Below are 72089 nucleotides of genomic sequence, written 5' to 3' on the forward strand. Positions count from 1 at the left end.
TTGATACTGTAATAAAAAATTAGTCTGACCACCCAAAAAGCCATGCGACAAACGGGCCGAAGTGGTGAAAGACCGGGAAGGGATCGTTCGCATCTTCTGACTCGTTATCTCCCTAAAACAATGCCACGTAAACCAACCAGCCACGTAAACCAAAGAGCCTGCTGGACGCAGAATTCATCAAATTAATCAAATTATTTAAGGTAAAAGACGCTCTTTGTAGGCCCTGAGTGGCATAAAGATGACTCTTGAGCGCAAAGTAAAAAGTTATACCTAACCCATTTTACATCTAACCCATGGCGTTGGGGCATCTGTGTATCTTTGTGTGCCCGCTAGTAAATACTACAGGTCTCACATTGTCTGGCCTAAAGTAACAATTGAATTTTAAGAAAATTAAATTTGTCATTTATTATACTTTTTGATATTTAAAACATACTGCGCGCCGTATATTGCTTTCCCATAAAATCACAACAAAGTCCTGTATTTCAACATTTACAGCGTTTTGATGTATTTTAACAAATCCACAGAATGTTCTCCAGTGCTCCAGTTTTGTTTAAAAAAATAATAAAAATAAAAAAAAACTTTAACCCCTACTTATGACAACGGTCGTTTTAAAATTGCGCATAAGCGGGTTTAATAATAGCAGAAGCTGTCCAAATTTTATCATGTGAAGTTTATTGCATTTGGTGTTGCAATATGAATGTAATATTGCCATAATAATTACTTAATACTGTAGTTGGCTTTATTTTGATCTTACTATCTGAGTATTAATTTTAAAAAATGTGATATTAAAATGTTACAAGCATATGGAGAAATTAAGGTAATATCGAGTGTGTACAGATATTAATTCTCAGAAATTACACTCTGTTAAGGTTTATTTAGAAGGGTTCGATCGTAAATGTCTAATAGAGAGACTGTTAGCCATAAACGCGCTGCCAGTGACAACGCGACAGCAACGAAAGTCTTCACAGGTTTGATCGCCAAATCTGTCCACTGTAACGTGTAAAAAGGACAGTGAAACAAACTTGTAAATAAAATAATCGAAGAGACATTCGTTATGGGTTTTATCGTGGCTTTTAAACATTTTTGGCGATCACAATCAAAGTGAAACATTCCTCTGCAAATGCAACATTGTCATAAACCTGTAGAAATTTCCGTAATATTACAGAAACATTAACTAAAACGTCAACTGAAATGAACGCTACTTAGAGAAGAGTAGCCTTGTGTTTATTGTTTTGGAAACTGGAGGATGGTCGCATGTTAATGACTCATTAGTCTTGTATATTTATTGCTGTACCTACTGTCGGTAACTGTGTAAGAGTTCGTTCTCTGGTTTCAAGGATCACTTTCAAAAGCATTATGAGAAACGGGATAGAGCAAGTTTGTTGTGATGTCATACTCCTGCGCATCTGCTGGTCTGTGCTATAAATAGCCTATCACATCAGAACTAAAAAGATGAAAGTTGGAGAAAAAATATTTCCCTAAGAACCTGTACAAGCAGTTACGGAGCTACAAACTAGACGTAAAAAGACTGCGCGGGGTAGTTCAAGGCCGGTGCGAGTTAGACTATAAGGCCACCAAACTAACCAATGAATGATTAGTCTACCCCGAGCCTCAGACAGGTAATGTAAGTGTAACGTTTTGACTGCACATCCTCGGTGTTTCCACTGGGTGCTCCGCTTTAGACAGTCAAGCATTAACGCCAAATAGTTTTTTTTATCTTTATATTTGTGCAATGTTTACAGCACTTCCAGTCAAAGCAAGGCTTTATACCGTACAGTGAGTCCAGTTCGTACACCGTCCTGTGAAAACTGGTATTCATATTAGTGGGATCATCGGATGTAATTAAAGCTAGTAATAGCAGATTAGATTAGTAATTGCAGATTAGAGGGTTAGGGTCAGTAGGGTTATTTGATAGGAGACCGTTTTAAATGACGGACAATTATTGAGCATCACTCGTAGAAAAGCATAGGTTTTACATTTCTCTTTGACACCGCTTTTACACTTCTCTCTCTCTCTCTCGCTCTCTCTCAGTCTATCTATCCATCTCCATCTCGCTTTCTCAAAGTTCAAAATTCAAAGAGGCTTTATTGTCATTTCAACTATATACAAGTACACAGCAAAAACAAGACAATTTCTCACTCTCCTCTCATATATATATATATATATATATATATATATATATATATATGTGTGTGTGTGTGTGTGTGTGTGTGTGTGTGTGTGTGTGTGTGTGTGTGTGTGTGTGTGTGTCAGTATTTTGAAACTATATAGACTGCGCTCTAGACCCGTTTTTGACTCTATGATGACCCGACGCAGGAAGGACCGTGATTGGATCGTTTTCCTAGTCCATAAGCGTTGCATTGTAGTTAATGTTGCCCCTCAAACGAGCTCTCTCAGCACGATCTTAAATAAGCAGGTCAGAAGGTTCCCTCTGCAGCCAAGCATACTTATTGGGACATACTAAGAGGTCGAATTAATAATCATTTCAATTATTTCGATATGCGGAAATAGATATATGGGAACTGGCAGATATATTTTGCGTTTACACTAGGCGCTGGGTTTTTTTTGCGTCAGTACCCAAACTTGGGAATGTTATATATTTGATACTTGTGCACACCTTTTAAACTTGAGCCGTTTTGGATTTCACCGCTTGATAGAAGAACAAATGTGTACCCGTGCTGTGCCGCAGTAAACCTTTACACCGAAATAACACAGGAAACCAAAAAGGTTATTAAAAGTTTCTGTGCCTGCACTGTTTGGCGAAATACGTTTTTCCTCATTTAATTTAACCTAATTGTCCACCGTTAAATGTAAAACATTGGGTGCATTTAAATTGGCAGTGTAAAATTAATAAAGAGCTGCAGCCGTAATGAGGGAGGGTGTGCGCTCGCGCGGGTAGGGTCCTGTCTTTTTGAGGCTCGGCTGAGGGAGAAAGGGCGCCAAATTTGTTTGCAGCGGATCAAGGCTCACCGCCTTCACTGCACTTTCTTTATCTTAATTCCAACTTGAAAAGATATAATTATCTAGTTTGAACAGGACGGCTATCAAATCCTTCTTTAGGCAGGGTAGGGAACAGCTCGAGTGGGTTGTGGGCTCTGAGCCGCTCGGTGTTGCTGGAGATAGGAGTAATGGAGTTGTGGAGTCCGGAGATACAAAGGGCATTAACCTCATTAGCATGAAACCTTTTCTTCTAACTATTGTGGGACCCTTTCAGCCTTCTAATCCCTCTATTTCAAAGCTTGGTTTGTAATAAAGCTTTTAGGGGGTTTTCAAAGCTAATGGTATTCTCTGAAGATTTTTTTTATTGCCGTTAGAGTCCATAGGCCGTTTTACAAACCTCCTTCCATAGTGCGTATGTATAGACCTTTGCAATACATGTCGGAAATTTCGTATTTATCTGATTTTTATGATGTACAGGATAAATGTTTGCCCTAATAAAAAATTGTACGACGCATGGCCTAAAATATCATGTAAAAATATGATGTTATTAGTCCATCATTATTAGGTTACAGCGGTTGGGCGTTACCGTCTGGGTTTGTTCCACTTACTGGATGGGAAATTTTGTTTTCTTTGTGCAAAAATCATTAAAGTGGTTTATTTTATAGCTGCCCTGATTTCTGAAGCTGTGGTGACACTCGCTACGCTTCCCAGCTCTGCCTGCCGAGAACACGATTTAAAACAAAGCTCCTATTTTGCGGCACATTGCAACCTTCCCTTATCGCCTTGTGAGGGGTAGTCAGATTGTACTAAATTATGTCCAACCAGGCCCCTTGGATCCACGGATTAACAGATTAAAGTGGACCACTGGGCACTGCGTCCCTCTCCCCCATATTACTCGTATGATAATTGCCTAAACTGATTTGCACTTTCACAAAAGCTCGCGGGACTCTTTGTAGCATGAACAGACCAGGCGCTGCTTCTCCATCAATGGAAATAAACTGATTAATGCCGTCTATCAGACTGAGAGGCAAATGAGGCAGGGAAAAAACAAGCACTTCGCCGTAAAAAATAAAAGCTCGAAACTGGTAACAGCATTCTTTTTGTGTTACTTTTTAACCGCTCGATTTCGCTCTTACACGAGGAACAGCTTCAGATAACACAACCGGTGAACACCGTATACCCCTCCTGTTTGCGTTGCTAGCCATAAATGACTCCAGTCAGGGAGTCCACTCAAACGACACGCAACTGTGCACTTTTGCTCTAAAATAGTGTTGTGACTGTCAGAACAATAATTTCCAAATCTAATGTAAAAACCGCACGCCGAGGGAACAATATCAATTTGTGCTGACAAATCGTGAGTCCTCTGGTTTTATTCTGAGCAACAAGATAAAACTTTATTGACAAAATATTGACAATTATATACTTCTTGGAAGTATATTTTGTGTTAAAATTGTAGCAAACTTAACACAAACACAAAATTATTTACATTCTGGTAAAAGAGAATTTAACAGAAACATTAGCTTTTAGTATCTCTGTACATGGAATACGCTCAGTGCTTGAAGTTTCACTGCCTAGGCGGCACTTCTTGCATTAGTCCTTCCTGGCAGCTCTTTAAATGAGGGGTGAGTCCCGATATGCTCGCACCACACATATGGAAAAAGGTAAAGCTTAACTGTCAAGGAATGTCAATATTATTTTTCATTGTATGTTTTCGTGGTGAACTTTTATAAAGCTTGAAAATGTTTGTTTTCATTTAGATTTTTTTACTTATTTAAAAACACTATAACGCAGCACTGCTACTTCGTATTGTTTTCACAACCACTTGAACACGATAATTATAAATTCAAAGACTGCACACTGTCGTAAAAAATGGAAGAAGCACATAACATTTTTCAGGTTAAAAAATAGAATCGAAACAAAAAAACTTTGCAAGAAGGTCAAATTAAATCACCTATCAAAAATTCATTGCTCTACCATGCGATTCAAGTTTTACAAAAACAGCTGTATATTTTGGTATCTTGGAGTGGAACGTTCATGTTTTGCAAAAAATAAAAAAAAAATAAATAGTAGAATTCTTAGAAGTGCAAATGTCCTACGCGCATGAGAGTTATGGTTTTATAGGGGGTTCGTGGGTGATGAGTTGGTGCGGGGGTGGGTGAACATGTAATACCTGTCAATCATCTTGCCTTGGCAACGTGAAAAGTATTGACAGTTCCCTTGTCGGGACAGCAATGCCACCAATAGGATTTCTCACCCTCAGGCTGCCGAACTCCGAAGAATCGAAACGTGACATTGGCTCTACCCTCACTCTCTTTCTCTCTGTCCGTGCACACCATCCTTTTCCGTGTCATCCTTCAAGCCACGCTGTTGTCCTGGGTTCAAACACTTCAAGTCTTTTAATCGTCTGAGGTGACGTCAATTTCCTCGGGGCTGCCTTGTTTCGTGGCCAGTCTCCATCGGTTTACGTGATGCGTCCCTTTCTTTTTCTGCTGTGAATCTGAACCCTCCTCCTCGAGTTTCTGGCGTTTAAACTTCGTTCTTCGATTCTGAAACCAAACTTTTACCTGTTAAGAAGATGAGGGAAAATAAATAACACGAAACTACAAACCTCTGAAAAATTCTGTGTAGTTTTTAAGTCGGTTCCTAAATAAAACAGCAATACAAAGCGCGCTGGCCTCTCAAGTAGTATCAGTGACGGGCCTGAAAGCTGAATAGCCTTATACAGAATAGCCGCAAGGCATCTCACAGTCAATCTATCCGAGTGAGGAAATAGTCTTCTTTCGATTCAGCCATCTCTTTCTCTGTGCTCCATAACAACATATATGTTGTAAAATTGTTGGGAAAATGTAACAAGAATCTCAGAATAAGGTGTCAGCGCACAGTCGCACGCAAACTGGTTTCAGCTGTAGAGTGCGTTTCTTAAAGCACAGCTGACATGTCAGCCATACGACAAAATATTTACAGTGTAAGTGGAATCACAAAATAATTGTCAAAAAATGCTAAAAGAAAAAAAGCAATAACCACGAGCGAGATGCCGCATAACCAGTAATACAAAGCCAATGTGAATGAGCCATTGTCCTGAGCCGATTGCACACATAGGTTTTAATCCCACATTTATGGTGTTACATAAAATCTTAGAAAACTTTTCTATTACCCCAAAATGTACTGCGCTCACATATTTGCCCGTAGCCCAATTCGTCACATTTTATCTTTCATATTATCCATAAAGCGCACAGTCGACAACCTGGCACGTGAGGTGCATTTAACGTGCTTTCAGGTGCTAATTGAAGCATTGAAGTGGCTCGTGGTTCATTTCTCTCTCGTGCACTCTGAAAGCGTCGTTTATAAAGGGGACCGCTGCTGACACGGGGACAATAGACCCCGACCGGCCACGAGCGACACGCACAAATGCGATCTTAAATATGGCGAGTGAAAGTCATCGAATCCGCCTCTTTCTTTTAAGTACCCTTTTAAACCGTTTAACTGGTTAATTGCCAGACATTTTCTATAAAGAGCGTCATCGTGAGGCGGAATCATTCGATCTCCTCGAAATCGAGGTTACAGTCATCGAGGATTAATCCCAAATCCTTTAGCCCACGGGACATTTCTACGTGTCAGCATCCCATATCTTACACCTTAAAACCTTAACGTAGAGACAAAGGCAATGTGTATCTCTTTACCCAGAAAAGTAATAATAATAATAAATATATATATATATATATATATATATATATATATATATATATATATATATATATATATATATATATATATATATATATATATTGAATACCTGTGGGTATATGCTTGAGCGTAATGCATTCACAGTTACCACATAATTTACTTTTTTCCACATAATTTACTTATACATTTGACTGAATTAATAAACATCACGTCAAAATGCACTTTTCAATATTTTTCAAAGATAGACATAATGGAAGTGCGCAAAGGTGCCCCATTTTAAATGTTATAGATAAAAATGTCTACGTACTTTTAGATTCATTACATCAAGCGAGAAACCTTTTACTGAATTTATGACATTGAGACGTCTTTTGTAAAAAAAAAAAAAAAAAAAAAAAAAAAAAAAAAGAAAAGAAAAAGAAAAGAAAAGAAAAGAAAAACGTACATCCAGCATATTTACCGACATCTTATTTTTATTAATGTACAAGTAAGTGTTGGTTCTACTTTAATTGCAGGCCTTTATACTGATCAGTTATACCATCCGTTATTAAAACATAAATTAAAAATCAGCGCATGTAGGCGCACTATGTCATGCATTTTTAACTTTAGGCAAACAGGTATTTTCTTACCTGAGTTTCTGTAAGGCTAAGGCTGTGAGCCAGTTGTTTTCGTTCCGCACCGACGACATAATGATTTTTTTCGAAAGCGTGCTCGAGCCGTAGCAGCTGTGAAGGCGAGAATGCCGTTCGAATTCTTTTAGGCTTTCTCGCGAGGGCATTGTGCAAAAGAAAGCTCTCCGGACTCGTTTCGTTTCCTGCACACAAGAAGAAAAAAGGACGATCATTACCATCGAGTCTCTTTTTTCGCTATTTCTCAAACTGTCATCACTATTATTCCACTTCAGCGCTTGGTTCTCACAGTGCGAATCCAGATCTAGAACAGGAATCCTATTACGCTATTATGGTCTAGGCAGAACCATCAGAAGTAGCGTAATTAGTCAGTAGTTTGATGGGTATAACACACTTCTAACAGGATCTAAATAACAATACAACAGTTCAGTTAAAACGATATTTTAGGTCGTTTTTATTTAATTGAAGCACAAGTGACATTCAACAAATATTTTGTGAGTTATTGTAAAACAAATTGCCATGCAACCCCTATGTTTGGTGCCCCATGCTAACATGCTACACCGGGCTACGATCACAGTAGCACTGCGACATGCCAGCGCTAACTCTGTCGTGTCCTGTACAGTAGCTATAGGTGGAAAATCTAATGTTGGTTTTCATACTCCGTTTATCAACTTTCGTAACTACTTAAACAGTGTGTCTAAATATATGATATATCAAGCAATGAATTAGACTATACGTCTTAGTGATAATTCAGTAACATATACCAGTTCCCATCGTGGACATCGTGGAATAAAATTATATTCGTTTTCAAGAAAATATTATTCTGCATGGAAGAACAGTGTATTGCTGAAAGCCCTCTCTGGGTAGCCCATAGGCCTCGCGCGCACCGCTGTCGCGAGCCTTAACCTTTCTCAAACAAACTCCAGTTCTCGACCTCGATTGTTCAGTTAAAAAAAAAATTACATTTTGGAAGAAGTGAAAAGGTTATTATGTGGACTAAACATGAACTGTGCATAACTCAGTTTAATTTCGCTGTCTAGTTTAATGATAATTTATTTCCCTCCAGATAACTATTTTGAATTGCACATAGTCCCATTTATATATCAAATTAAACGAGACTCATTTAACGATTCTAACTTTTCATTGTGTTATTTTAAAACTATAAAGTAGCTTTATAAAGCCTGACGCAGTGTGTTTGTTTGTTTTTTTTTTTCAAAACAGAGCTTTTTACCCATGTAACAGCAATAGCAAAATGTTTAAATTTCTACTCTGGAACAAGAGGGACAAAGAGCGTACAAATCACTTGAGTTTAGCTAATATAGTTGCTTCAGAGAGGATCTAATATCGAAGATTGGAAAGACGACATTTAAAAGAATACATTCTTTTATTTTTCGACAATATTTACTCGATTCAGTCCATTATTGGGCTATGTTCACACGTCATTCCAAAATGTAAAAGTATTACATTTTTCATGGGCGCTGCATTGTCACTATATTAAGGCTGAGTCGTTTTTCTGTCCTAGAGATAACGTAGCTTCCTTAAAACAGGAAAATAGTAAGAATAACCGCTGGATGAAACTATGATTGCAACTTACCTTGAAATCTGTGTCCCAAATATCTGTATCTATGTATTAACCAGGGGTAGAATGTGGAAGGGTCCCTTTGCTGACTGGTGAAGAGAGGGTGCGGACTGTGCGAGGAGAGGGGGTGAGCGGCTAGCCCGTGTGGAGGAGGAACTGGATGCACTGGCACGGCGGAGTTGGGGGGATGCGAAACTGCCTCAGCGAACACCAAGTCCGGGTTTGAGTAGACGCCCCTGCCGCTGGAATGAAAACCGTTCAAAAATGGATTCATCTGGCTTGAGTTTGCATAGCTGAGAGCGGCTGGCCGTATGGGCTCCTCGGATCTCGACGCTGGCAAAGGATTATCCTTCGCGACCAAAGATTCTATAGTAAAACACCTCTTCGGTGTGGGCTGAAACATGGTTTACCAGTGAAGATTCTCCAGTTAAAGTGAAACAGATTCACGCGCTGCCGCTCAGAAATACTCCACACCCCGGACCAAAGTTAACTCAGCAATAAATAAGTTAGCGATCGAAGAAGAAAAGATGTCTTAAAATCTTTCGAAGACACACAGATACATCGTGATAGACGTGGTCGACTTCTCCAGACAATCCATGGATGTGATCGGCTCCTCACCAGTTGTGCGATTTGTTAGTTCATGAGCCTAATTAGCGCCTGAGTCACATAAACAGCGTGCTCTGAAGCCTGTAATGGCTTAGTGATTGGTCGTTGCTGCTTGCCTTAAGGTTGAGGGAAGAGTCTTTAAGTGCGTCAATACGAACGAGTACGGAGAGGCGGATTCAAGCAAAACGGAACGGATTCGCCCAGACCCAGAGATGTGGAGCAATTTACATACGCAGCTGATCCCGTTGAGAGAATCGAGGTACTTCAGCATGTATTTCTGTCCACAAGCAGGGCCTAAGGACGCTTTTGGCTGGTTTTAACGGGGTTTTGTGCGTTTCAGTGCACAAAGGCAGTGACTTTGTGAAGTTCACCATGATTTGTGACTGAGTGATAATATTTCACTTTTTTAATGAATGCTGTACAGGTGTACAGTGCAAACAATGCCACCTGATACGGTTTAGTAGAATGTTGTTTTGTTTACTTAAAATAACAACAGTTCCGAATTTATCTAATTGCTTCTTTTTTTTTTTTTTTACTTTTCTTCGTCGTGAGTCCAGTTGACCCAGGCTTTGTCTATCCGCGTTTTCATTTTTTCCGATGGGTATGTGATTAGTTTAGGAGTGAGAGTCCTCTCTCTCTCTATTGGCCAGGAGACAGGGATGAAGCTTATTAGACACAGACAATATTTTCAGCTCTGTTTGTTGGTCGCGTGACGACAAGAGGCCATTACGTACTAACCACTCATTAAATTACCTAGACTCAGTCACATTACCGGTTATTAACGTCCATACGCCATTTCCAAAAATTAAGGTATGCTCATTATCCCAAAAGAGTCTCTTGGGTATAAAATGTGCATAAAACTATGTGATGTTTTAATGAAACGGCATTACCCCGTGTTTTCTTTTCGGGTTTTTTGAGGTACAATCTGATTTATACAAACATAATTGCGTCAGCTATTTATTTTTGTATTGAATCATCATTTAAAATGAAACGTTTAAACTCATAAGCTTCATTAATTTTTATTTTTTACCTAGAATGGCGCGAATGCTTAAACTACGCAAATATCATAAGGTGACGAGAGTGGACAGTGAAAATATGCATTATGAAGAAATTACGTCTCCAAATAATATTTTTTTCTCAACTCTTCACACCTACTAATATAATTTAACCAGTAAATCACATAGTATTTTTCACACAATGATTAAGAAACGATGGATAGTATTAACCGGTGATCATTTAATCGAAGATTTAATATTGTACACAGAAAATAATTTATTTTTCAGTGGCCATAAACTTTTTTCTAAGGAGTGTCTATGTGAACCCTAATAAAGGACCGCTGATATTTGAGGCCTATTATTATTATTGTTGTTTTTGTTGTTGTTGTTGGTGGTGGTGGTAGTAGTGGAAGTTTACATCTCGGCCAATAATTCAATTCATTTGGCTCTGTGCAATTTGTTTTTTTATATTTTATTTTTTAATTATGTATATACATTCATCCTACTGCAAATTCTCTAAAGTATTATAGCATGATTTATATTCTCCTGCAGATTCACTAAAGTGTTATAGCATGATTTATGCCCAAAGGGCACTGAACTTCACCTTTAGGTGACTGCCGCCGATAAATGTGTCGGTTATTGTATGTGCGTCAAATGTTATTTTCCTCATTCAGACAATCTGATCATAGTCGTAAGGTTCGTTTTATTCGCAATTCACCTTTAGTCTACTACCTGGTCAAGTGCAAAAACAACGTTTTACTTTGTGTTGCTAATATGTTAACTCGCAACTTCGTGTTGCGAATACGAAGTAGGTAGAAGACTAAGTTTAAGTTAATTCATTTTGACAATACTTTTACTGTTAAATGCATGCATAATAATAATAATAATAATAATAATAAGAAGAAGAAGAAGAAGAAGAAGAAGAAGAATAACATTATTATTATTATTATTATTATTATTATTATGATTTATTATTACTATTATTATTATTAGTTGTAGTAGTATTGCAAATTGTTATGACGTTCGTAAACAGAATTTCATAGAGCAGTTTCCTCACTACAATAATCAACAATAGGCTAATTAAGACCAATTTTTTTAAAGTACTGTAGTGTAGAACTAGCAATGTGCGTGATTTATGCTGAACTGTGTTAAGCAGGATTCAGTGGCATTTGGTATTTGAGATATAAAAGATCTACTGCTCGTTCTGTAAGTGGGGTCAGGCTGCTGTTGGACACAAGACTAAAAGTATGAGGATACGGCGCCACCTATCGACATCCTCATGAAGTGGATGTGCACCCTTTGAGGCGCAGACGGCACAGCAAAAGTACAGATTGCCATAGTTTATTTAAAAAAAAAAACACCAATTCTATTGTTCCCATCTTTATTCTATATTACATTATTACATTACATTACATTTCAATTATACCAGTTCCATTGACCTTTTAACTCTCCACTATCGGCCTCCGGTGGACATGGCATGAATCTGCACAACATTGAGGAATAAAAGAGAAGAATGCCGTTTACATCGCGTCTGGCCTTACCTGCAATTACTCACGCGACTCTTTTCGTTACACACGCGGAACAAGCAGCCCACGCTAACTTTTAGACACGCATATACTACATAACTTTGAATATAGTTCATTTTCTTTTATGAAATCCCTAAACCTTCAGTTTCTGATATTTTGCGTAAGCGAGATTCTTACAGATTTAAGACCGTATTTCATAATAAAATTTGATCAGAATAATAATCTATACTCGAAGGCATCAACATTTAGGACTTAATTAACTGAAATGCTGCAAACGCTATTAATGACGTTCCATTCTGTTTGTAGGACAGGCGTGCGAACGCCGAGACCGAGTGGAACGGATTGTACAATGAAACGGATTATTTTGTCATAAACAAAGAAACAAACAAACTCACAAATACCTTTGGAGGAGAAAAAGACTAAAACGAGTATCCATTTCATTTGGGGCGCAACGCTTCGAATTACCAAACATCCCTCTAAGGGATGAATGAATAAAATCTATAACAAATAAAATGTATTTGTTCTTTTGTGTTCATGTTCATTACCATGCACTAAGCACTCATATCATGAACCTCAGATAGGACAAAAGAATAAATGATATGTTAAACTATGGTTAGTGTAAGACTGATTATAATTTAAGATATTGTTAGTGTATGGACGTTGCGAATATGCAGTGTTCTACAATCAGAGATAAAATGTTCGAAGAACGCATGTAAGGCCTTTTCGAAAAACAACATCTGCACGATCCTCGTATCTGTTTGTTACAACCCTGTATGTGCGAGCGCACGCGTGTGTGATAGAGAACTTTATTACATTCATTTTAAAATACACAAAAGCCATTTTTACAAGTTTTGTTCATTCACGTATTCACTTACTCCAGTGAAATTCGTGCTCAGGTACGTGGGGTCAGAGTGCGTAAAGTGAACAAATGTTTGTATTTATATTTTAGTGTGATTTGATTATTGAATGATATAAATATTCTTAAATTATTTAAACAAAGTTATAATCTAGACTACGAAAACTACAGAGCAGTCAAACCATTATTCCGTGTGTGAGGTTAAGACGACGAAACTGTCGATGGCGGCGACGCTGTCTATGAAGGTAAAAAGCATAACTGCATAACTGTGTAACACGTGCAACTTCGCGTCTCGGTCAGCGCACGTGGTTTCTTTAGCAGAAGTATTATGGTAAGCACGTGCTACATTTCCACGACCTAGCGGCTATTGCTCATTTTCATTTAAAGAAAGTTCAAGCACACTAAAAAATTTATTACCGTCATAGAATGGAAGTTGCGGATGGTTTTAAAGAGGGCGCGATGAGTTCACAGGCGAGCGATTGGGGACTTTAGAGGCTGCAGAAGCTAGTTTAGTTGACTCCGTTTTCTAATATTCTTGTGAAAAAAAACTACAGTGGGGTGGTCATGCTAGTAATACAAATGATTTGAACTTGCCCTCACAGTGCGACCGAAGCATTTCAGGTGTAGACCAGCATCCCTGATATTCTGTTCGTTATTCAATTAACATCTCAAAAATAAATGTTTAGCAGGCAACCCGCCCATGAAAAAGTGAAACGTTTCTATTTGTATTTTGCATTTTCTTGCCCCATAATAAGCCTCAAGTTGTATCTACAAGATATATCCATCGGCTCGTTGCAAATAGCTTTAACCTTATGCACTAATTCCATTCCCCAACGGCTTGGAAACATTTTATGCTCTACATAGTTATTGGCTTCGTTTTTCCAAAATACGACTGAGAAGACGAATGATGCAGGGGCACGTTTCAGGCACATTTTAAAAAGACAAACAGCAGCAGGTCGCAGAGTCACCGTTTGTAAATGCGCGGGTCTGCTTTTAATTTAAGGAAGTTCACGCGCTAAGAACCATGGTCAAACTTAAGGAAAAAGGTTTTTAGCAAACATAGAGGTTTAATCCAGTTTGGGAGTTCATAACCTCTGGCGTGGGAATTTAGGGACTAATTGTTGGGATTATTGACCGTAACTAGGGATTTTCTACTAAAACGTAACAAAACAATGAACTATGACGTCCTTTAGTGATAAAATGTTTAATGCTGTTCTATTCATTTCTTTGAAAGCGATATTAAGCGTTAAAGCCGTCACCCTCACGTGCTGGATGAGCTGAGGAAGCCCCGCTCTCCACGTTGGAGATCAAACTGAGGACAATGGACGTTTCAGAATCAGGTTTGAGGATTAAAACGTAACAGAGCGATAGCATGCGTGTGGTCCTGTGTTCTGCTTACCATAAGGAAGACTGAATTAATTTGAAAAATTAGATGCATGTCCAATATATACTCTACTTTCGACCACGTGTTTTAACAATCCAACGTTCTTCTACAATGATGACGTCTGGAAGTGGCGGCAAAGCGCGCTGAATATAGAGGAGATTTTATTATTACACGCTGAATATAGATGAAACTTGATTATGACGTTGGGACTATAGATGAGATTTGATTATGACGCGTTGAATACAGATGGGATTTGATTATGATGGTTACTTTCCCTTAAAATACCGTGATGCAAGATCATTATGTTCCTTAAGCATACGTTTAAATGCGACTTGCATAAATGTACTTAAGGTCAAACAAAAATAGTGTCACCAGGTTTTAACTTTAGGTCGTTTATTAATTTAGGTTTTGTCACTGTCCATTTGGAAATTGAGATTAATGTAATTGCTGGATATTTGGCCGTCGATCCTACAGACTGTTCTACTGCCGTTTCATTATGTAAAACATATATTCCACGTGAAAAACATTAAACACGACTACTATACACAGCGCGTACTGGACATCACTATTCTGCGTCACCAAATCCAACGGGGCCATTATATGAACCGTGTGCAGTAGGTGTGGAAACGTGTTTATTGCTATGAACTGCTACCAGTAGTTTAATTATGAATTTGGTTACTCAACAAAATTTGAATAGGTCAACAAAATGCACGCCATAGCTAAAAATACCACGTGCTTCTGTTTGTCCGGCAATAAGATTCAATCTGTGCGCGAACACAAGTTGGCAACAACTACCACCTAGCGGCAAAACGGAGCAAGAAGTTTAATCTTAACACACTGCAAGAGATGCCTAGTATCGCTGACAAATGTAATTCATGTATCATGGTACGTTGTGGTACGTCTGTTCTTGAGAAATAAGTCAAACTAATGCAATTTGTCGAGCAAATAACTTTATTAATAAAGTATTAATTTTTCTAAAAAGCACTAAGCCATGGCAGAAGCAGCAGTGAGTGCATGATGGTCTGTCATGATACACTGACATCCACTACAGAAATGATCACAACACACCGGTCTCTGTTATTTAATTTTTTATCTGTATAGAATTGGCCAATATTCCCCCACACTGGTTCAGGAAACATGTTGACACCAGTGTAATACTAAAGCATGCACAACAAAAAGGGAATGGTCTACTCTGAGCTGGAAGTCAAAACACCCCCTCCCCAAAAACAAAAAAAAGGAGTTACATTGCCACAGATTTTGTAACCTCTAGTAGACAGGAGCTACAGAGGCCCAGAGGGGACAGAGAGCGCCTCTAGCGACGGACTGTAGTCCAGCCGTCGTCGTCTGTCTCATTCTTGGTGCGCCGTGGGTTGTCTTTGTCCTTGTCAGAGCGCCAGGAGTTCTTGTCCCCGTCACGATCTCGGGTTCGAGGGACAGCGTCCCGTTCATCTCTCCGTTCCTCACCACGACGCCACGATCCCCCTTGAAACAACATTTCAAAAATATGTTTTGGAGGGGGGGGGCTGTGCAGGTATATTTCTTCATTTGCTAACTTAGACACACACAATCAATCTAGATGTTACCATCATCATGTTCTCTGTGGGAGCTGCGCTGATCACGATCATCTCTGCGATCTCTCATATCACGGCGGTCACGCCGATCTTCACGGTCAAAGTCCTCACGGCGAGAGTCCCGCCAGCTAGACGGCTCATCACCAGCAGGTCTTCTCCAACCTCCCTCCTCCCTGCATGCACACAGACACACATGCAGACATGCACACGGACGCATGTACACACGCACGTTTAAGCAACATATTTGATCTAGTACATGCATATGCTAAAACCATTACAGGGACAAACCAACCATGAAAATATTTAAAATCAGACAGAAGAGTCAACTGCAGATAATTTGACCTTCTGGGAGCAAACAATCAGGTACCTGGGAGGTCGACGATCTCTAAAGCGCTCGCCATCAAACCGGTCGTCTCCATCACCGTCGTCATCAAGACCAGCAGAGTCACGAGGCGGACCCCAGCTCTCCTCACGGGCCTTCTCCCTTTCTCTCCATCCACCTACACATAATAGGCATATGTCAAAGTGAGAAGTCATACAGACTGACCACAAGAGGGCGGTTTGATCTCCGCTCAAAATGCATACAAAGAGCGAACTTTATCAGTAACGATTAGTATTAGTTATATAATAAATACAATGTGATAACTAACATATGGTTGAGGTAAAAGACAGCACAGTAAAATTAACTTGTCAATGAATAATTAAATTGTAAAAATATACTTTATGCAATCTCTGTGATATTCTTCTCATCAACATCTGCACTACAGGCAAGGCAATAAAATAAAACTAAACTCAATAAGAGAATCACATGATTCCATACCTGGTCTGCCCAAAGGTTTCCAAGGCCTGGAGTCATCACGGTGTGGGCCAGAGTCATCCAGGCCCCTTCTACCCCCTCGCTCTTCATCACCTCCTCTCCTGGGACCCCAGTCTTCATCAGCTCCACGTCGAGGACCTCTTGGTTCATCCAAGCCCCGTCTTGGCCCGCGCTCGTCATCCCCACCGCGCCGTGGGCCCCGGTCGTCATCCCCACCGCGCCGTGGGCCCCGGTCGTCATCCCCACCGCGCCGTGGGCCCCGGTCGTCATCCCCACCGCGCCGTGGGCCCCGGTCGTCATCCCCACCGCGCCGTGGGCCACGGTCGTCTTCATATCCACGGCGGAGGCCACGGTCATCAGAGCCACCGCGGCGAGGACCGTCACCTCCCCTCCTGAAGGAAGACTCACGATCCTCATGCTCATGGTCATCACGGCCTTCCTGACGCCAGTCCCTGCTTTTAAAAATAAATTAAAAAGAGGAACACTAATAAATCAGAGGAGCAGATTCAAGAGCCCCGACCACAGAGGAAACGAAGATCCAACATGTGTCAAAGGTAGAACAGACTAAAGGATGAAGTGTGTGTGATTATGAGTGACACTCAGTGAGTCAAGTCCATTATAAAGCGACTAATTTCTAACCCGTATTTCAAGCTGAGAACAGGCTCAAAAGACAACTCTGAAAAACTAAACCAGCAACGGTAACACGAGAAGAAAAGAACAATTTACCACTCAGATAAAGTGTGAGGGTTGTAAAACCCTGGTGCACACACCACTCTGTAGGAGGACGCCTCCACACTCACCACTCTGTAGGAGGACGCCTCCACACTCACCACTCTGTAGGAGGACGCCTCCACACTCACCACTCTGTAGGAGGACGCCTCCACACTCACCACTCTGTAGGAGGACGCCTCCACACTCACCACTCTGTAGGAGGACGCCTCCACACTCACCACTCTGTAGGAGGACGCCTCCACACTCACCACTCTGTAGGAGGACGCCTCCACACTCACCACTCTGTAGGAGGACGCCTCCACACTCACCACTCTGTAGGAGGACGCCTCCACACTCAACACTCTGTAGGAGGACGCCTCCACACTCAACACTCTGTAGGAGGACGCCTCCACACAACACTCTGTAGGAGGACGCCTCCACACAACACTCTGTAGGAGGACGCCTCCACACAACACTCTGTAGGACGCCTCCACACTCAACACTCTGTAGGAGGACGCCTCCACACTCAACACTCTGTAGGAGGACGCCTCCACACTCAACACTCTGTAGGAGGACGCCTCCACACTCAACACTCTGTAGGAGGGCGTCTCCACACTCACCTCTCTGTAGTAGGGCGTCTCCAGTCAGACTCGCCGACATCGGCCCGTCTCCTCCAGCCTCCCTCATCCTTTTCACCCCAGTCCTGCTGAAACACACCGTCTGTTACGTTCAAACACAGACACCCATGTCTGTCTGTGTGCGTGTAGGTGTCTGTACTTTAGTCTTCTCCTCAGGGCCCCTCCTCTCCTCCTCTCTGCGGCGTTCCCGTTCCTCTATCTCCTGCTGTCTAGCACGCTGCTTCCTCTCCTGCTCCTCCAGTTTGCGGAGACGCTCCTGGTATTCCCGCTCTTCCTCCTCACGCTGCTCCTGTTCACGCCGCTCACGCTCCTCACGCTCTACACATGCACACAGGTACACTTTTTAAAATGACTCCTGATTACTCTGGATACTCAAATCTAACAATACAAACTTGCAAAATTACAGTATTGAAACAACAGTAAACAACAGAACCTGATTAATGGGGACAGTGTTTACATGAGCAGAGCCGCACAGTTAGTGAGCAGAACCTTTATTATACAAGCTCACAGTAAGCTGTACTTTGTGTCAAATTGAGAAATGTCTTTACTCCCGTGAGGTTGCACGGGCTCTGGCACCTCCATGAGGTCATTACCTTTCTTCAGCTGCTCCTCACGGATCCTCTGAGCCTCCTCCTCTCTCTGACGGTAGTAGGCGTTTCTACGTTCCTCTTTTCTCTGTTTTTTCCGTTCCTCCAGGCGCTTCTTCCTCTCTTCCACCAATCGCTCCTGAAACTGCTTCAGTTTTTCCTGAAGAAAAAAAATATATAGAAGAAACGAAGATTTTTAATAGAACTGGAGTTTCTGACATGTACACAACCACACTGTTCACACGTACACAGCCATTCAGATGCTACAGCTGACCTGAGAACTGCAGTCTCCTGGCCACATCATTCCATTAGGAGGGTTTTACCTCATAGATGAAGCTTCGAGCTGCAGTTATTTTGGACACAAAGTTCTCTTTATCCTCCATCATCCTGGACATCCTCTTCTTGTGCTCCAGGGCTTTTTCACGCTCCACTTTCATGTTGTTAATCTGTAACGCAGATGTGCACAACACGTTTAACGAAGTGTAGACTCGGTGGTGCTGATGGATACCACTGCTGTCAGTGCCCTGCCACTGTTAGTCAGCAAACCAGTGACACTTCTTCCTCCACAGGACAAGAACTCAACCCATTTTTTCCCAGTTACCACCACATATAAGCAGAGCGGCGAATTCCCTCTGACTAACAGAACATAGACAGCAGTCAGAATGCTTGCCCAGATTCACGGCAAGTGGAGAACAGCATCTTCTGACAGTAGGACATGACCTAGAACAATTTGATTTAAAAGTTTCAGAGACTTAAACCAGCTTGAAAAAAACTTCGAAGAAAGGTGTGAAATGCAGGATATGGGGCTTCCCAACTTCACACAGGCCAAACGAGACTTAAAACTCAGGTAATTCAATCCACATGGTTCTGAAACAGTGTTCACTAATCACGTAATGAGGGTCAAGGGAACTACCGTTGATCAAATCCCTTCATTCAGAAGACATTGTGCATTTTGTCTCTCGACACCTGGGCATTTAGACAGTTCCACAGGTGTATGTGTAACCTGTATTTAATAGCACTCACTAGGAGTATCTTGCTGATATTTGGCTGATGCTGGCCGAACAGCTTGCTGAGTTCACTGGGTTGGGTAATGTTAGCTGAGGTAATCAGGATAACCAACATTAGCTAACTCAGTAAAAGCTGAAAAGCTGAATTTGTTTTCAGGCTGGTTTGACAACTTTTCTGAATGTTACTTCCACACTGTTGATAGTTTTCAGTTTTCAAACTTGAATAGCCATCAATGACAAGTGAACTCTGACAGATCTTGATGAGACACAGAAGGCATGACGGGTAAATTTTCGTCAACTGTTGATTTCCTGTGTATTATAATCTGTTATACACTACTTCCTGTGTTATTTAAAGGTTCCCTTTAAACTTCACTGCCTACAGTCTGGAATCTCCCCTAATGGAGGCAACACTAGCGTTTTCAAGGTGGCGGTGAAATGCCTCACCCTCTCCTCCTCCTGAAGTTCCCACAGGTCCATGTCCTTCACACGTTGCTCCTCGTACGCCTTCTTTATGAGGGGGATCTCCTCCAATCGCTTGGCCCGCTCAAAGTAGTCAATCTGAAACACGTAACACATGCAATATTCGACTCCGAGATGTGATGCTGGCTTGACAAGCCATCAGTTTCTCAACTGCAGACATTCTGAGTTTTGTAAAGTGAAATCTATAAAACTTTGCTTTGAGTGAAACGTAAGCCTGTTAAATACCCCAACACAGAAGGTCTGAGTGACAGCAGGGAACTGCCTGATTAATTATCAATATGTTTATAACAGAAAGAACAAAAGGAGCACTATAACAGTTCTATATATAATTTGCGTAGCTTCACCTTCTTCTCCTGGTTCTTCAAGCGTTCCTGCAGCTCCTTCTTCTCCTTCTCGAGCTGCTCCACCTGTTTGGCCATGATGAAATCAGGATCCAGCTCCTCCAGATCCTACACACGCACACACACGCGCACGCACGCACGCACGCACGCACGCACGCACACACACGTTAGCACCAAAATCATCACATGCCTGCCCACAGCAGGTGTCAGATTTGTCCCCAGTGTCCTGCGTCTTGTACCTCAATATCAATGTCCTTGAAGGCCTTGGCACCCAGCTCTGTCTTCTTAATCTGCTCAAGCCGCTCACGCACTGTCTTCTTCTTGATCTGCTCGTGCTCCTGCATGATGCGCTCCTTCTCGCGCTCCTTGGCCTCCTGACGTAGACGTTCCTCCTCAGCCTTGCGCACCTTCTGAAGCTCCGCCTCTCGCTGCTCTAGCTCTTCCTTCTCCCGCTGGATGTTTAGGCTCTCCAGGCGCTCCTTGCGCTCCTCGATGGTCTGCCGGCGGGCCAGGATGCGCTGGTGCTCCTTGCGAGCGTTCTTAAGGTAGGCAGCAATGGCTTGCAGGCTGTGCTCCTCACGCTCTTGCTACAAGGCATGGGGGCACGTACAGCCCGAGTGGGGCAAAGAACAGGAGTGGGGCACTTAGAATGTGGAGCACTATACAGGAGACACTGAGACTCCGACCAGAACACAGACTTGAAAACAAAGACCAGAATTTTGACTAAATTACATTTCCCCTCTTGCATTCATTCATAATTTTATTTATCCCATAGAACATTCTGTAATCTTGTTTTTAAAATGTTTTCTATAAGTGCATTTAAAGAGCACCACTGCTTTCTTACCAGAATGGAGGCAGGTTTGATGATCTGAATGGCCTTGGACAGGGCAGATGACATGGCGGTGAGCTGGTTGCGTATCTGCTCGGAGGGCATATTCTGCAGGAACGGCCCGACGGGGGAGTCCTCTTTAGTCGAGTAGTTCAGGTCAGAACCGAAGCTCAATGTGCGAGTCGTATGGTCAATGCGCACCTGAATCACCAAAACAACGGGCATCAACACATAAGAACCCGGCCTGTTCTGTAGCGTGAAGTAATACAAAAATTAATGAGGAACCCAAATCACTGTGTGACCAAAATGAATTTCTGCAGTACACAAAAGATGGATGATGAAGTCCTACTACTTCTGCCAGATATTCCAGTAAGTGACCAGAACTATATCTGTGGTATACTGCATGCAATCATACAACAGTGTCAGAAAATCTTTTTGTATGAGCAGATTCTTCATACATTCACGTGGAATAGCATCATGGTTTGCGGATGTTGCATACTGGATACTATATCGCACACTACTACAGGGACCAATATGCAGTATAACGTATGTCGTATGCTATTTCAAACATAACCTTTTATGTATAAATTTAGAGCACAGAGGCTGAAGGTTCAAATTTACTCAATGGATCTTTGATAGTCAAACATCTTAGTTTACAATCATAAGTCTGACAGTACCTACTACTAGGTTATTTCAAGCATTTACTCAGAAATTGCAATTTATTTTTTCTATTCAACAATAATTTAAACCTGTAAATATGGCTACACATGAAAATGATGGTGCTAATCCATGCAAATAATAAATCACTAATGACATTTTAAATACAATGTAATAAACATGGAAATAATAATAATAATAATAATGAATATGTAAAATGTGCAAATATCATAACTGCACCTGGAGGTCACAGTGCCGTGCAGCGTCGACGATTGAACGCTCAAGCTGGAAGGTGTCCACGAAGGGTACGAGTGAGGCCAGCCGGCTGAACTCAATGCTCTGGTAGATCTGAGCCACCTGACACACACAGACACACAAACACACAGTGGGCGTGTGTGCGCAACTGGGGTGCGCAGGGGGGGACGGGTGTGTGTGCGCGTGCCGGGGACTGGAATGCACAAGGGGGAGGACGGGTGTGCGTGCGCGACTGGGGTGCGCAAAGGGGGGGGGGGGCAGGTGTAAGTGCGTGTGCGCGGGAATGGGGTGAGCGGGGGGGTGGTATGCGTGTGTGTGTGCATGCGTGCGCGCAGGCGGTGTGCGTGACTGGGGTGCGGAAGGGGAGGGCCGGTGTCCTAGTGTGACACAGAGGGACGCAGAGGTGCGCGCGTGACACCGAGGTGCGCAGAGGTGTGTGTGTGTGTGTGTGTGTGTGTGTGTGTGTGTGTGTGTGTGTGTGTGTGAGACACCGAGGTCCGCAGAGGTGTGTGTGTGTGTGTGTGTGTGTGTGAGAGACACCGAGGTCCGCAGAGGTGTGTGTGTGTGTGTGTGTGTGTGTGTGTGTGTGAGAGACACCGAGGTCCGCAGAGGTGTGTGTGTGTGTGTGTGTGTGTGTGTGTTTGTGAGTGAGACACCGAGGTCCGCAGAGGTGTGTGTGTGTGTGTGTGTGTGTGAGACACCGAGGTCCGCAGAGGTGTGTGTGTGAGACACCGAGGTCCGCAGAGGTGTGTGTGTGTGTGTGTGTGTGTGTGTGTGAGACACCGAGGTCCGCAGAGGTGTGTGTGTGTGTGTGTGTGTGTGTGAGAGACACCGAGGTCCGCAGAGGTGTGTGTGTGTGTGTGAGACACCGAGGTCCGCAGAGGTGTGTGTGTGTGTGTGAGACACCGAGGTCCGCAGAGGTGTGTGTGTGTGTGTGAGACACCGAGGTCCGCAGAGGTGTGTGTGTGTGTGTGTGACACCGAGGTCCGCAGAGGTGTGTGTGTGTGTGAGACACCGAGGTCCGCAGAGGTGTGTGTGTGTGTGTGTGTGTGTGTGTGTGTGAGAGACACCGAGGTCCGCAGAGGTGTGTGTGTGTGTGTGTGTGTGTGTGTGTGTGAGACACCGAGGTCCGCAGAGGTGTGTGTGTGAGACACCGAGGTCCGCAGAGGTGTGTGTGTGTGTGTGAGACACCGAGGTCCGCAGAGGTGTGTGTGTGTGTGTGAGACACCGAGGTCCGCAGAGGTGTGTGTGTGTGTGTGAGACACCGAGGTCCGCAGAGGTGTGTGTGTGTGTGTGAGACACCGAGGTCCGCAGAGGTGTGTGTGTGTGTGTGAGACACCGAGGTCCGCAGAGGTGTGTGTGTGTGTGTGAGACACCGAGGTCCGCAGAGGTGTGTGTGTGTGTGTGAGACACCGAGGTCCGCAGAGGTGTGTGTGTGTGTGAGACACCGAGGTCCGCAGAGGTGTGTGTGTGTGTGAGACACCGAGGTCCGCAGAGGTGTGTGTGTGTGTGAGACACCGAGGTCCGCAGAGGTGTGTGTGTGTGTGAGACACCGAGGTCCGCAGAGGTGTGTGTGTGTGTGAGACACCGAGGTCCGCAGAGGTGTGTGTGTGTGTGAGACACCGAGGTCCGCAGAGGTGTGTGTGTGTGTGTGAGACACCGAGGTCCGCAGAGGTGTGTGTGTGTGTGTGAGACACCGAGGTCCGCAGAGGTGTGTGTGTGTGTGTGAGACACCGAGGTCCGCAGAGGTGTGTGTGTGTGTGAGACACCGAGGTCCGCAGAGGTGTGTGTGTGTGTGAGACACCGAGGTCCGCAGAGGTGTGTGTGTGTGTGAGACACCGAGGTCCGCAGAGGTGTGTGTGTGTGTGAGACACCGAGGTCCGCAGAGGTGTGTGTGTGTGTGAGACACCGAGGTCCGCAGAGGTGTGTGTGTGTGTGAGACACCGAGGTCCACAGAGGTGTGTGTGTGTGTGAGACACCGAGGTCCGCAGAGGTGTGTGTGTGTGTGAGACACCGAGGTCCGCAGAGGTGTGTGTGTGTGTGAGACACCGAGGTCCGCAGAGGTGTGTGTGTGTGTGTGAGACACCGAGGTCCGCAGAGGTGTGTGTGTGTGTGTGAGACACCGAGGTCCGCAGAGGTGTGTGTGTGTGTGAGAGACACCGAGGTCCGCAGAGGTGTGTGTGTGTGAGAGACACCGAGGTCCGCAGAGGTGTGTGTGTGTGAGAGACACCGAGGTCCGCAGAGGTGTGTGTGTGAGAGACACCGAGGTCCGCAGAGGTGTGTGTGTGTGAGACACCGAGGTCCGCAGAGGTGTGTGTGTGTGAGACACCGAGGTCCGCAGAGGTGTGTGTGTGTGAGACACCGAGGTCCGCAGAGGTGTGTGTGTGTGTGTGTGTGTGTGTGTGTGTGTGTGTGTGTGTGTGTGAGACACCGAGGTCCGCAGAGGTGTGTGTGTGAGACACCGAGGTCCGCAGAGGTGTGTGTGTGTGTGAGAGACACCGAGGTCCGCAGAGGTGTGTGTGTGTGTGAGAGACACCGAGGTCCGCAGAGGTGTGTGTGTGTGAGACACCGAGGTCCGCAGAGGTGTGTGTGTGTGAGACACCGAGGTCCGCAGAGGTGTGTGTGTGTGAGACACCGAGGTCCGCAGAGGTGTGTGTGTGTGAGACACCGAGGTCCGCAGAGGTGTGTGTGTGTGAGACACCGAGGTCCGCAGAGGTGTGTGTGTGTGTGTGTGTGAGACACCGAGGTCCGCAGAGGTGTGTGTGTGTGTGTGTGTGTGTGTGTGTGTGTGTGTGTGAGACACCGAGGTCCGCAGAGGTGTGTGTGTGTGTGTGAGACACCGAGGTCCGCAGAGGTGTGTGTGTGTGAGACACCGAGGTCCGCAGAGGTGTGTGTGTGTGAGACACCGAGGTCCGCAGAGGTGTGTGTGTGTGTGTGTGTGTGTGTGTGTGTGTGTGTGTGTGAGACACCGAGGTCCGCAGAGGTGTGTGTGTGTGTGTGAGACACCGAGGTCCGCAGAGGTGTGTGTGTGTGTGAGAGACACCGAGGTCCGCAGAGGTGTGTGTGTGTGTGAGAGACACCGAGGTCCGCAGAGGTGTGTGTGTGTGAGAGACACCGAGGTCCGCAGAGGTGTGTGTGTGTGTGTGTGTGTGTGTGTGAGACACCGAGGTCCGCAGAGGTGTGTGTGTGTGAGAGACACCGAGGTCCGCAGAGGTGTGTGTGTGTGTGTGTGTGTGTGAGAGACACCGAGGTCCGCAGAGGTGTGTGTGTGTGTGTGTGTGTGTGTGTGTGAGAGACACCGAGGTCCGCAGAGGTGTGTGTGTGTGTGTGTGTGTGTGTGTGTGAGAGACACCGAGGTCCGCAGAGGTGTGTGTGTGTGTGTGTGTGTGTGTGAGAGACACCGAGGTCCGCAGAGGTGTGTGTGTGTGTGTGTGTGTGTGTGTGTGTGAGAGAGACACCGAGGTCCGCAGAGGTGTGTGTGTGTGTGTGTGTGTGTGTGTGTGTGTGTGTGTGTGTGTGTGTGTGTGTGTGTGTGTGTGTGAGAGACACCGAGGTCCGCAGAGGTGTGTGTGTGTGTGTGTGTGTGTGTGTGTGTGTGTGAGAGAGACACCGAGGTCCGCAGAGGTGTGTGTGTGTGTGTGTGTGTGTGTGTGTGTGAGAGACACCGAGGTCCGCAGAGGTGTGTGTGTGTGTGTGTGTGTGTGTGTGTGTGTGAGAGAGACACCGAGGTCCGCAGAGGTGTGTGTGTGTGTGTGTGTGAGAGACACCGAGGTCCGCAGAGGTGTGTGTGTGTGTGTGTGTGTGTGAGAGACACCGAGGTCCGCAGAGGTGTGTGTGTGTGTGTGTGTGTGTGTGTGTGTGTGTGTGAGAGACACCGAGGTCCGCAGAGGTGTGTGTGTGTGTGTGTGTGTGTGAGAGACACCGAGGTCCGCAGAGGTGTGTGTGTGTGTGTGTGTGTGTGTGTGAGAGACACCGAGGTCCGCAGAGGTGTGTGTGTGTGTGTGTGTGTGTGTGTGAGAGACACCGAGGTCCGCAGAGGTGTGTGTGTGTGTGTGTGTGTGTGTGAGAGACACCGAGGTCCGCAGAGGTGTGTGTGTGTGTGTGTGTGTGTGTGAGAGACACCGAGGTCCGCAGAGGTGTGTGTGTGTGTGTGTGTGTGTGTGTGAGAGACACCGAGGTCCGCAGAGGTGTGTGTGTGTGTGTGTGTGTGTGTGTGAGAGACACCGAGGTCCGCAGAGGTGTGTGTGTGTGTGTGTGTGTGTGTGTGAGAGACACCGAGGTCCGCAGAGGTGTGTGTGTGTGTGTGTGTGTGTGTGTGTGAGAGACACCGAGGTCCGCAGAGGTGTGTGTGTGTGTGTGTGTGTGTGTGTGAGAGACACCGAGGTCCGCAGAGGTGTGTGTGTGTGTGTGTGTGTGTGTGAGAGACACCGAGGTCCGCAGAGGTGTGTGTGTGTGTGTGTGTGTGTGAGAGACACCGAGGTCCGCAGAGGTGTGTGTGTGTGTGTGTGTGTGTGAGAGACACCGAGGTCCGCAGAGGTGTGTGTGTGTGTGTGTGTGTGTGAGAGACACCGAGGTCCGCAGAGGTGTGTGTGTGTGTGTGTGTGTGTGTGTGTGAGAGACACCGAGGTCCGCAGAGGTGTGTGTGTGTGTGTGTGTGTGTGAGAGACACCGAGGTCCGCAGAGGTGTGTGTGTGTGTGTGAGAGACACCGAGGTCCGCAGAGGTGTGTGTGTGTGTGTGTGTGTGAGAGACACCGAGGTCCGCAGAGGTGTGTGTGTGTGTGTGAGACACCGAGGTCCGCAGAGGTGTGTGTGTGTGTGTGTGTGAGACACCGAGGTCCGCAGAGGTGTGTGTGTGTGTGTGTGAGACACCGAGGTCCGCAGAGGTGTGTGTGTGTGTGTGTGTGTGAGAGACACCGAGGTCCGCAGAGGTGTGTGTGTGTGTGTGTGTGTGTGTGAGAGACACCGAGGTCCGCAGAGGTGTGTGTGTGTGTGTGTGTGTGTGAGAGACACCGAGGTCCGCAGAGGTGTGTGTGTGTGTGTGTGTGTGAGAGACACCGAGGTCCGCAGAGGTGTGTGTGTGTGTGTGTGTGTGTGAGAGACACCGAGGTCCGCAGAGGTGTGTGTGTGTGTGTGTGTGTGTGAGAGACACCGAGGTCCGCAGAGGTGTGTGTGTGTGTGTGTGTGTGTGAGAGACACCGAGGTCCGCAGAGGTGTGTGTGTGTGTGTGTGTGTGTGTGTGTGTGTGAGAGACACCGAGGTCCGCAGAGGTGTGTGTGTGTGTGTGTGTGTGTGTGAGAGACACCGAGGTCCGCAGAGGTGTGTGTGTGTGTGTGTGTGTGAGAGACACCGAGGTCCGCAGAGGTGTGTGTGTGTGTGTGTGTGTGTGAGAGACACCGAGGTCCGCAGAGGTGTGTGTGTGTGTGTGTGTGTGTGTGTGTGTGTGAGAGACACCGAGGTCCGCAGAGGTGTGGGTGTGAGAGACACCGAGGTCCGCAGAGGTGTGTGTGTGTGTGTGTGTGTGAGAGACACCGAGGTCCGCAGAGGTGTGTGTGTGTGTGTGTGTGTGAGAGACACCGAGGTCCGCAGAGGTGTGTGTGTGTGTGTGTGTGTGAGAGACACCGAGGTCCGCAGAGGTGTGTGTGTGTGTGTGTGTGTGTGAGAGAGACACCGAGGTCCGCAGAGGTGTGTGTGTGTGTGTGTGTGTGAGAGACACCGAGGTCCGCAGAGGTGTGTGTGTGTGTGTGTGTGTGAGAGACACCGAGGTCCGCAGAGGTGTGTGTGTGTGTGTGAGTGAGATACGCAGAACACTAACCTGCTGCAGAAGTCTGAGTATGGTGTTGTTCTGGAGATGGGGGACATACTGCTGCAGATCAGGTTCCTTCTCTGCCTGGTCCTTCACCCAGTTCAGAACCTTAAACAAACAAACAAGCACAGTCAGACACATCACTGATCACCAGCATCATTGCCAGTCAAAGAGGCCCAAGAGAATTACCTTGGTGACTCGGCCACACAGCTTGAGTGGATGGAAGTCGACCTCCAGCCAGCTGTACAGCTCCTTCACCTCCGGCACAATGTACTGCAGCAGATTAAACCTCACCTGCAGCACAAACACAGGAAACACACACTAGTGACCGTGGAAACCACGGCAGGCATGCCAGTGACTGGAGAAAGCTGTGGATGCTGAATTCTACATTAATAAATGTAGAAAATACTATGCATTAAGTAATTTTTCCAATATTTCTTCTTCACATTAGGAAATTTTTCTATAAATATTGTTCACTCCTTTTTGGTGATTAAAATGACATTGCTCCTTTAAGTCAGATTTGATTGACTGCTGAAGAACAGAGCCAAGGAGACTTCCTGATTGGTTGTTGCTAGGTTACCATGTCATTGATAAGGCTCTGGCGGGTGGGCGGGGACTGCAGGCCAAGCAGCGTGGCCAGCCTGCGGTGCTTCTCCACAATGATGCCATCCATGTCCAGCAGACGGGCGATGTCTGTGCGCTCAGGGGTTATGGGGATGGACAGAGTGGCCAAGAGAACTCTGGTGGACATCCTGGGGGGGAACGAGTCACGGTGGTTATCTCCAAGACTTAAAGACCACACCCCAGATTTAAAGACAAAGTCATCTGCCACCAACAGATAATCACACCCCTCGCTCTCTGTGCATCAGGGGCACACCGCCCAAACGCACTGCCTATACACATCATATGCACTAGACATTTCACACACAGAGCGTAAAGCAGGGAAACTGTCTGTGCCTGAAGTGTGCTTCAGGGGTTCAGAGACAGAATTGAGGGCATGGAAGTTAAGAAATGAATCAGACAAAAACAAATTAAATAATATAAAAATTGATTAATGCAGAAATTAATTAATTGAATATGAAAATGATTATTTAAAAAAACTGAGTACAACACGCTGAACAATGTGAATAAAAAGAAAGTGCCCTGCATATTTAAGATGAGTTTTGGTATTTTTAGAAATTGATGACTGTTAATGACATCAGATTAATTAGAACCGAAATAGAGGAATTTAAAATATTAATCACATAAATAACAAGTAAACACAGTGGGCACCACAGTTGTTTACATTGTTGCAACTATGTGGATATGGTGACAATAGTGAAGTGGAGGCATTGTCATGTGTTAATGTTACCCAAAGCGACTTCTGAGTGAATATAGCTTGAGCAACTGAGGGTTAAGGGCCTTCCTCAGGGGCCCCATCAGTGACAATCTGGCAGTGGTGGGGCTTGAACAGGCAACCTTCCAATTACAATTTGAGCACCTTAATCACTGAGCTACCACTGCCCCCTGTGGAATAGCTGTAGAATTCTCACCATACTCAGCAAAGCCTGAGTCAGCAGCTTTTGTATGTTTAACTGTATAATGGCATATCTTTTAGCAGAATTCAGAACTATTATCTTGTTATAGAAAATTCCTCCTAACGTAAGAGTACCAAGGCTGGCACAAGTATTAACTTCCATATTTGTTGACATGCCTTGGTATTACATATAAATAATCCTGTATTTAGCATTAGGCTATCTTAGTTCAGATTTAGCCTGCAACATGCTGTATCTGCTGTGTACAAGGAAGCTCAAAATATCATCAACAGTGCAGCTTTAATATTAACACCACAGACTTTAAAAAAAAAAAAAAAAAAAAAGTCCTTGATTGTTTTGTCTTGTGAATAATGACTGGAGAACTTCACAGCGAAGTATGTTCATGCCTAACATCCTAAGAGCTAAAACACGTGTATGCACAGCTGCTCTGCGTGGTATACTTGTCTGGTACAAGTGTAGCTCCGCCCACCATGGAAGTGTCACATTAATGCTTAAGGAAACAACTTTTTTTTGGGGGGGGGGGGGGGGGGGGGGGGAAGGGAGATTCAGATAAGCAGATAGATTTGATAAATGCCTAGAATTAAAGACGACTGTTGTGCCACCGTTTAAAAACCAGCACAGTCACAGAGAAATTTAAACCATGTACACATTCCTGGCTTTCACTGTAAGGTGTGCCCTACCTAAACGTAAACTCCCACATGGACTGACAGCTTCAAAGCTCACCTCTGCATCTCCTCTTGCGTGAGATTCTTCCTCATCTCTCTGGAGAGATGGTACAGGCGGTGGAGGGTGGAGGCATGGAACAGAGCATTCCCCGACTTCCAGAACACCGTGGACACCTTGTTATAGTAGTTGGCCATGAGCTGAGGCTTGGGTGGCTTCTTCGAGAGGGCAAACAGGCCATGGATGTCCTCCACAGCCTTGAAGGCCTCCTGAAAAATCGAGGCTGATGTTTGGAACACAGCAGCTTGCTTAGGTATTTAAAACAGTTTTGGTAAAAATTTTCCTAGTATAAAAGAATTGTGTAAATATGTTTGTACTTTTTACTTAAATATAAATGCACATCTACATCAATGACCTTACACGTGGTGAAGCATGCATGCGTAAAGGAACATCCCTCATCACACTGACAGAAGTTGGCGTTAGACGTGCTGGTGGCCAGAACCCACCTGCCAGAGCTCCATGCTGATGGCACTGTCGAGCTGCACCAGGCGCGTCTCCAGGTGCATGGACTGGCTCTCAGGGTTGTTAAGGTTGATGGCTGTGCTCTGGTTGTGGTGCCGCTGGATCTGACCCAGGTGCATGCGCAGGTTATCACACAGCTTACGAAACTCCGCCTTACGGGTGTACTGAAGGCAGAACCTGAATGCTGTTGGAAGGGGCATGGGGGGGGGGGGGGTCACCAGTAATCACAATCCACCATTCAATCAACAGGATTCATTCACACATGACGCTGCCTCCTAAACCCTTGCATATGATATAAACACATCAAAGGTTTGGTGCCAATCAAAACCACAAGCATGGTTGGATGTCAGTTAAAAATTTACAATATGGGAATATTATGAAAACATTTTTGATGACGTGAATGACGTGATTAAATCAACTGCCACAGCATTAATCTTAACAGTGTTCTAACACATAAGAGTTCATCTACAAATATTCACCACATATCTGTGGCACCAGAACACAAACAAAGCCAATATCACGATCATTAAGAAGTGATCCATTGGACAGGTGCTGCACTGACCTTGCTGGGCAATATCATGGTATAACCGCTCCACCTTGGAGTTGTTTCTCAGCAGATCCAGGCACTGGCGGTATGACTCCCAGAGGAATTTGACCCACGGTGTGAGAAGCAGGCGGTCCGTGCGGTCCTGCGTGTCCTCCCCGCTCACCGCGCTCAGCAGAACACTTCCCACACACAGGAGAGCCCGTGCAATGATTATAATGATAATTAGAATGGTTATAACATTCAGCTGCACATGACTCATCCACAGCAAACACACTTACCACCTCTCTCATCACAAACGCCTACTATACTCATTGGCAACCTCTTCAAATAATCCCATTTTAAAAAGGTGCACTTTGTGCCCATGCAGAGCTGTCTACGATTACGGACTGTAGCCACCTGTTGGCATGACGACTCGGTCATGTGCTTTGCCTCCTTTCTTCACTGGTCAGTTTATGACCACAGAACCTGTACAGGGTGCTGAGCCAGTATGACATTGCTGGAGTTTTTACACATCAACAAGACTGCTGGATTGAGCAGATGCAGCCAAAAGTAGTCACTAAACAAGTTAGAGGTCAGCTAGCAAACTGTACATGACAACAGATGTGATAAAATCTCTCAAATCAATGTGTTTCTAAGAAACAAATGCTGTTAAGAATGAGGATAGTAAATGCTTTTATCTGCAAGTACTCTGCTATGGAAATGAAAAACCCCGAGGTCATATATATATTCATTATCATAGCACATGTTCATGATTATTCCAAATAAATACTCAAAACATGTAAATTAAGCCAACTCTTCTGATACTACATTTTAATTAACATTCCATTTCTTTTGACAGAAGAACTTTAAACAGAAAACATACTCTATCTGTTTGATGCTGTGTTACCTCTCTGGGGTCTGAATGTTATCCAGGTCCTCAATGTCCAACACCATCTGCTGTGACTCTTCCTTCGCTGTCTCCGTCTTCTCCTCAGCCAGTTTCAGGTACGCACGAACCACGTCCTCCAAAGACTTGATATTGACCTGAGGGGCAGAAAGTCATCCTGTCATGATTAGGGCATATGAGGAAAGGAGACTCACTACTGGTCATCAGTCATATGCTCGTTCATTCCACGCCAAACAAATAAAGAGCTAGTAGCAAATGAATAAACTAATTCAAACTGTCCTCAAGGATATCAATCATTAAATATATGATTAAGTGGATCCTTTCTTGAGGCTTCTAAATGTAAGCACAATGACGTGTTAGATATATAGCTGAAAATCCTCAGTGAAACATTACAACACATCAAAAGCACACTAGTATATGAAGTGCAACATTTCTTAATAAACATGTGCAGATATTGGCAGACCTGCTGACAAATGTTTTTGTACTGGTAGAGTCCTTCCTTGGCTAGATGGCTCTTGCGGAGGTCCACGCACAGCTCCAGATACTTGAGCATAATCGGCTCGTGGATCTTCTGCCATGTTCGATGTTTTTTGCTCTTGATGACATCATACAGCACGTCCAAAGCAGGCTGCTTCTTGCCAACCTCGAGGAACTCTGAAAATCAATTGCGTTTGAGTGATCATAAATGTTTTTAAATCATTAGACATCATTCGGAGATATGGAAACTCCAATTATACTAAACCTGCTACCATAACCATATTCACATTTAAAATGAACGGGTTGACCATGATGGGCTCTTGACTGAATTAAAAAATGCTCGCAACTGTTAGCGATTGTAGCTGATTAGCAACGTTAACCTATATAGTGTTTCCTATGCACAGATTTAAGACATCAGACTACCAGTACTGGTTTAACTGACGACTGACACGGGTAGCTAATTAGTTAGCTAACAAAATACACCAGGCAGACACGCTGTGGCCAGAAGTTGACATGGAGGAGCTAACCAGCTAATTAAGCTTCCCAGCGCAGCTAGCTGGCTAACAATCCAATCCTCGTAGCGAGGTTAGCTACACAGCTAAGTTAGCTCAAAGTAGCTACATATCTAGCTAGCCACCCAAGACTCCTTTCAACAGCGCAGTTCCCATCATTGTGCAAACAACATTCATTTGAAACGGGGAGGTAAGTTAGAAGTCCAGCCGGTATATAACTAGCTATCTGGTATAACTGCGGCTCATCGCCAGCGCTGGCGCCGTTTACCTCACAGAGGAACATGGCCGCCCACCAGTCACCGCGGCGGCACGGCTAACTGTTCGACGACACCTGCGAAAAAAAAGCACTCACCATTAGCTCGCTTCAGAGCGTTCTCCGGTCTTTGAAAGTATGCCGGCATTGTTGTAGCTTGCTAGCGGAACAAAATTCAGTTTATCGAAGTTTTGTTTTATTATTATTGATCCTGGTGGTCCATCCGCGCGAGACAACCTTCCCCCCTTCAGCAAGGTCCTGAGAAAGGAAGCGTGCACATGAGGGCTCACTGTCGATGACGACGTAAAGACCCGTATGTTCTCAGACCGCCATCTTGGTCTGTGAGTCGATACCAAAAAAAATTGATTCAATTGGATCATGACAACGGTGTCGTATGGTATCAAGTGTATGGGTTGAGAAGTTGGTGATCAAATAACTCATTGCTTTTTTTCCCGACAGTTTGGACACATATTACAGCTGTTACACATATTACAGCTGTTACATCTATTATAGCTGTTACACATATTACAGCTGTTACACCCATTACAGCTGTTACAAATATTACAGCTGTTACACCTATTATAGCTGTTACACATATTACAGCTGTTACACCTATTATATCTGTTACACATATTACAGCTGTTACACCTATTATAGCTGTTACACATATTACAGCTGTTACACCTATTATAGCTTTTACACCTATTACAGCTGTTACAAATATTACAGCTGTTACACCTATTATAGCTGTTACACATATTACAGCTGTTACACCTATTATATCTGTTACACCTATTATAGCTGTTACACCTATTACAGCTGTTACACCTATTATAGCTGTTACACATATTACAGCTGTTACACCTATTATATCTGTTACACCTATTACAGCTGTTACACCTATTATAGCTGTTACAAATATTACAGCTGTTACACCTATTATATCTGTTACACATATTACAGCTGTTACACCTATTATAGCTGTTACACATATTACAGCTGTTACACCTATTACAGCTGTTATACCTATTATAGCTGTTACACATATTACAGCTGTTACACCTATTACAGCTGTTACACCTATTATAGCTGCTACACATATTACAGCTGTTACACATATTACAGCTGTTACACATATTATAGCTGTTACAACTATTATAACATATTATACTTTTTAGTTCACACAAATCAAAATCCTGGCCAGAATAGCCAGCAGTCTGGCGATTTCTAAGTTACACATATTACTACATACATACTACATACATATTACTACTATACTACATACAACTACAAGTTGGCAAAAATACTATAATACTGTAGGTGTTACAGGTATAATAGGTGTAATACATGGTTGAAGTCTTTGTGACTGCCACACATGGGACTCAGCCTGCATGTCCATTTCCGTATCAGCAAAGTCTTGTTTTTCATCTAGTTATTAAAGTTTTTTCTTTTCTTTTTTTTTTTACAGAATGATGTTGTAGATTTTCCTTTTTTATTCCACAGCACTGGCTATGTGCCTGTCTGACCTGCTACCTATAGCTCTCGGAGAAGCGAATTCCTCCAAGCAACACATTAATTACCCACAAGTCTTCACGCTCTGCAAACTTCCCCATCTCACTTCAGAGTGGCCAGGACTTATCACGGAAGGCAAAACCTGGTGTTATTTACCTCTGCAATAATGGAGAGTATAAAAATTAAAAAACAAAATTTATTATTCACAAGGCTATTGGAGGGCCCCCTGCACTACATTTCCTCTGTTACATTTACTTAAGTAATCTTTTAAACAAATTTTACTTTTAAGAGTTGTTTTAAAAAGGGTATTTTATACTCTTACTCAAGTACATTTGTGAGGTCAAAATGAGCTTTTAGCCCATTATATTCATCAGTGTTCTTGCTATTACATTTTAAAATAATTATTGACTGAAGCAAATTTGTTTGCTTCATTAGAACGTGTTTTGGATAGCTCCATCTTAGATGGCTCCGTTGTGATGTGCTGCCTGCTCTGCCAACCTAAAAATGTGGACGTTTCAGCATCCAAGAACTCAACGTCCATCTTGAGCAAACATGTTGTGGTCAGTCATGAATTTGTCTAATGGGGTGTGATGGAGTTAGCAGCTAACAGTGGTAGATAATTTGAACTAGAGAGCAAAGAGTATCATGCATGAGGCTGATTTTTAAGGTTGTTTTACTTTAACTATGGTACATAAGTACTGTTAACAGTGACCATGGAGTATTAATTAATTTTAGAATTTATCAGTTTGTGATGTTCACTTCTTGAGCTAAGTTTGCTTGCCAGTGCCTACTGAAGCTGGTTAAGTTTTTACTGGCTAATTTTAAACTTTGTCCTTCAACAGAGGGTTCATCCCAGTAAACATGTAGACATATACTCTCTCTGTCCCAAATGTCACACAGGCAATGACAGAGAAGTTGTTGCTTAATTTTATTTGCAAAAACAACCAACCATTTTCTGTAGTTGAGCTACCAACTGCTGCAGAGGTGATGAAGAGCCCAATCATTAGCAAGTTGAGTATTCCACAACAGACTGCCGTGACTTAAGTTACCACAACAGACTGCCGTGAACCACGTTATCACAACTGGGGAAGTTGAAGAAGCTGTAATCAATAGCTGCAGTCTCTAGGTCCCTGCTTACAGCCCTACAGCCAGTCTGGATGCTTTAAGAAGCATTTCAGAGCTGTCATAAAAGATCCCGAGCTGACTGCAGCAGCTATATTTCTACAAAAGTTCAGAACATCTTGGACCACAGAGGAAGTCATCTTGAAAGCTTGTAATATATCTATATTAAATAAATTCAGAAGTGGTGTGTGCACTGATAAATGACTACATCCGGAATCACCTTGAGATGAACTTGGATGATGATGAGGTTCTTGCAAACAGCACCCACTCAGTCAGGAAACATGCAGGCAGGAGAGCTGGAGAGGTACCTTTCACATTCTTCCATGGGAGGCTTGGATGTTTTACATTCCTTTTCTCAAATCATGAAATTGTCACTCAAATTCAACACATTCTTTCCATCATCTGCAGCCTGTGAGAGGGTTAGGTCATGCCTGACTTTTGTTGACTGCAAAACAATTTTGTTCCCTGCAAACATCTTGAAAGTGAACTTCTTTAAAACTTAAAAAGTGCTAGGTGATTTATGACATAATTTGCAGGAATGCAAATTTGGAATGCAAATCAGGAATGCAAATCAGGAATGCAAATTTGCTAACACTGACATATTTCAATAAACATTTACAAGATATGACTGCAAGAAAAGTAACGAAAGAGTTCAGTATCATTAAATGGTTTAGTATTGTTAAATAATTCAGTATAGATAAATAGGTATATGACATTTGTTTCAAAAGCTGTGTTGTAAAAAGAAAGTTATTGCAGAAAATGTTTTTGTTTGCCTTGCATAGAAAATCTATTTCATGGAACGCTCGTCTCCCTCAAGTCACGTGGGTGGCCCGCCATGTGAAGTGAGAGGATCTTTGTTTGTGGCCACACCTGCACACACCTGCACCTTGTTTTGTTTATGTGTATTTAAACCCTCGTCATAGCGTGCAGGATTGTTGGTCATTGTTGACGTAGCATGTTTATGTTAAGGTTAATGTTCTTTTTGTCATTGTTAAACGTGTTCGTGTTTATCGTTCGTAACACATGTGAGTGCCATTGTCTGTGTGAATTAATGAACGTTTGTCCACGTTGCTGGAGCCTGTCCTTGCCCCTTGCCCTTCGGTACTCGGGCCACCAAGCGTTACAATCCATAACAGAAATCCAAGAACAAGTCATGTTTCCTGTGGATCTCATGTGTGTAGCTGTTTTAATTATGTGGTTTCTTAAGGATTTCATTTATTATTGTCTATTATTTTAATATTATAACGTCTGTGACGTTGGCGGCTCAGAGAAAGGGAGAAGCGGGGTTGTGAAGTAATGCTCTTTATTCTCCATCGGTCTTTCACTTAACAAAAACAACAATCTTCCTTTAATGGGAACACAGAGACTTCTCTTAAGTGTCATAGGACCACTAATGTGCAGCCCTGTCTCCTGGAATCTGTGGGTTTAAATAAAGGGGAAAGCATCTAGGGAACAGGTGAACCTAATCAGTATTCCGGAGACTGTGAACAGGGCAGGTGAGAGGTGTGATCCTTAGCAGGAGTGAGCGTGTCCCTCCTGATAGCTGGCTGACCAACCGTGACAAATAGGGCATATGAATTCGAGTTTTCAAATTGCTATTTTACATTTTGTTTATATTTTAACAATTAATTTGAATACAGATGTTTTTGATAAAATGTATTTGATGTTTGTATGTGCTGAAGGCTGATTTTTCTGTGATTTTTCTGTGATTTCTGTTTTGATTATTAAATGAGATCTGATGAAGTAACTTGCTACATTAATAGTCTTTTTTAACGGATACTTTCTTACTTTTACTTAAGTAATATAAATGACTACTTCTACTCAAGTAAATATTATTTTAAAATAATAGTACTTTTACTTGAATATAGTTTTGGATACTCTTAACCTCCTTAGATGGCAATTTCTGGACAGATTCATATTTATTAAATTAAAATGTATATACTGTATTAGACATTAGTACTAATGTAACTGCTATGAGCCTGACTGACTTCTTGAGAGAGGCAGGTAGATTTTTTTTATCACTAATCCTTTTTCTAAAGATAAGCAACCACGATGGTGGTATGATCATTGTACAGTACAGAAATAACTGAAGCATATCACACTGAACCAGTTTAGAAGAACCAATAACACAGTAGACTTAAATAAGTATATATATGAGAAGCAGAAAAGCTGACTCAAAATTTGATGCAGAATTTTGCTATGAATTATGCACATGATGATACTTCCTTTAAGTGTATTGAGAGATTAGATAATGATATTAATATATGATGAAATTTCACCTGCTTTCTGACTGTCATGGTTGGCAGGTCATCCAGCAGGAGGGACATGCCTACTCCTGCTGAGGATCACACCACACATCTGTGGTAGCTGAAATAAGAACTTTGAGGGACATGACGCTTTGTATACTGCAATCTTAGAAAATAATGAAATAAAAATATACTCTCAATAGAAATCTGCTACAGAATTAGAGCTTTATTTTACTTCAATACACAACATGCAGTTAATATGATGATCATTTCTGTTCAGATGTTCAGGGCACCATTTAACAGGTAGGTGGAGTAATACACCACTGAGTGAGATCATTTGTAACTATTGCGAGTTAATTATTAACACCTGTCTGACAGAAGATGTCAGTTTATCTGACTGTTCTCTGTACCAAGGCTTATGGAATAAATATCTAAATGTCTCTCTAACACATATCTTCACTGAATTCATATAAATGTTCTTGGTAACTAGCATCTTATAAACATTGCAGAGAAGATTATAATTTTTGTCATTATCATGCATTACTTTGGATTTTATATCTCTTTTTATATATGCTATGTGTATTATGTGTAACTGTTAAAGGTAACTGTTATAAACACAGTTGTATATTGAACATGAAGTAAATCATTTCAGCTGTCCTTACATTCTTGAAATAAATTGATTGATTGATTGATTGATTGATTGATTGATTGATTGATTGATTGATTGATTGATATGCTTAAATCATGTCTAGCCCGGGTGTGACAGTAGTAGATCTATAGAGCAACACAGAGTAACAACATAGAGTAACATGGTAGTGTGATTAAAACACAGAGGAAAACAATAAATCAAGTTATAATATCAGTGTCACAGTGTGCCAGGAGGAACACACCCACTGTAACGCATACATCATACCTGCCCCGTTCCCCATTACCGTGGACAGCCTGGAGGCCTGTAATACTGTCCCTATCTCTGCTCCTTATCGGGACCAGCTGGAGGTCTTTAGTCGCACCAAAGCCACCGAGCTCCCTTTTTTTATCACACCTTTGACTGCATCATCAACCTGGAGGAGGTGGCTGTAGACTACTGGGGTTTAACTTGCGATGTACTTATTTGGCTTGATCCAGGTTTCTGTTAGGCAAAGTGCATTAAATGTATGATCTGTTAGGATTTAATTTATCATGAATGTTTTAGATGTTAGGGATCTAACATTTAGTAAACCCAGCTTTAGATAAAAGGTGTAGGCAATGTTCTGTGAATCAGATACTTTAATACTAATTGTGTTATTAAGGTATGCTTTTCTTTGTTTTCTGTATTTCTGCTTAGCTCAAGGAACAGAAACAGTGTCTATATGATGAACCTTGGGTGATGTCATGTAGCGACCAGCAGACGGTTGGTTCAGCCTCTCTGTCTGCTGCCTCTGTTCTGGATGCTCATAGATTAACTAGGCCTGTTATGAGACCATGGCTTATGTTACAGGAAAGGAGAGCAGCATCCTCCCTAGTGGGATGGATACCATCCTGCCCTAAAAGGCCAGGCTTGCCCTCAAATGTGTTCCAATTATCTATAAACCCCACATTGTTTTGTGAGCTCCACTTGGACATCCAGTATTTCAGCGAAGATAACTGGCTGCACGTTATATCACCGTGCAGCATTGGGATGGGACCAGAGCATACTATAGCACTGGCCATCACCTTCACTAATTGTCAACGTTGAGTGGGGCAAACCTGTTGGACACGCGATTTGGGGATGTGTTGTGCTCCCGTGGGTAATTCGAAGGTTGTCCATTTCACCGTAACATCACCCATTCGCCCTGCTGTGAGGGCTGTTGTGCCAGAATTAAGGGCTTGCTAAGACATCCAGAGCATGTACTTCTACTTCCTCTATTGGTATTACACTATCTAAGTTCTGGATGTGCATTTCTAATGCTAGAATTGTCTCCATCATACTAGTAATTAATCTACATTTCTCACAGATAAAACTATCACTAACAACAGAGGAAGAATAATTAAACATGTTGCACTCAGCGCACTGAAGGAGAACAGAAGGAGAACTTTTCCATGATGGAAAAGCAAAATGTTAATGTTTTTTGTTAGGTCTCTGGATGTAGTTTGCGATGATAAAGTAGTTATCGATGTCAGATGGAAGCTGCCGGTTTCCAGGTACTATGTAGTTAAGTCCAAGGAAAAAAATGCTAAACACCTATAGCATAGTAAGGGCTACTATGCCGAAGCAGCGCAAAACAGTTTCAAAAACAGAAACAGTTTTCAAAAACAGGTTCTTCATAAAGATGGTTTGGTTCTTGTTAAAGATGGTCCAGTTCTTTTTAAAGAAGGTTTAGTTCACCCCTCCCAGCGTTTCCCACAGCTCTTGACACAGCTTACCTTCTCTTCCACCACATCTTCCAACAGTTCAGGCTGCTAGAAGACAATGTGTTGGATGCGGGGAATTCAGTTCACCTCTCTGGTATGTGGAGAATTCTTGGGGAAGCTCAATATAACAGTGAGCCTTAGCTCAGGCTACCACCCACAGGCTAACCGGCAGGTGGAATGAGGGAAACACGACCAGGACCAGGACCAGGACGAGGGGGAATTCCTGCACTTGTACTGTTAAGAGCACCCAGAGTCCTGCTGTTCCATTCTTTGTAGTGGTGTACGCTCAGAACTCACTCCGCCATGTTGATATGGGGATCACCCCCAATCCCCCAACGTTAGCCTCCTTCCATCGGGTGCACTTGTCCAAGCCTGCTTCCTGTCAGCCAGGGAGGGTTAGCGGTCAGCCAGGTAGGGTTAGAGGTCAGCTAGGCAGGCCACTTTCATGGGTCAGCAGGATCTCCAGGGGGCATTGTACTGTTACAATGTGCCAGACACACTGCCAAAGGGACATGGCCACTGTCTCTCTCTCACACACTCACACACGCGCACACACACACACACACACACACACACACACACACACGCACGCACGCACGCACACACACACACACACACACAGGTATACGGTTAACAACAAGGGTGTCTTTTAAGTCCATCCTTTTTTGCCATGGCTATGGCAAAGAGCAGCTCAGTGTATTATTGCACTGTATTATTACCTTCACCCTAGTGTATTATTGTGTATTATTGTATTATTGTGTATTATTGTAATATCTCTGTGTATTATTGCAAGGTATTATTACCCTAGTCTTAGTAAAATATTGTGTATTATTATATTATCTCTGTTTATTATTACACTGTATTATCACCCTGACCTGATTGTATTATTGCGTATTATCTGTGTGTATTATTACCCTAACCCTACTGTATTATTGTGTATTATTATCTCAGTGTATTATTACACTGTATTATTACCCAAACCCTAGTGTATTATTGTGTATTATTACACTGTATTATTACCTTAACCCTATTGTATTATTGTAATATCTCTGTGTATTATTACACTGTATTATTACCCAAACCCTAGTGTATTATTGTGTATTATTGTATTATTGTGTATTATTGTATTATCTCTGTGTATTATTACACTGTATTATTTCCCAAACTCTAGTGTATTATTGTGTATTATTGTATTATCTCTGTGTATTATTACACTGTATTATTACCCAAACCCTAGTGTATTATTGTGTATTATTACACTGTATTATTACCTTAACCCTAGTGTATTATTGTAATATCTCTGTGTATTATTACACTCTATTATTACACAAACCCTAGTGTATTATTGTGTATTATTGGATTATTGTGTATTAATATATTATCTCTGTGTATTATTACACTGTATTATTACTTAAACACTGGTGTATTATTGTGTATTATTGTATTTTCTCTTTGTATTATTATACTGCATTATTACCCAAACCCTAGTGTATTATTGTGTGTTATTGTTACTTTGTACCATATACATTAAGCAATATAAGGCAATAGGATACTTCTCTGTATGTGAGTATAAGACTCATTAACATTTTACAGCCTTTGAAATCTGTCCAGAATTTAGAACCACCTGTAATTCAATGAATTTTTTCAGCTATAATCATGTTCAAGTTCAAGTTCAAGTTTGGTTTATTTGTCACATACATAGTCATACACAGTATAACTCGCAGTGAAATGGTTGAGAGTGCTCTGTCCAAACTGAGGAAAAAGAAAACAGGGGTGCGTAGAGGAATATATATTCTATATATGTACAAAAATATATTAGCAATGTATGTATAATATATGTATATTATGTTTATATACACAATGTACAATGTATATGGTTGTGTATATATTGTATGTACACAATGTACAGAATGTACAGATCCATTTTGTAAAAAGACATATTTACAGTTTTTTTGTTACATGGGTAATTGAATATATATACAGTTATTGAATATATATACAGTTATGTTACATGGTTGTGGTGGTCCCCACAGTTTATCAGTTTCCCTGATTCAGGGCCCGAATGGCCTGTGGGAAGAAGCTCCTCTTCAGTCTCTCTGTCTTGGTCTTCAGGGAGCGAAAGCACTTCCCTGACCTCAACAGAGAGAAGAGCCTATTGTTGGGATGGGTGGGGTCCTTCTCAATCCTCCTGGCCTTGGTCTGGCACCGCTTGTAGTAGATGGTCTGCAGGTCAGGAAGTTACTTGTGAGTAATGCGCTCTGCTGAACGCACTACCCTTTGGAGTGCTTGTCTGTCCTGCTTGGTGCTATTCCCAAACCAGTCTGTGATGTTCCCCGTGAGGATGCTCTCGATAGTGCAGGTGTAGAAGTTCTGCAGTACCTTGGAGGGCAGTCTGAAGTCTCTTAGGCATCTGAGGTTGTAAAGACGCTGACGAGCCTTCTTTGCCAGGGAGTTGGTGTGGCAGGACCAGGACAGGTCCTGCGAGATGTGAACACCAAGGTACCTGAAACTATCTACTCTCTCCACCGTGGTTCCACTGATCCTCACAGGTTGGTAGTGCTGCTCCTGCTTCTTGCTGCAGTCCACAATCAGCTCCTTTGTCTTACTGACATTTTCTGATTTCTGTAATCCATGCACTCCATGACCTTTGTGCTGTATGATATGCCTGTCCAGAATATCAAAGACATTTGATCAAAAGGGAGATTAAGTCAGCTAGAGATCTCAAATATGGCTACGTCTGCCACACACACAAAGAAGTGGTGTCTTAGACATTTTTTAATCCCTTTGAAGTAATGTCATGATAAACATCAATTATGTACAGAATTGTAGTGATAGATCCATGATTTCTCAAGTACCAGATGCTCCATGTGATCTGCTATCATAATGCAGATCTGGAAGGTCAGAACTCTTTCAAGCTACAGAGTTTGGAATTCAGTGAGAAACTCTAAACTGGTACAGTAGCCTCAGTGCTTACAGTCTCTGCTGCACCAATACACTGCTTATCATCAAAGATATGAGATAAACGATAAGAAAAGATAAAGTATCTCTAATACAGTACCAATACAGTAAAGGTCAAATATTAACTTCACATGTAATAAAAAAGATCCAATTAAATGTTTGATGCGGTTTCTGTAGAATTTTTTAGTTATTTATTTTTTTAGTAAACAAAATATTTTTATAGCAATTTGCAAAAGGGTTCAAATTCTACCCCTGTACACTAAAGACATATAAAGATAAAAGAATATCAGACACTTCAGTCTTCATCAGGCTTGTGAAATCAGTTTACAGTATTTTAAAGAGACACAATCTTCTCCAAATTCTACATTCAGAAAAACCAGATTCAAGATTCAAGAATTTATTGTCATATGACCAACAATCAGACAATTCCTTTATTCTGGCTAAGAAAAGAATAATATAAAATATCCAAATAAGAAAAGAAAACGAAGGAGATAAAATAAAGGATCAGTAATAAAATAGATGATACAGTATATATTATAAAATAGAGGATATATTATATTATATAATAGAAGATATATAATGGAGGATATATTGTGTATATTTGAGGTACACAGTGATAATTGTAACTCGCTTTAAATAAAAGCCTCAGCTAAATGCCATAAATGTAAATATATTATGTACATTTGAGGTAGGCTGTATTAAGCATTTGCAATACAAGACACCGAAGAGTGTATTATTAAGAGTGCATTATTAAGAGTGTATTATTAAGAGTGCATTATTAAGTGTGTATTATTAAGTGTATATTATTAAGAGTGTTGAAATGTTGAAATGTAGGGATTGGCTGAGAGCAGCGAAACTATTGTTCTTGTACAGAATATCAGAGACACAGAGTCCTCATCCACATGACATCGTTATCTTTCTTTTTTCCCTGTTCCCTTTAAAGATCAGGACACTGATTACAGTCATTCCTAACCCTAACCCGCTTGTTAAAAGACACTTTTAAAAATGTATATATATATATATATATATATATATATATATATATATATATATATATATATATATATATATATATATATATGTGTGTGTGTGTGTGTGTGTGTGTGTGTGTGTGTGTGTGTGTGTGTGTGTGTGTGTTTTTATACCAAGCATGTTATTCAGGGTAAGGGGGTAATTTCCAGTTAAAGTCCCTTCACTGAGTTCATGGGTTTGTCTTTTACCTCAGAAGCTCTGGGTGCCCAATATGACCAAAGAATTTCATTTTGAAATAATATATAAGATAATTCTGGTGTCGAGAAAGCTCCTTCTTCTTTTCTAGTCAAGTTGATTTAATCATTCATTTACTTTTTTGGTGTGAAAATTTACATATTTTGTAAATAAGAACCTAGAGTTGTTTTTTATATTTTATATGCACACTTGTTTATCCATAAACATAATTTTAAACTCTAAACCACCTATGTTCATAATCCTGATTGCATTTTAATCTCTTCTCCAATACTTAAATATCACCTAAGGTCACCAGTAGATGGTTATAATAATTCACTGTTTGAAATACTAAGGAACCAGCCTACTCATTTTAAACAACTCTAAAAAGCTTGATGTTTATTGTGTTAGCTTGCTTAATTGGTCTGTTTCTAAATGAGTTCCTTGATGTTTGCCTCGTGCCATGTTGCCTGTCTCCTGTCTCTGCTCTAAAACTTGCTTTTAAAGCTGCGTTTAAGTGCTCTGATTGGACAAATTTTAATACATTTAGCAGCATTTAACACACTTAAAGAATTTAATAGATGCTCTTATCCAGAGAGACTTATTGATTTCTTCTGTTAAGTGATTTGTCCTGTTGTAGGAATAATGTATTCCTGTGGCATTACATTCTACTTTGCAGACAAGTGCACATTAAAAATCTATGATATTCTTATTTCCATACTTACAGAATAAATATGTTGTATGTAACTAGAAATTGCCCTTTACACTAAAAGTATAATTGTTCCTTAAGTGACAATGTACATCATATAAAATATGTAGGCCTAAATAAAATCTGATTATGTCAATTGCAAAGTTGTGAGTATGTGAAAGGGCCATAGTCATGTATAAGTATATTTATAATAACCGACACAGACAAAGTCATGGTCATGTGCGACTTTTCAAACCTTTTGTATCTGGTCGTATTTAATCAGCATTCCGTTTTTTCATCTTTCGGTTACAAGTTAGCGCTAAAGGAGCGCGAGGAGCCTATTCTGTGCACAATGTCTTGATTAAACTAGGGTATTAATAAATAGTATAATCTACAGCGCCGTGTGTGTGTGTGTGTGTGTGTGTGTGTGTGTGTGTGTGTGTGTGTGTGTGTGTGTGTGTGTGTGTGTGTGTGTGTGTGTGAAAGAGAGAGAGAGAGAGAGAGAGAGAGAGAGAGAGAGAGAGAGAGAGAGAGAGAGAGAGAGAGAGAGAGAGAGATCTTCGTATCGGCCGTGTCCTTGACATATCATTGGCTAGAATGTAGTAAATGTTATCTTTATTAATCGGTTAACTGGCCAAGAAAGTGAGCAGATAAAACCAGCCCACGTGGAAGCTCCGCTCCAGCCGCTGGAGCTTTAATGGTGAATTAGTAAAACATCGTAACTAGTAGTTTCATCAATCCAACAGTTACAAATGGGTCGCTATACGGGAAAAAGCTGCCGCTTGACTTTTATGCTGGTTACCATTGTTGTGTTTTTTTCCGCTGAAATAATGGCCGGTTATGTCGGCAACTCCATAGCGCTCGTTTCAGACTCCTTTAACATGCTAGCGGATATCATATCGCTGTCTGTTGGCCTGACAGCCACCCGCCTTAGGCGCCGCAACGCTTCACAGCGCTGCACTTATGGCTTGGCCCGGGTGGAGGTCGTCGGTGCGCTGGCCAATGCCGTGTTCCTATCTGCTCTCTGTTTCTCCATTTCTGTCCAGGCGCTGGAGCGCCTTATCAAGCCGGAGCCCATTGAGGAGCCGATGCTGGTACTGGTCGTCGGCGCAGTAGGTTTGGGCATTAACATAATAGGACTGCTCATCTTCCAGGACTGCCGCTGGCTATGTAGACGATGCGGGCGCGGAGCTCCCCAGGACACAGATCCAGAGACCGTGAATGAGAAAGCCGGTGAGTTTGACTGCAAACAGACACATGCCATGGATGTGTGTTTAACCGGACAGGGCTTGCCAGTACTGCTCGGTACCCAGCACACCGTGACAATTATAATGCTTTCTGTTTTTGTGCAGCTTTAACTTTGATTCTAACAATAATGAAGATGTTTTGAAACACATAATTTTGTTAGGATACAACTTGCAGTTTTATTTATGAACTACAATTCTTCAACAAATATGACATGAAATATAATAAACAAAAGGTTAATTTGATGAGGTCAACATGTCTGATGGAGGTGACATCAGTCTAACAGATTTGACACAATTCTGATGGAGGTGACATTGATCGGGCAGAGTTAAAATGTTTGACAAAATTGGTACATGTATGATGTTGATAACATTGATCTGATTGAATTGATGTGTGACAGAGGAGACAAAAGCTTGGATTTTTAGTCATTTTAATTATTTAATACTTGAATGAATGAATCAGTCACAGCATTAAAACAAAAATAATTATACAAATTGTCTAACAATAGTCATTAATAAAATTTAATGAATTAATAAAAAGCATCTCTGAACGCTTTCAATCCAAAATCCTGCTCCTTACATACAAAGCTCTGCACGGTCTTGCACCTCCCTATCTAGCTCAACTCTTAGACTCTTACTGCCCCACCCATTAGAGGACACTTGGGTCCTCTACTGCAGGTATCCTCTCCATCCCCAAGTTTAGACTGATGTCTGTAGGAGGCAGATCCTTTAGTGTCATGGCCCCAAAACTATGGAACACTTTACCTCAATCTCTCCATCACTGCTCCACACTCTCCTCCCTCAAATCTCAACTTAAAACAGACCTCTTTTCCCAACACTTTTCATAACCTCTTTTCTTATCCATATTTGTGTTGTGTCAATTTGTGTCAATTTTATTTATTTATTTTCCCACTATCATTGTAAAGCAACCTTTTGTCTGTGAAAGGCGCTATATAGATTGAAATTATTATTATTATTATTATTATTATTATTATTATTATTATTATTATTATTATTATAGAAAGTTACAAATCTATATATGTATTATATAGATGTTTTAAAAATATCATCCCTGACAAAAAGTGCTTACATTTACCATGAAATCTGTGAAGTCACTGTAAATGTTGTTTAGCTTTGTCAAATTATCTCATTAGGACATTGTGAAACAGGGGTTTGTGAAACAGGAGTTTTCCTTACTAAAGGGGAGCTGGTAGCTCTTACCTGCATCACTCTTTCTGCTGGTTCTTGGTGATTCACATGGTGTGTTCTTGCGTGGTGTTCTTGGGTGGTGTGGTGGTGTTTATTGTTTTAGGAGATTGTTGCTTTCGGTCTTAGGCTTGTTAAGTGGCCTTTAGGAGTTTTATTTCTGTATAATGTCTGCTTTTCCTCTCTCTCTCTCTCTCTCTCTCTCTCTCACATCCCTGCAGCTGTCCTGTGTTAGAAATTACCTTTATCTCTGCTTGTGAACTGATTTTCTCTCTCTGTTTTCTTTGGTACTTTCCATTACTCCTCCTGTGTTCCTCCAGTGAGAGACTGAAACACAAAAGCACATAATGCAATACAAACTAAGAAGAACAGTTCTGACTACATCATCTACATTTTCAGTATCTATGTTTGAATATCATGTTGAAATATCTTTTATCATAACCTATACTGTTCTAGAGGACAGTTGGTCTGTGTTCCCAACTTCCTTGAGCACTACATTCCCTGAGCCTTATGTTTCTTCACCTCTGTATTCTCTCAACTCTAATCATTCACATAAATCATAAACTGTGCTGGAGTTAATAACCATACCCATAATCCAACCTAATCCTTCCCCTAAACTATACTAGAGGTAATAACTTTACCCATAATCCAACCTAATCCTTCCCCTAAACTATACTAGAGGTAATAACTTTACCCATAATCCAACCTAATCCTTCCCCTAAACCATGCTGGAGTTAATAACTTTACCCATAATCCAACCTAATCCTTCCCCTAAACCATGCTGGAGTTAATAATTTTACCCATAATCCAACCTAATCCTTCCCCTAAACTGTGCTGGAGTTAATAACCATACCCATAATACAACCTAATCCTTCCTCTAAACTGTGCTGGAGTTAATAATCATACCCATAATCCAACCTAATCGTTCTCCTAAACTGTGCTGGAGTTAATAATCATACCCATAATCCAACCTAATCCTACCCCTAAACCGTGCTGGAGTTAATAACTGTACCCATAATCCAACCTATTCCTTCCTCTAAACTGTGTTGGAGATAATTACCATACCCATAATGTAACCTCAGTTAATGTAGTGAAGCTCAGGAGTGTCATGCACTCAACACTCATATTTTCCCTCCACAGACTTCCAACAAAGGACAGACTCACCAGAAGTAGACCAGAATGAGGATGAACGCCAAGCCCTGAATATTAAAGGTATGGCCAGTTTCGCAAGTTTGATCCAAATACATTACTGTACTCTGCTCTAAAAAGCTGTGGGCGTGAAGAGCAAGGAATCCAAGTACACAAATTCTCTCCTCAAAAACTGATGTCTACCGAAAACTTCACAGGCCATTTCCCAAAAACATTATAGTGTTAAGATCATCTTAAAAGAGAAAGAGAGTTCAGTATGATACTACCATTTAACAATGATCTTTGTGTTGCGATGCTTTTCGTAAACTCAGACAGCTGGAACATCAGGAGTTATCTGTCACCTAGCCAATAGTGAAATTAACCAGGTTTTTTTTGTGTTTTTTTTTTTGCTTTTTTTTGGGTAAATTTTAATACATTTTTCTTATTATTCTGTTGAACCTCATTGTTCATTCTTCTGTTTTATTTGTACCTTGTAAAAACTGCCTAAATTTATTATAATAGTTTTTTTTGTTGTTGTGAACTATTGTGTATATATAATCAAAATACTGTAGGTCTCATACACTGTTCATACACTGACTGTATACTCTAGGGTTGGGTAAGCATTAATCTAAATCTAAGTGTCTTTAAGAGGTCTATTTCTCACTGACTGTATCCTCTAGAGATGGCCAGAGGATACACAGAATTGCCATTTTTTAAGGGAAACATCATGCGGAAATGATTGCATTTGGCATTTGCTGTGACGTGGCAGTTTCATCTTGGAAGTGTCAGATTAAATGTGGATAAATGGTATCCATATCCATGAAGATGTTGTTGAGTAACGATCAGACACATTGTGCTGTTCAGACATTCTAATGTTCTAATACTGGCTCCACTGGCCTGTATTGATGACATCATTTTTCCAGCACTGGCCTGTGCTGATGACATCATACTGTGGCTTCTTTTCCAGTCCAGTTGAGCTTTAATGTTCCTTTGCGCACTGGAGATGCACTTTCTTGTTCTTCTCTGACATCAGCATGTTTCATTTTCTTTAGCTGTTATAGTCTTTCCAAGACAAAGATGGAATATTCAGATGACATTCTGCACATCAGTGCTGAATCCAGGTGTGAATTACCTGGTTGCACTTGTTTGCTTGCATGGTTCTTGCTGTTTTGACCCCTCTGCTCCTCAAGCTATTTGCGTCCACAGGATCACTTGCCAAATACCTGCTAGTGTTGACTATCATGAACATTTAAAGTCACTAATGTCACTCCTTCTGCTGGTTCCAACATGCTAATGAACACTGGTGTTGGAAACACTGGTCTGGCTAATTTATTCCACACACCAGTTATATGACATGCTGAATGTATAATTAGTGTGAAGGTGGATGGTTTACTTAATGAACAGGTGACTCAGTGTATGTTTAATGCATTTATCTTTACCCTTTCTCTCTCAGGAGTGTTACTCCACTTACTGAATGATGCTCTGGGATCATTTGTGGTGGTGGTGGCTGCAGTTATATTTCACATCTGGCCTGTGGCCCCTGACAGCCCCTGTACATGGCAGTGCTACGTGGACCCCAGCCTGACATTGCTCATGGTGGCCGTCATCATGTCCTCAGCTGCTCCTCTGATTAAAGAGACCACCACCATCCTGCTGCACATCATCCCGGCCACCCTGCCCTTTCCCCAGATCTGTGAGTAATGCGAGATGTGTCCATGGCTTCCAGAGTCTAGTTTACTTGTGAAGAAGTGAAGGTCTCCTACTTCTTTTACTGTTTCTAAAGTCCCTCTCTTCCCTTCTCTCTCTCTCTCTCTCTCTCTCTCTCTCTCTCTCTCTCTCTCTCTCTCTCTCTCTCTCTCTCTCTCTCTCTCTCTCTCAGTGGAGCATGTATGTGAGCTGCCAGGGGTCCTTAGTGTCCATGATGCACACGTGTGGCTCCTTACAAAGGGTCGGACTGTAGCGACGCTGCATGTGAGAGTGGCTAAGGAGCTGCATCGCTCCCTTGGTGAACTCGAGACCCTCCACAGGCATGTCCGAGAGGTGTTTCACAAAGCAGGGATCCACAGTGTTACTGCTCAGCTGGAGTTCGGTGATGGAGGCCTGAAGCCTAGCCACTGTAGCGCCCCCTGCCTGTCACCCACCTGCATGAAAATCTCCTGCTGCCCAGCTGGTGTTCCAGCCTTCACAATCTTTAAAGCAAACCTGCCCTTGTACCATTCAGGAATGAGCAGTGACATGTATGACATGAAGAGTGTGCTTAAAGAACAGGAGGCAATGCCATCAGTGATCTCATACCCCCAGACCACACGGTTTTAAGATAGGACAGAATTAAATGAAATTCAACAGAAGCTTTATTGTAGCTTTGTAGATCAGGAGTAGGCTTAGTGTGGGTCAAAGAAAAATTGCTCAAGAAAACCAACCCAAAACAATATTTCAAGAAGAGTGCAAGAGCCTCCAAGAGCCATTTGTTGATGGCATTTAGAATATCGTGCTGTTTTTGGCCATGTGTCCTATACCTATGCAGTTAGGCTGGAACACTTGCTGCATGGGCCAATGCTGCTCAATCTGGAAAATAGTATTTTGCTTGTTTATGCAAGAGTCTCTCATGAAGATGAAATATACAGGCGTCACGTATGAATAATAGGACTCTTGAAGCATAATGTGAAAATTCAATGACAAGCATTTAAAAGTCTCTGAAAAACAAGTTCTTATGCAAGAACTAATAGGACTTAATAATGTAGTCTCAGTACAATTGCATTAGAATTTGTCATTTATGTTGGTTATACTCAGGAACTCCCAAAATCTCCAGTCCAGTTGCCTGGAGTACTGCAACTCTGTCCTTGTTGACATTACCTCCTCTCCTACACAAGTTTCAGATGGTTCAGGTCTTCTTATCTGTTTGATCTCTACAAACTGACTTGTATTCGCAGGTTTTCTTGTGTCTGATCTTCTTTACAAACTCACTCACACTCTCGGGTCTTCATCTAGGCTCCTGAACATTCCTTCCTTAGTTTGGCACTCATTTTCTTGCGTAACCCTTCAGAAGTACAACAGACTAACTCTCTTTCCACATTCAAATCCAAACTTAAAACATGTTTGTTCTTGTCTAGAACCCTCCTTAACCCCAGTCTACCTCTGACCTGTACACTGTGCTCTCCAGGTCCTTGTTAGTGTTTGTTTACTTCTGATCATCTCTATCCTTAAAAGGTTTAGGCTCCAAATGTTGACCTTAGACCTCTCCTTCCAACTTCACTGTTGGCACTGTGCATTCCAGTGGGATGGGTTTTCCTGGCATATGCCAAATCCAGATTTGTCCATCAGAGTGTCAGATAGTGAAGTGTGATTCATCACGCCAGAGGACACGTTTCCACTGTTCCAGAGTCCAGTGGCGGTGTTCTTTATACTCCAGCAGATACTTGGCATTGTGTATAGTGATCTTAGTCTAGTGTGCTCCTTGGCACTGGAAACTCATTTCATGAAGCACCTGATGCAGTGCTGGACAGTTGGGAACTCTGTAGTGAGTGATACAGGACAGGAGATTCTTACATGCTAATGCTATGTAGTTCAGCACTCTGGGAGTTTATGGGCTGCCGCTTCATTGCTGAGCTACTGTTGTTCCTAGATGCTTTCATCTCAGTTATAGTATGTACAGCTGACCAGGGCAGAACTATTTAACTTGAGGAACAGGTGAAATCTTGTGACAGTGCCACAGTTAAAGTTACTGAGCTCTTCACTACAACTGCTCACCTATGGAGGTTGCATGACCATGAGCTTGATTTTATACACCTGAACTCAATAATTAGGAGGAGTGTCCACATAGTGTACATCCATCTGGGACAAACACAGCATTCTGATTTGTATTTCTGATTTCCAGAATTGATCTCTGCAGTGACTCACACAGCTCACTGTACATATCATGCATGTGGAAAACCTACATATGCTTTTTCAGAACATAAACACAAAAACCCTGACTGATCTTTTTGTTCATGGGGAGAATTCAAGTTTTATTGTTTTACCTTGACTGTATATTAGACCATTACTTCTTTTTCTTGCTGTTTTATAAAACATCTAGGCAGAGGCAGGAAGCTCCCCCTGTGTAGCATATCAGCAGGACAGTGTGTGTTGTTGCCCTGTGTAATGTAGCTGCTGGATAGTGTGCAGTGTTGTCCAGTGTAATGTACGTGCCGGACAGCGCGTGGTGTTGCCCTGCGTAATGTACCTGCGGGACAGCGCACGGTTTTGCCCGGTGTAACGTACCTGTGGGAACTCGTGCGGTGTTACCTAGCTCGATACATAATTGCTGTAAACATTCACTAAGCTTTATCAGTAATAACTATGGTACACACTAAAGCACTTCAGGGGTGTAGCTCAGACCATAAACATAATAAATCATTACAATATATAAATCATTCTTCCATAGTTGCTGTCTTTATGGTGGACTTTGTTTTTTATAATGGTTGCAGAGTAAGGTGTACAATGCGCACAGGCATGTTATGCAAGCATGGATTATACATTATGCAGCAACATGCTTACTTGTACTTATCTTACTTAGCCAGGGTTAATCCTAATTCTACCCATCAGAAGTCTCCTGGTTTTCTGCACACCAGATGACCTGCCCCACCAGTTCATCCTGTGAATTTGAATGCAAGAATGCCTTCTTCCAGCACTGTGTGGAAATACAGTTCATATAGTATTTACATGAGCTTGCTTGGCTCCAATGACAAGTGTATCATTATTAGTCATCAAGATATATTACAAGAGATAGGCTACTAGAACAGATATGCCCTGAATTCTTGGTAGCAACTTTGTAACTTTTCATACAGCAATAATCAGGCTGTGCAGAAGAAGAGAGGAGTAAGTTTGTACTGCAGGTGCAGTAGAGGAGTGCTGGTTGAAAAGTGATCAAGGAGCTAGGCTCCTCCATTCCACTGTAATAAATCTTTAGTCGCACACATGCAGTGCATGTCATTTAACAGGGAAATGGGGACTCGGGGAATAATTTTTCCAACATTCCTTATGCAAATCAATGTGTCCCCACACGCCATATCCATAGCATGTCTGATCTCTGTGCACTTAAATCTTATGAAAGAGCTGTCATTTCAGCCATTTTAAGACTTCCACACAACACAGAAACCTGTGGAACGCACCCGTACATCATAAGACAATTCAACGTATGATGTCAGATCAGGCATCTGATTTATGATTTAATAATAGTACTGCATTTAAACCACACAGGCACCAACAGTGCCCAGAATACCTGAGGGGAAAAAAACACACACACACTTCAGAGAAAGCCCCCCCACCCCACCCCCCAAAAAAAAACATGCCCATGAAATGCATTGTAAACACGAATATTCAACAGCCCCAACAAAATCAAACTGGGTAGACACAAACATGTCCCAAAGCACACAGAAAAAAAAAAAGCAGACATGTTTAAAAGGCACCATAACTGAAGTCCACTAGGTGATGGTTTCTGACAGATTTGTAAGTAAAGTGACCAACATGAATAACCAATCTTCTTTTTTCAGTTATTCGTGAAGTCACACTCATAGGAACATAATTCGCAGCAGGATAAAAGGAACTAAATACATAAACTACCCCAGAGGTAAAATACAATTTAACACACACAAAATTAGCAAAAACTAGAAGCTTGATGGTTGTATAAAGGCTGACAAATTAAAGGTTCAGAAAGCAAGAAGGCTGAAGATTTGTCAACCTCCATTACATCAAATATCACAAAGTCTTGACAAAAAAAAAGACAATACAAACAGCAAATTTCTTTTCCAAAAAAACTAAGTGCATTAATGTAAAAAGTCCAAGTAGGCTTCAAGTGCAGTAGCCCACAGGCCAGAGGCTGAACTCTGGGTGTTGATGAGCTGAAGGATCAAAGTACAGGACTGCGCTGAAACACTGCAGGTACTTTAGCAAAGCGGCGGTGGCGGCCACGATGGTTCAGGTTCTGCCACTGATTCAGGGACAGTAATCTGCCACTGTTGCGTTGCTGGTAGTTTCTTAGAAACAGAAGAAAGATGCTTGTTACAATGGCTCAAAGCATGGAAAATAGATCAAATATACCAACAGACAACCCATGATCAAAAAGCTGAAAACCTCAAATTTCTATAAAAACAGACCAATCATTCGCCAAGGCCTTGATTAAAGGACGGAATTAGCATGTCTGGTCAGTATTGGCTGATAAAGCACACGCACTCAGACAGATCAGTGTGTGGTTTTGCCCAGGGCTGTGTCCCCGTTGGCTCAACTGAGGAGTGTGGGGCCAATGGTGTGTACCTGCGTGCAGAGCGAAATGGTGTGTACCTGCGTGTGAGGTCTGATGGATGCTGCCACTGGCTTCCATCCCTTCCTGTCTCTTGATTGGCTACAGTGCTCATGAGGTGTAAAAGCTCAGTCACCACACCTGTAAAGAAAGGCAAACAACCTGAGCCAAACACACAAATGTCCATCTACACATTTCAATTCAGTAATCACTGCAATTGGTCACATTTCCTTATATAGTGTACTATACTGATCCCAGAGGGTAACCTTTTAAGGAACTAGTCCTGTATTGCCTGAACCCAGTTTCATTTTAAGCTTAATATTTAACTTAAAAAAAAAAACCTACATACAAATGAGACAATTCACCCATCAAATGAATCACCAGTCTTCCATATTGCTGATATGCCCAGTTATTGTAACTAGGAAGCAAGGTGAGACACCACAGGGAAATCAGAATTTAGCTCTCTCATATTCTCCCATATTTGTGCAGCTACCTATGCAAATGCAGCTGAGCTCTGAACTTCTGCATCTCCAAACCAAACTGTACTCCAGTAGCTCGGAGAGAAAAACCCTAACCCCGAGGACGAGGACACCAGGGTTAAGGTTCACCCCTGAACCAGAGGACAAGAACACTAATGTAATTACCTCCACAAAAGTGAACAAATTGGTGACGAAGCTATGTAAACAAAACCAAGCCAAAAAAAGCATTCTGGAGACTTGGGTCATGTGCATGGTACAACCCAATACTTTCAGATAGGTCTGTCTCATACTTTAATTCTCAAATTTATTTTAAATATAACCCACAGGTACCAACAGAGTACTGTATTTTCCATAAGAACATGATTTGTTCAGTGTGGGGATATTGGGACCTACCTGTTTAGGAACACCTGCACTGGACAGACCAAGTGATGATGGTGCGACACCATACTCCTCAACACAAAAAAAAAGCTGCCTTTTTCAGTCACATGATTTCAAAATCATGGGACCCAAAGCAGTATTGGCCTGGTAGCCCTAGTGCCCTTAATCACCATCTCCAATGGCAAGGACTATTTGCATGTGTGTATGCTTGTGTGCCACACACACACACAGTAGAGATATTAAACTTTAGCAAAGTACAGAGTTTACAGAAAAAGATGTTTCGGACAGACATCCTTCATTGGCTGCATAAGTAAAGTGCTCCTCGGCACAGCGACGAAGGGCCTTGAATATACCGACATCACAGTTCTCAGGTTTGGGGAGATCTTTCATGCTGTGAATTCATTTACATCAGAACAAGTCAATACCCAGAAATATCTAGTTAGCTCCCATACTGACAAGATTTGCAAGTACTTATCATGGGAATGAAATGAGATATGTAAACCATACCATCCCCCACTCCAGTGTTATCTACAATATGTCTGGTGACAGAGTCCACATACAGCTGCTTCTCTCTCTCCCAGTTCTCATCCCTGTCAAACACCGCCGGCCTGAGGGAGACAGCACGCATACTAGGTCAGCTCAAATGCCATCATAAGAATCAGTAAAAAAGCTTAAAGCTTCATCTGCAACAAATCACATCAATATTACAATATAATAGTTTACAACTCTGCATGCACCTGTAGACATTCGTGACAAAAGGCTGGTAAACGTGGCCCACAAGCCTTGGACAACTTCCACTAAACACAGTTAAAGGGTCAGGGTTAGTACATACTGTGTTAGAAAGGCAAGTACTATAAGGCAAAATCCATCATCAGAACTGCAAGACATCATCAATCATCAATAATCCTCCAAAGACTAAGGCTTGGTTTAAAGAATGAAATGTTATCCAATACATACCTTTTTTAAATACAAGTTTAAACATCAGGTTTTTAAAAAATAGTATAATTTTCCACCCAGATCTGTGTAACATTTGATGTTGTCATTCAGTCAAATCACACGTGCCATCTGGATCCCAGGAATCAGAAGTAAGACAAAGCAACGCAAAGATGTCACCAATCAGATTTGAGAATTTCAGTCTGCCGTCTAAACACAGCCTTACAGTGTAAACACAAGATTAGCTCTCACTCCCACACATCATGCATATTCCAACACTGAGAACGTAAAGGCTGCTGTGTAAGGGAGCACAGAAAGAGCAAGACAGCAGAACTTTATGACCATCTTCACAAGCCTGGAGAGGAGGTCAATGCAATGTTAATTCTCAATCTGAGGAGGAACGTTATCAGTACAAAAATTGACATTACTCCCTCTACTGGTTAAAAAGCAAAAGTTCAACATCAGACCTAGGTTTTAAAAAAAGTATACAATTATTCCACAAACCAAGCAATTGACAATTTAAAGTAATTTAATGATTCTATGCAAAAAAAAACAAAAACAAAAACAAAAAAACCCACACAAAAGCATTAATAAAATCTTAATATCAATATACCCATTTAAATACCTCTGTAGTTAATGGCAGCATAGCCAGATGTAATTCCATAATTCCATTTGCATGAGACATACCCATTTTACAAGATGAGTCACTGAACCCAGATTTGAGAATCTACAAAATCTAGTTTTGGTCTGCACAGAATCCGTTACTCCAAGAAAATAACCAAAGTATACTATATATCCACGTGTCCAAATATTACAATCATTGTTTAAGTTTGACAACACAACTATGCAAATCACCCCAAGAAGAGCTACCCCAAACATTATACTTTACATCTAGCTAAAGCTACAGCACTTTACACCGGCTAAAGGCATTTTACACTAAAAGAGGAGATACTGAAAGAGGAGATATTCTTGTGGAATAAAGTACTGGACTTAACAGTGTTAATATTAAATCAAATTATACACGTTGTGTCCAGAACACCCAATTTGAAAGAACACAGAGGTTTCACTTCTCTTGCTCTTTAAAGAAAGAAATACTCTGAAAGAACATAGGCCTAGAACCTTAAAGTGAAGGTTTGTTTCTAGCTACACCAAGGTCCAAAACAATCATCTTAAATGTTATGATGTCATGGGTACCCATCTCTAGGTTTATACAGAAAGATAAAGAGCGAAGAGCTAATCGCTAATCTAATGGCAGTACCTCTTGGCATCTCTGCGGCCCTGCAATTGGCTGGCTGACCGAGCTTGTCGCTCAGGCTGCTGCCATGGTGGCAGACGCGCTGAAGGACATACTGCTGCTGCAGGTTCAGTGTGTACTTCTAGTTTCTGGGAGACAGGTAAAACCACTTTCGACTTCACCTAGAAACACATGGAGTTTAGTAATTGTGAAACAGTGGTTTCTGAAGGATGGGATGTGGGCAAATTTCTTAAGTTTTTAAGAAAACCAAAGTAGGTCAGAAATGAGTTTCAGGGGGAGCAGGTAGATAAATGCTACCTGGATGAACAAAATGCTATCTTGCAATACAAGTTAGATTTGCATGGTTTTTTAACAAACATGTTTTATATAAAAAAAATTGAACAGTGCAGCTAGTGGCAAACAGATGAGCCATGAAAAAGTGAACGGAAGCTTTTTTGTGCCCAACCTGAACCTGAAGAGGCAGCGTGCTCTCAAAGCTGTCCGCACTGCTCGACTCCGAGAATGCCACCTGAAACCTGGACATCTCCTTTTGTTCAGTGACTGACACGTCCCCATCCTCCATTACCTGACTGGCCATCGCCATGGTAACCGTCCCCTGCTGCCCACTATGGTATCCTAGTGACTTGCAGGTCGAGGTTCCAACACTCCAAATCTTACCCTCTCTACTTGTATTTTCCAGGAATGGGAATGGGTGAAAAGCTTCTGTATTACAGGCACCCAATTTAATGGAACCACACAGAGAAACAGAGTTGTTTAAAAGCTCTGGGATCTCCGTAGATGATCCCCCTTTAACCAACCTCAGTTCAGTCTTCATTATGGGGGACTTTCTAACAAGCTTTCTAAATGAGGCTAAAGGAGTAGACATAACTGGGGTTAAAGATGGCTGGAGTTTAGATGGGTTTCTGTAGTTTGCCCCCTTTGACGCAGCCATTTTGTAATATTGTGTATAATAGCCATCATCCCTTTCAGTATTAGTCTGTTTTGGTGTGTCCTTTCCACGGTACTCTTCTGTTTTATGTGGAATCTGTTTTGAACTCTGACCCCTGCAGCATGAACCATTGCCCCCTCCACCCCTCCAGACCTCCTGCATCTGCTCTTCACTGAAGGTCTGGCAGCTCTGAATGAAGTCACCCAAGCTGCTTGGTGGCTCTTCAACATGGTCAATGGGACTCAGACACAATATCTCATCAACAAAGTCAAACGCAGGACCATAATTCACCTCGACCTCACCATTTACACCTGGAGGACTGTTTGACTGAACATCTCCAGTACACGGACTAGTCTGACGGTCACCCACGCCTCCATCCACCCACACCAAGTGTGCGCATCCCTGAAGAGAAGGTAGTCGTTCATCAGGCGCATTGGTCCTAGTGCTACTACACCCTATTTTATGTGCTACAACAGAGGATGACTTAGGAGTCACAGGCTTTGCATCTGGTAAAGCATCAGAGGAATCCAAAACACAGGACAGATCTGGGGAATGGCATTTAGCTAGGCAGAGTTTTTTCAAAGGAGTCTCATATGTCTCATCAAGACAGGAATCATCCAATTGTCTTTTGTGCCCAACAGATGCACTGCTGTTAACTCTCTCAACTTTTATGTTGCAGAAGGGACTTGTCGGACACCAAAACACATCATCTGCCTGTGCAACTGTTGTATTAAAAATGATTGATTGAGAATATACAGAGAGGGGCCTCAAATGTGCAAACTCTGCTGTATTATTTGATCTATGCAAACAGGTCCTGAGAGGTTGTTTCTTCCCAGCCATCATTAGCTAGATAATTGCAGTCATTGATGGAGGGCAGCACCTCTAGAATGTGACCTGAAAATAAAATGAAAAACCTTAGCTGATCATGGAGATCAATTACCTAGGTCAATTATTACTAGATAGTAGTCATCAGAATAGCTGTATTAGTCAAGTATGCAGTCAATAAAGTCTCATGGTAAGAACATTATTTAGAATCTTAAATTCATTCCCTATATATAACTTGACCATTCCATTTAGCATTTTTGGCATATGTAGTATACAGATCAACATACCGCTGAGATTTTGTTTTATTATGAACTCGAATTACAATATCTCGCCATACCTCGGGCTTTGGCTGCTTACACTGCATGTAAACAAGTAGGATAAATGAAAGTTATACGTGGAGAGCTAGCAATAGCATCTCCCCATTTACCGAGCATGAGACACACTTTGGCTGAATTGGGAACAGCTAGCTACTAGCAAGATTAAAACACTGCACATGTAAGAAGTCTAACGTTAGTTGTGGACTACATTGTCCTCCAACGCAATAGCCTTGATCCTGGCCCCTTAGAAAGCGACACTGACTAAACCTACTGTTCTCGTTAGCTAAATAATTATATCCATGCTTGTAATTTATAGCTAGAAAGATAGAAAACAACTATACGGTGTAATTTACTAGCTAAGCACAATACACAAATAGCTGTATTCGTCAAGACAGCATGTTCAGTAGAGGACACAATCTAGCCAGCCGTTTTTATAGGTTAACGGTCTGGCATGTAAACAGGTCCAGAATCCGATTTTACCAATTCCAGATAGTTAGCTATAACTTCGAAAACCTAAATTATGTAAACGACATTACATTGGAGAGCTATTAACTCTGGGTAACTAACTATCAAATTATTTAGTGAAGAAATTAACTCTTACATGGAAGGAACGTTTTAAGCAACATTTTTACTACTACGTAGCTAGCTAGCTAGCTGCGAGTTAGATAGCTAGGTTAGCTTAACTAGGTTTTCTTGTTTAAAATATACTTGCCAATCTTGTTTTTTAGTAAGTGTCTTTTGCGTCTAAACCAACTCACTTCATAAGGGGTAAGATAGCAGCTAACGTTAACTAACTCTTTTCAATTCTTTATGGCCATGATTATCTTTTGTTGCCGCCAAAAGCGTAGCTTAACGAGCTACTAGTGGTTAGCTAGCTAGCTGTGCTAGGATAACTAACCTGCCGCTCACAGCAGAGGTGCTGGATAGAGACCGACATTGGGACCAGTGTACAAATTTGTGTAGTTTTAAACGTTTTCAAGTAGATTTGAGTAGATGCATTTACCCGAAAAGTACGATTAAAAGTATGTATGACAAAAATCGATCATAAATGCTGTTTAACCTGCAGATTTCATGCGACAAAATATTAAATAGCTAGCTGGCCAAGTTATGAAGGAAGTTCTGTATTCATTTTACTACCGTGAGTTGTCTGGTTTTGACCTACCTTAAGACTGCCAGTGCCGTTAGCCAGGTAGCTAACGTTTAGCCAGCGCGCGCTGACAGTCTGAAGCGCTTCCACAGCTGATATTATTTATCCAGTTTATCCATATTTAACCAGTCGCGTGTGCCTGGTTGAATTAAGAGACTTTTAGTAAAAATGTCTTAATTTTGGATTCGAATAAAAACAAATTGTCAAACAGTGTAACTAGAATTTTTATATTGTAATTATTTTACAATATATTGCTCAGCACTGATATGTTTTCGACGAGTGTTTCTTTAACCTAGATGTTTTGTAGTCGCCAAATCACTTATTTACGAGCGTGCAGAAGTGCCTCACACTTACTAACACCAGATTTGTATAATTTGTACTGTTTGTACAGGCTAAATCAAGTGTCTCAACGGGAATATTCACAAGTTTACCCAGACAACAGACATTTCATCTCTGGCATGTAACATTAATTAATAAATTAGTTAATAAATTCCGATCTGGTGGAAAGTATATTTGTTTAATACATTCAGTGTACACACACTCGGAGCTAAAGAATTCCTGGCTGAACTGGTCATATTGCAGGTTAAATCACAGTAACAGCATCCAGCGATCTTTAAATCTCGTTCTTTAATTAAAGGGATATTACACGATGCAGTAAAAAAATCATGAGCACTGAAATGATTGCAGAAATGCTTATCAAAAGAATCCCAAGACCAAAACAGAGCTGAGCATGAGTGAAACCATCTTGCCATCAACCAGGGTCAACCATGATATATGTAACAGGACAGATTAGTAAGCTCCAGCTATTTCAAAATGTAGCAGCCAGAGTTCTTACTAGAACTAGAAAAAGTGATCACATCACTTCTATCTTTAGCTACTTTACATTGGCTCCCAGTAAAATGTCATATTGATTATAAAATACTTCTAATAACCTACAAAGCACTGAACGGTCTTGCCCCACAGTACCTAAGAGAACTCTTGGTGCATTACAATCCACCACATCTGCAGTCTCTATACTAGTACCAAAAATAAGAAAATCTACTGCAGGGGGCAGAGTCTTTTCCTATAAAATTCCCACACTATGGAATAACCTTCCTGGCACAGTCTCAATAATTAAGGCAAGGCTGAAAACCTATCTGTATAGTCAGGCATTTTATTAACTACTTCACATCTTCGGTAACGGTATAGATCTGGGGGTCCATGGGCATTGAGAGTTATGGTAAACTGGGATGTTATGATGCTGTCACTTCACCTCTCTTTTGTCATTCAAGTTTGTTGACTGAGAGCAGCAGAGTGCTGATGTTCCAGGGTGCCCTCGTGCCTGTGGTTCCTTCTGGCTCTTTCCTTTTAGCTGTGCTGCCATAGCTAGATCTTCCAGAGTCCATCTTTGCACATTATAGTTCCCTAATTTGCACACCTTCATACCTGGACATGTCTAATAATCTTTCACTCTTTCTGCTGAGGTACACCTACCCCTGATGTCAAGATATGCAAACTATGCATGCACTACAGCACTGTAATACACTATAACACTGCTTTCTCTAATTCTGACGTTCTCCATATATAGCAGAGGATAACATAAACCTGCTCCGACAGAACAGGTGAACTGCAGAGTTTCATCAGTTTCTATGTATGTGGTCCCCATACGCTCTAAATCAGAGTTAACTATTTTGTGCCTTCAACAAGCTGAAAAATTACTTTCAGGAGATTCAAGACTAACAATTTCAGGAGTAACTTCAGATCTGTTACGAGTCAACATTATGGAAGGTTTTGAAAACATCATCAGACTGGGCGTACAATGCAGAACACGTTCCACAGTTAGATGGTGTATATACCACTGAAAACCAACTACCACTGCAATTCTTCTCTAAAGGATATGTATTTCTCTTGGCCAGCAGGTGGCACAGATATTCAGCATCTTACATGCTGGGCAGTTAGAAGCCTCTTCAACAAACTCAGTAGCATCTTTGCAGTAAATTTAGTGAATGTCAGTTAGTGGGCTTTCCAAATAAAGTGGTCCAAAGCAGAAGGACTGCTCTTTGGTTTCAGTTAGGACCTGACAAAGTCAGGCAGAGGAAACCTTACTTAGGATCAGAGGAGCTGATCTGGGATTAAGCCTTCTGCCTTCCACAGTATAACAAAGGTAAGATATGCACTGTGCTGAGACCATAGACTGTATATACAAAAAGGCTTTATCTGAGAGAGACAACTTAGGCCAGCACAAGTGGAATTGGCCCATTAAAAATGAAGGAAGCAGTGTTATTCTAACTTGATATTTAATATTTATAGTGATATTTAATGAAAATATCACCAATAAAATAGAATTTGGAGTGAGCTTTTTTTTTTTCAGTGTGGTTTTAGAATGCCTTTAAGTAACTTTCAATGTTTTAGAGTGTGGCTTAAAGCCCTGTTTTGCATGGGATTAGTTTTACTTGGGGGGATATGGGATAATATAATGATTTCAGTCCCATCTGAATCCGCTGTCAGTCATTTTTACAGACTGTGTGCTCCTGTCTCAGTAAAGATTCTGGTATCTTTTACCTACAATATAATGGCTCCAGGTTATTTTAATCCTGTGTGATTTGCCATGTCAGTAAATATTCAGTCGTATCATGTGGAATTTTCTGTGTGCATTTTCTCAAGCATAGAAGCACTCAAGTAAGCACTCTACTCTACTTTTAGACTTTGGCTTTTGCTTGCCAAATGCATTCTCAAAGGAGTGACACTTTAGGTAAACACTACTACATTATAGAGCGCACAGTGCAGCTATATCAGTCTTTTGCTGAATATTCTTCTCTGTCCAGTGTTTCTTGAACATTGTAGAGGTGTTAGAACTCCACTCAGGTAAACACGGTGGAAATCCCTAATGAGAGATGAGTCCAGGATATCCGAGGCTGCAACTCAGGAGCGTTCGTCAGAGCCATACCGCTCCCGGTCCATGAGGTATTGGAGTCTCTACCCGAAACTCCATACCCCAGCAACTGGAATCCAAAAGGATATGGACCGGCAGTGTGGGATCCCCAGCCAACTGCTCACAAGATTATAATGGTATAAGATTGTAAGTTTTTGACTATTCTGGTTGGTTGCACTCTTGTAAAAAAGAACGATCTTGGATTATGAAAACTTTCCGTTGCCCAAGGACAACACTATGCAGCGGAGCAACGACACGCAATTTTCAAATATCTCACATTCTCCCCATGTAGTTCTTCTGCTGTGAATGTCAGATACAGCATGGTGCATAAATATCACAGAAGTCAGAGGAACTGAAGAATTCATGCTCAAAGTTGAAGTGTAAATTAACTGGTCATGTGAACAAAACCTTTTACAAAGTTAATAGAACATACTATTCAAAATATTATGGGCGATCCCAAATGTTTATACATTTTTATCATTAAAATAACACTGACGATTGACAGCTTCAAGGCGACTTGGCTTTAAAAAATTCATCATAAGGTAAACTAGAGTATATCAATGGCAAAAGGATCGGAATGTTGCATTCAATTCTGAGCTTCTCTTTAGCACCCCCAGTGGACATCTGTTTCTGAAAAATGTGAGAAAGCGTACCCGACAATACGTATTTCTAATAAAACAGTCTGTTACCCAAGGACAATGCTATGCAGTAGAGGGCTAACATGCAATGGGAGAAAATTTTCAAATATCTCACATTCTCCCCACATAGTTCCTCTGCTGTGACTGTCAGGTACAGCATGCTGCATAAATATTGCAGCAGTCAGAGGAACTGAAGAATTCATGCTCAAAGTTGAAGTGTAATTTCACTGGTGATATCAACAACTATTCAAAATATGTTTAAAACACTTTTTAGGATAAAATTGTGACTAACATCGTCCCATACACAAGCAGAAATACCAAGTTATACTGGGAACATATTATTCCACATTAATATATAGAATAATATTATAGTGGAATGAAATATAGAATGTCATTGCTTATTTGAGACAATTATAAATAGTTGAATAGTACATACCTGCTACCTCTGCAGAATGATTTAACACTGCTGTGCTGAGGCTTTAAGCAAACACAACAAAACCCTTCCCTCTCTCAGACGCTGCACAACATCAAGACTACCAGCAAGCTTTCAAGATGCCATAGTTCAGCTTTAACTTAGTATGCTTAACAATGAACATTAGTATGCACAATACCTCGCTAGCTAACAACAAACAAGTTAGTAAAGAAGATGTAGCTTAGATGCTAGCTAGCACGCCAGGTAGTTTTCTGAGAAACTAAAACCATGTAAAGAGATTGATTAAAACAAAGAGCAAAACCACTATTACAGCAGTAGTGCACATAACATGTACAGGGGAAGTACCTAACTTTCTAAAGATCAACTCTGCCTACTGGTTATTTTGAACAACACTGAATATGGTCTGAACCAGTTAAGTTCATTCTGCCTCGATTTTGATGCATGATTTTGCCACAGACAACTGCTGCTTTAAGGGGAACCAGTCAACATGGAGAATGAGGGATATGGACACTGTCCAGCCCTACACCCCTGTAAATCACAATTCCTCATTTTTCATACTGTGGTATTACAAACAAGTCTCTTTGCCTTTGGAACTTTTGTTCTTGCCTACAGGTTTTGATCTCTGCTTTGCCCTTCGGTACTGTTGCCTGTCTCTGTCTATCTTTGGTGTTTTTGTCTTGGCTTGTTGGACTACTGATTTTTGCCTCAGTCCCTGATCTGGTTCTTCAGTAAAGATTACCCTGCATATGGATCCCACTAATGTGTCTGAATCTGTTTCATTACAAAATATTTCGCCAACTGCGGCTAACTTGGGGATGCCCTAGATGTTACACACCATTCAGACTCTGGGCAGAGGCATCAGTTTATTTGAGTCCAACCTACAACAGTACAACATTCTGCCATGGAAAACCTGAGCCAAGATCATCAGAACATGAGAGCCGCTCTGTCTCCTGCAGCCCCATTGGCCTCCATCACTACTCCATTGGAGATTCAAGGAGTCATGAGCCCCACATCAAAGATTGGTCTCCCAGAGAAGTTTGATGGTACACACAGCCAATGTAAGGGATTCTTACTCCAGTGCTTGTTGTACTTCAGTTATAGCTCTGGAGCTTTCTCCCACTCATAAGTCTAAAACAGCCTTCATTATATCCGTTTTTATGGGCTACTGCCATTTAGGGAACACAATCTCCAGATATGCTATCCTACTCAAATTCTGCCAAGGCAGAGTCACTGCAGCTGAATATACCATGGAGTTTTATATGCTTTCCGCTCAAAGCGGGTGGAATGAAAAAGCTATCAAAACTGTTTATTATCAAGGACTCGATGACACTTTAAGATCTGAACTGGTGTGTAAGGATGTCCAGACTACTCTTCCAGAACTCATCAATATGTCCATATGTTTTTATAATCTTATTCAGGCTAGAAGGTCACATGTTAATGTCTCTGCTCTCTCTCTTTCAGCCCTAATCGACTCCGAAACAGCTGGGAATTCTGCCTCAGAACTCCCATTATTTGCTCCCAAACCTGCCCTGTCCATAATTGGAACTCACGGTCAACCCTTTGGTATAGGAATAGTCACACATACTACTGTTCCACCCACTCTGCTTGTGGGAGTTTTGCACTCATACTAGTGAAATCCCCTGACAAGCCACTGATCTTGGGCTACCCGTGTTTAGCAAAGCATGATCCCACATTCTTTTGGTCTACAGGGGAATTGCAGTCATGGGGATGAAAATGTTTTAACCAGTGTGTTGCCTTTCCACTATGGGTTACTACCATACCAATATCTAATGCTCTGTTTTCAAAAGTCTGAAAAATCCTCAGTTCTTCACTTTTGCTCATCAGTAGGCTACCTTCTAAACCAAATCCAGCTAAATTGAACATTGCCAACAATCACGATAAAGTGCCAGAAATGTTGATCATGCAGTTACCTATAGCTGGTGACATTAAAGGAGGTGTGTGTAAGAAATCTAAGATCTTGCCCAAGTGTCTTATCCTGTTTTCACCCAATCAAAATTACAGCAGTTGTCAAAATCAGGTTAACCAACTGGAATTGGATTGGTGGTATTCCCAATAGATTACCTTTACATACAGGACTCACCTGTATCTCACTGTGTAACTCTTATTAAATGAACCTTTATGGCTCATTAAACTCACTGTACAACTTATTAAATAAATATTGTTTTGTTCAGGAACATAACATTCTCTCTCCACTACACGAACATGACATTCTACCACTCCTTCAAATTCCCCTTCAAGGATGTTGAAATGCAGTCTCATTAATGAGAGCTGCAGGGGAAGGATGCGTTTCCTGAAGAAGTAAGACAGTCGTGATGGTGAATATGTGTAGAATGAACAGGACACATTCCCGGAAAACTCAGTCCGGCAAGTTGTAGGTGTAGTCTGCTTTAAAGAGGATCATTTCACTATTAAGATTAACAATCACTTGTGTTTGATTGAGGTGACAGCTGGTTGGCTGAATTAGGTTCTGAACCAGATGTCTGAGAGTTTTTATGCTTTCCTCATAGCAAGTGTCCTCCCCTTCACGAAAAAATCTTGTTCTCTACTGGCACTCTGCCAAAAATGTTTAAGCATCCCACTGTAAAATCACCTCTCACCTATAAAGAAGAAGGGTCATTAACAGAAAAAGGAGAACCCCATAGCTAAAAGATCAGTACTGTGTGAATGAATGAAATCAACATAGCGAGCAGCGCAACAGTAAACCACTGGCGAGATACTTTACAGGTGGTATACACAGGGTAAAACACTGACAACAAACAACTGTACAAAAGGGGTTTAAATACATGTGCTAACCACGAACATAACTAAGGACAGGTGTGACACATGATCAATTAACATGGTAGGGGCGCGCAAACACACGTGCATGCACAATATAGGAGGGAATTGTTTAGTGACTTACTTGTGTGTGACAGAGCTCAACATCTCTAGTGGGCAGAGATACGATAGTTCAACAGTTTTGTGAATCTGACAGATGAGTTGAAGTAGTAGTATATTGTGGTTAGCAATAGTGTCTTTCTTCCTGAAGTCAACTACGATTCCTTTTGTTTTGTTTTGCGACAAGTTGTTATGCTTGCACCATGCCAGGAATTGGTTCAACTCCTCCCTGTAATTTGAAAGTCCCTGTAGCTTTTATTTTTAGCTTTGTAAGGGAATGGGCTTGACATAAGACATGAATGACAGGGTCAGAAATACTGCAGGTGGATGGATGGAACCTAAACTACAGAGACTCTGAGTGGTGTAATAAAACGGTACTGCATTAATCCTAATTACTGAATGTCAGCTATGTGGCAGAGGCAAGGCAAATGGATCATCTGCTTTGTGGATGCAGTTAAAGGAGTAACCAACCAGATTCCCCCATGTTTAAAAAAAATTGATACACTACATAGGTGTCCCCAGATAAAGCATGCATGGTATTCCTGTCTTTTCACAGCAACACAACTGTCTCCTGGTGTGCAAGAAATGAAGGCATTTTCCCCATAGTGCTGCTTGGACTGTCTGTATGTTGCAAATCCCAGTGGCCTTGGTCATTTCAGTCAACAGCCAAAAGCCAACAACCACCTGTGGTCAAAAACTGACCATTGATGATAAGCTGGGGAACCTTTAATGAAAAACTGTACAGACCATCCAGTGTTCGTCCAAGTTTTTGCTTTCCTGCTATAGCAAGTAGGTAATTACATACATAGATTTAAACAAAGCGTGTCCTGGCTAGAGCTATGTACGCTACCCTCGTCTAACTGGCCATGGAGGCGGCATTGCAGTTATTTATACTGACACATTAGGCATAAACCAGAAAGCTGGTTATGATTAAGAGACCTTTGAAATTATTTTTACTAGCATAAATGATATAGCCAGCGATAAGAAGCCCACCCAGCCTCTTCCACTAATTGGCATCTACAGGCCACCAGGACCCTGCTCAGAATTCATTGAGGAATTTGCAGATTTCCTTTCTAATCTAGTCACTCTAGTAGAAAGAGCCATTATTGTTGGTAATTTCAATATTCACTTTGATAGTGCCCAAGACCCTCTGTAATCAGCCATTAGGTCTATATTAAAATCAATTGGTTTCACTCAGTGTATAATAGAACCCACACACTCTGGTAGGCATACACTTGAATTAATACTGACATACAGTGTAGAGACAGAGAACGTAGTTATACTACCCCAGTTCGATCTCTAATTTAATTTGAACTACATATGAGCCACAATATAGTAACCTATCATACCAGACGCACGATCACATTAGCTGCTGCACATACATTTATTGTGAATCTCGCAGACTTATCATCTGCGACTAGGATGCCCTCAAACCCTGTGGAACTTGATCAAATAGCTGAATGCTTAGAATTAGTATTCTGCTGCAAACTCATTATGTTGTTCCACCTAAGAAAAAAAAATAGGTACAAAAAATTTGTACCTTGGTACAATGACCACATTCACAATTTAAAACAAAACACTCAAAAATAGAACATAAATGGCACCACACTAAGCTTGTAGTCTTCCAGCTTGCATGGTAGGAGAGCCTTCTCAAGTATAGAAAAGCACTTATTACCACTTGAATAGCCTCTCTCTAAACCCTAACAGAAAATAACAAAAATAATCCTAGATTTCTTTTTCATACAGTTGCACATATTACTAGGAATAGAATCCTTTACACCTAGCCAAGAGCCAGAACTTACATCTTTGATCTCGCTCTCAAAATCCTACACTTGCTTACAAGGTTCACTGCCCACACATTTTCTTAAGGAAATCCTACCTGAAGTAATTGAACCTTTACTAAATTTAATAAACTCCTCCTTGAACTTTGGCTATGTTCCTAAATCATTCAAATTAGCAGTAATCAGACCACTTATCAAAACATATAACCTCGATTCATATCAGCTGTCAAACTACAGGGCGATCTCAGATAACATATAACCTTCCAATTATTTCCAAGATCCTAGAAAAGGCTGTAGCTCAGCAGCTAAGATCATATCTAAATCTCATTAGAGATAGGGTTTAGGCCTATCAGTACAGGGATAGCACTAATTAAAGTATTTAATGACCTGTTATTGGCTTCTGACCAGGGTTATGTCTCTTTACTTATATTGTTTGATCTGAGGGCAGCATTTGACACTATAGAGCATAACATTTTACTAGATAGCCTAGAAAATGTTGTTGGGATTAGGGAAACAGACCTTTCCAGGTTTAAATCTTACCTAGCTGGTTGCTACCAGTTTGCTAATGTATATATAAGCAGATGTGGTGGATCGTAATGCACTAAGAGTTCTCTAAGGTACTGTGGGGCAAGCAAGACCATTCAGTGCTTTGTAGGTTATTAGAAGTATTTTATAATCAATATGAAATTTTACTGGGAGCCAATGTAAAGTAGCTAAGATAAGTTCAAGTTTGGTTTATTCATCACATACATAGTCATACACAGTATAACTCGCAGTGAAATGGTGGAGTGATAGGAGTGATGTGATCGATTTTTCTAGTTCTAGTAGAACTATGGTATTTTGAACTAGCTGGAACTTGTTTAGGCACTTGTTTAGGCACTTTACTTAATGGTACAGCCACCAGTTATGTACTTTACATTGGCTCCCAGTAAAATTTCATATTGATTATAAAATACTTCTAATAACCTACAAAGCACTGAATGGTCTTGCCCTACAGTACCTTAGAGAACTCTTAGTGCATTACGATCCACCACATCTGCTTAGATCAAAATGTGCAGGCTCTTTACTACTACCAATAATAAGAAACTCTACTGCAGAGGGGCACAGTCAATAATTAAGGCTAGGCTGAAAACCTATCTGTCTAGCCGGGCATTTTATTAACTACTTCTCATCTTAGGTAAAGGTGTAGATCTGGGGGTCATTTCACATTATAGTTCCCTAATTTACACACCCTCATACCTGGACATGCCTAATAATCTACTCTCTTTCTGGCCCTGATGTCATGATGTTACTGAGCCTCAACCTGTCTCAGCTGCCATGGCTATTCCTACCACCCCCTGATGTCCCCTGCTGTAGCCCACGACACCTCCACCCTAGACAACAACTTCTTCATTGCCCTTAATAGACGTTCTTTTGTGGGATGGGTTTCGGACACACGCACATCATCGGGACAAGACTAGGACCTCTAGAAATTTGAACTAGACATTAACTGCTTATTTTTTCATTTTTTAAAATTAATTTTCTTCTCAAAATAATTTTTGTTGTTATTTTGGTGACCGTTGTTGGCCAGAGGAGCACGGGCCCCACCTTTGAATCTTGGTTCCTCTCAAGGTTTCTTCCTCATGCTCTAGGGAGTTTTTCCTTGCCACTGTCACCCTTGGCTTGCTCACTGGGGGCTTGGACTTAGACATTTGTAAAGCTGCTTTGTGAGAACATCTGTTGTAAAAAGTGTCATATAAATAATTTTTAAATTTTGATTTGATTATTTATATGTATATATTTCAGTTTCTGATATCAAAGCAAGATCCATACCTTGAGTACTTCGATCCTGAAGTACGGCTCTGCTTGAAATACCATGCTTCAAGTTTCATGGGAGACAAGCATGGAGACTATTATCTGTTCTGGCTCCCAGATGATCGAATGAACTTCC

At 41.8% G+C, this 72089-nt stretch overlaps 3 protein-coding genes across 6 annotated transcripts; 1 reads left to right on the top strand and 2 right to left on the bottom strand.

Annotated features, from left to right (window-relative positions):
* Positions 1-4347: 4347 nt before the first annotated feature.
* On the bottom strand, positions 4348-9629 carry emx2 (empty spiracles homeobox 2). Its single transcript, XM_027023753.2, has 3 exons — positions 8845-9629; positions 7251-7435; positions 4348-5504 (listed from the first exon to the last, which is right to left on the bottom strand). The coding sequence occupies exons 1-3, from the start codon at positions 9230-9232 to the stop codon at positions 5337-5339; spliced, it is 741 nt and encodes a 246-aa protein (XP_026879554.1). The 5' UTR covers positions 9233-9629; the 3' UTR covers positions 4348-5336.
* Positions 9630-15129: 5500 nt separating this feature from the next.
* Positions 15130-33572, bottom strand: eif3s10 (eukaryotic translation initiation factor 3, subunit 10 (theta)). Of its 4 annotated transcripts, none has more exons than XM_027023750.2 (22): positions 33388-33572; positions 32510-32700; positions 32047-32183; positions 31176-31339; positions 30598-30797; positions 30152-30360; positions 28474-28645; positions 28083-28187; positions 27903-28001; positions 22075-22191; positions 21193-21378; positions 20588-20935; positions 20352-20456; positions 19972-20085; positions 18844-18966; positions 18527-18680; positions 18073-18251; positions 17916-18001; positions 16588-17036; positions 16135-16267; positions 15780-15940; positions 15130-15678 (listed from the first exon to the last, which is right to left on the bottom strand). In XM_027023750.2, the coding sequence occupies exons 1-22, from the start codon at positions 33434-33436 to the stop codon at positions 15509-15511; spliced, it is 3651 nt and encodes a 1216-aa protein (XP_026879551.2). In that variant the 5' UTR covers positions 33437-33572; the 3' UTR covers positions 15130-15508. The 4 variants fall into 4 exon arrangements, with proteins under 4 accessions (XP_026879551.2, XP_026879552.2, XP_026879550.2 ...); XM_027023751.2 differs by having other exon boundaries at positions 17916-17998; positions 33388-33571; XM_027023749.2 differs by having other exon boundaries at positions 16588-17039; positions 17916-17998; positions 33388-33571.
* A 12567-nt stretch (positions 33573-46139) lies between these two features.
* LOC113585937 (zinc transporter 10-like) lies at positions 46140-51281 on the top strand. Its single transcript, XM_027023746.2, has 4 exons — positions 46140-46620; positions 48978-49049; positions 50419-50658; positions 50845-51281. Exons 1-4 carry the CDS (start codon positions 46140-46142, stop codon positions 51279-51281), a joined length of 1230 nt encoding a protein of 409 aa, XP_026879547.1.
* Positions 51282-72089: the final 20808 nt, after the last annotated feature.

This window comes from Electrophorus electricus, chromosome 11 (assembly GCF_013358815.1).
Source record: "Electrophorus electricus isolate fEleEle1 chromosome 11, fEleEle1.pri, whole genome shotgun sequence".
NCBI lineage: Eukaryota > Metazoa > Chordata > Actinopteri > Gymnotiformes > Gymnotidae > Electrophorus > Electrophorus electricus.

Coding starts and splice junctions, on each gene's coding strand:
- eif3s10 (XM_027023748.2), bottom strand. CDS start 33,436: ATGCCGGCATACTTTCAAAGACCGGAGAACGCTCTGAAGCGAGCTAAT. Junction 17,040..17,915: donor AGACGCCCTACTACAGAGAG/GTGAGTGTGGAG, acceptor TATTTTTAAAAG/CAGGGACTGGCGTCAGGAAG. Junction 15,679..15,779: donor CCACAGAGAACATGATGATG/GTAACATCTAGA, acceptor TGTTGTTTCAAG/GGGGATCGTGGCGTCGTGGT.
- emx2 (XM_027023753.2), bottom strand. CDS start 9,232: ATGTTTCAGCCCACACCGAAGAGGTGTTTTACTATAGAATCTTTGGTC. Junction 7,436..8,844: donor TTTGGGACACAGATTTCAAG/GTAAGTTGCAAT, acceptor TCTTGTGTGCAG/GAAACGAAACGAGTCCGGAG. Junction 5,505..7,250: donor TTAGCCTTACAGAAACTCAG/GTAAGAAAATAC, acceptor TCTTCTTAACAG/GTAAAAGTTTGGTTTCAGAA.
- LOC113585937 (XM_027023746.2), top strand. CDS start 46,140: ATGGGTCGCTATACGGGAAAAAGCTGCCGCTTGACTTTTATGCTGGTT. Junction 46,621..48,977: donor GACCGTGAATGAGAAAGCCG/GTGAGTTTGACT, acceptor TTCCCTCCACAG/ACTTCCAACAAAGGACAGAC. Junction 49,050..50,418: donor CCAAGCCCTGAATATTAAAG/GTATGGCCAGTT, acceptor TTTCTCTCTCAG/GAGTGTTACTCCACTTACTG.